Source organism: Emys orbicularis, chromosome 7 (genome assembly GCF_028017835.1).
Source record: "Emys orbicularis isolate rEmyOrb1 chromosome 7, rEmyOrb1.hap1, whole genome shotgun sequence".
Lineage (NCBI taxonomy): Eukaryota > Metazoa > Chordata > Testudines > Emydidae > Emys > Emys orbicularis.
Window position 1 is genome coordinate 94,018,008 of NC_088689.1, and position 71,712 is coordinate 94,089,719.

At 43.1% G+C, this 71,712-nt stretch overlaps 2 protein-coding genes across 5 annotated transcripts; both read left to right on the forward strand.

Annotated features, from left to right (window-relative positions):
* The first annotated feature begins 3,718 nt into the window (after positions 1-3,718).
* Positions 3,719-15,092, forward strand: CNBP (CCHC-type zinc finger nucleic acid binding protein). Of its 4 annotated transcripts, none has more exons than XM_065408709.1 (5): positions 3,719-3,881; positions 12,485-12,624; positions 13,028-13,120; positions 13,303-13,501; positions 14,007-15,092. In XM_065408709.1, exons 2-5 carry the CDS (start codon positions 12,501-12,503, stop codon positions 14,122-14,124), a joined length of 534 nt encoding a protein of 177 aa, XP_065264781.1. In that variant the 5' UTR covers positions 3,719-3,881; positions 12,485-12,500; the 3' UTR covers positions 14,125-15,092. The 4 variants fall into 4 exon arrangements, with proteins under 4 accessions (XP_065264781.1, XP_065264780.1, XP_065264783.1 ...); XM_065408708.1 differs by having other exon boundaries at positions 13,028-13,119; positions 13,299-13,501; XM_065408711.1 differs by having other exon boundaries at positions 12,485-12,603.
* A 19,350-nt stretch (positions 15,093-34,442) lies between these two features.
* ISY1 (ISY1 splicing factor homolog) lies at positions 34,443-56,621 on the forward strand. The gene is made up of 11 exons (XM_065407614.1): positions 34,443-34,566; positions 35,671-35,693; positions 37,370-37,421; positions 40,614-40,679; positions 41,224-41,266; positions 42,403-42,515; positions 45,124-45,241; positions 46,929-47,051; positions 51,168-51,277; positions 53,255-53,341; positions 55,732-56,621. The coding sequence occupies exons 1-11, from the start codon at positions 34,564-34,566 to the stop codon at positions 55,837-55,839; spliced, it is 846 nt and encodes a 281-aa protein (XP_065263686.1). The 5' UTR covers positions 34,443-34,563; the 3' UTR covers positions 55,840-56,621.
* Positions 56,622-71,712: the final 15,091 nt, after the last annotated feature.

Here is a 71,712-nt window from a genome sequence, read left to right on the forward strand (position 1 = left end):
AATTGCTCTGTTCTGTACACTCCCCCTAAAACTCTGGTATGGGGTACTGTCAGAGGAAGGATACTGGGCAAAATGGACCATAAGGTCTGATCCAGTATCGCAGCTCTTTTGTTCTTATACTGTATAACCCCAAAGTTCTAGAGACCTATTATATAGACTCATATGGTCCTTCAGGTTTCAGAAGTCCCTCCAGTTCTCTAAGCATACCCTAACTGATCCCCCTAGAATGGACCATTATCCATTGCTGGTAGACTGCAATTATAATGATTCTAGGGCAGTCAAATACGTGTTCTAAAAGATTTGAAGACAAATGAGTGTCTCTCTTCTATATTACTCCTCTGGTCTTTGAGGCATGGGACAGTTTTATTTTTTAATATGTATCTGTAGAGCAATCAGAACAGTGAAAGACACAATCCTGATTGAAGCCTCTGAGTGCTTCTGTAAAATAAATAACAGTAATTAATTTTCTTGTCTTCTTTATTGCCCAAACTCAGCAGGAGATAAAACTAAAAGTACAAATATTGGTGAATGTTACCAATCATGGCACCTCTTACATGTTTTAATTTTGCAGTGTATCTGAGGCAGCCAAACCAAGGGCATGGAAAATTCTGTTTAAGTCTTAGCACAAAACTAAAGATAAAAGAGAAGTTTGTTATTGGGAGCGCAAAGACATAATAGTTTATACAAAGTCTGTTGTCACTGTTGACATTTTTTACATTGCTGGAACAATAGCTAGTGCTCCTAAGGCAATAATGTGACATTTTTAATATCTAGTGGAGCAGGAGTATGGAGTGAAAGATCCTTTCACTAGCAAAGTTTGATGCTCTGAGACTGAGTTCCAACCATTTTAATTTGGTAGGCGGTATGACGCATAGAATTATAAAAATATAAACAAAGGATAAGATTGACAACCAATTTGAAAGAGATCACAATTGTCAATATTAAGAATTGGTTTTTTTATGTTTATGTAAATCATATGTTCTAATAAACACACCGTGCCATACTGATATAACACAAAGTAGATTTATATCTAGAGGAAAGGTAAATCAGAAGCTCTCTCTCTTTTTAACAGTGAGGGTAGAATCATAGAACTGGAAGGGACCTCAAGAGGTCATCTAGTCCAGTTCCCTGCACTCAAGGCAGGACTAAGTATTATCTAGACCATCCAGTTCCAGTGGTAATTAACCACAGGAACAATTTATCAAGGGTTGTAGTGGATTTGCCATCACCAGACATTTTATATCAAGATTTGATGCTTTTCTAAAAGATATGCTGTAGTTCAAAGAGAAATTATATCAGAAAAATCCCTTGTTCTGTGTTATACAAGGTCAGACTAAATAATCACAGTGATCTCTTCTGGCCTTATAAACTATTAATCTCCAAAATCAACTTTGCACTGTCATTTTATTGACTCATGTTTATAAATTTTAAAGCCTCGTGGCAGCTTTCTCATTCATGCAACAAACCTATTGCTAGGGAATCACATTGCAATATAGGCTTGAGATGCTGGAATTTTCAGGGTATTGGTGATGACCAAAGAAAAGGAATAGTTAGGGATGTTATGTGTTCTTTTACACTCCCTGTGGACATCTAAATCCAAAAAGCACTTGGGTATAATATTTAACCAGTGATTCATTTGTGAAGTATCTAGAAGAAGGGGGATGAGAAGTCACATAAGAGGGTCTCTGCAGCTGAAGATTGAGGTAGATAGTATATTGTAATATATGTATGAGATTATGCAAAATACCAAAAAAAAATATAAATAAGGAGACAAATATATTTGGGAATCTAATGACCCACAGCACTAAATAAATTAATCCCCCCCCCTACAATATTACCTGACCAGTTATCGATAATTCGGTTGATGATGGGGTGATAAGAACCACTGTTGCTAACTCTCATGATTTTATGGTGACTCTAATGATATTTGGTGGAATTTATTAAGCTTCCCATTACTGGCATTAAACTTAAGAATCTTCACTTATTCACAATGCCCACCAATCACCTATTACTGCTAACAGCACTGAAGCCAGGTTGCCTGTAGTCAAGATGGCCACCATTTCCCGAGACTATTTGTATGTGGAGGTGAATCTGCCCCTAGTACAGTACAGAGGAAATATGGTCCACAGGATAGAGCTAACCTGGGACTCGGGGTCAAGTCCCTGCTCCACCACATACTTCCTATATGACCTTGGATAAGTAACTTAGGCCTAGTTCCTCAAAGGTAGTTAAGCACTTAAATCCCATTGCAATCAGTTGTATCTCTGTGCCTCAGTTCCCCATTTGTAAAATGGGGATAATAGCACTTCCCTACCTCCCAGTAGTATTGTAAGGATAAATTCATTAAAGATTGTGAGGTGCTCAGATACTGCACTGATGGGGGCTATACAAACACTTCAGATAAAGATGATCACTAACTCCTGTTTCTAATGAGACTGGAGGCAGGATGCCTTCAAGGTTAAGAGGCTGGTCAGGAATCCACAAGGAGGCAGGGAAATGGGGAGCAGGAAGGAGTCTGAGGAAGGAAACTGAGAGGTGCTGTAGAAATGATGTGCAGGGAATATGATGCCCTGATGCAAAAACACAGGCCCTCCAGGATGATCTTGAGTCCATAAAACTGGACAGCTGGCAGTGTGTGCTGAGCACCCTTCCAGACTTCCTAGGATAGCTAGAAGCCTGGACTGGTGACGCCCCTGAGGTGAGGTGTTGGAGGAGACCGAGTCGTGTGCAGGGGAATCACTGCAGGAGAGATGCTGAGGGGGAGCAGAAAACAGGGGTTCAGTGGAGAGACTGAGGGGGCAGGGGAATGAGAGGTGGAGGGGCATCTGGGGAAAGTGCCCATTGAAGGGGATGAGAATGTGGGGAGCAGAAGGGAACCGGGAGAGGTGGAGTGAACCGAGGGGGACCGAGGGGTGGCAGAAGGAAAACATGAGGCGTAGGAGACTGTAAATGAGACAAACTGTGGGGCAAGGCGGGGAGAGGAGCCTGTAGGGGGCGGAGGGGGGAAAGGGAGGGAACGGGGGTAAAAGGTGGAATGGCAGCTCCCCGCAGCCCAGGGCCTAGGCGCTGGGGCACGGGGTTCTGCTGGCCATGAGCCATGTTTCGGGTCGAATCGCGGCTGCCGCACGTGGCGGGCGGGAAATAACCATCACAGGGGCCGCCAAGTGACTGGCTTTCCTCGCGCACCTTGCGAGTCTCAAGCCCCGTTCAGGATTTGGCGGGAGGCGGGCGCTGAGTCCCCTGTTCTGCCGCATCACCTCACAAGGGCGGCCGAGCGTGCACCCCCACCCCCGCCCCGCGTGACGTGAGACCAACAGGGCCGGGCGGGGACCGAGCACTGCGTCTGGGCTGCCTCCGGGATGGGGGAGGGGAGCCGCAACTTCCTAGCTTGTGAGTCACAACAGAGGAGGGGCAGGGAGGCGCTGCGGGAACCCAGGGGAACCTCCGCGCACTGCAGCACCCTCGGAGTCGTCAATCTCCCCGTGACCTTAGAGCGGCGGTGGCCGCATCGCCACCCCCCCAAACCGCCCCTGCTCCCGCACAGTGCAGTAAGGCAAAAAAGAGTCGAGACAAGCCTGACCCGGTAGGCGGGCACCTCCCCCTTTTCGACGGCGCTGATTGGTTCTCCCCTTCCCAGCGCTGATTGGCTGCACGGAGGCAGCGGCGGGTGCCCATTGGTTGTGCGAATGGGATAATGAGCCGTGCGCAGAGTGATAGGGAAGGGCGGGGTAAGAGTGAGTAAGTGCGTGTGTGGGGCCGTGTGCAAACCGCGTGTGGCGCAGCCAGCGGGGCTCTAGTATCAAGCGGGGGAGATCGAAAGAGAACCGGGCCCATCGTCGCCCGGACGCGCTACCTATCGCAGGAGGGTCGGGAGTCTGCAGGTAACCGTCAAGGCGGCTCGCGGAGCAAGCGGGGGCGCGGCCTGGCCCCGGCCTGCGTGGGGAAGCTGGGGGTGGTGGTGGTGGTGGCGCACTCCGGCCTAGCGCGCGGGAAACCACCCGAGCCTTGGCCGCGCTTGCCTGCAGCCCTGGAGGGGGAGGTGGCCGGCAGTTTGACCGGAGAGGGGCGCGAGTGAGGGGGCCGTTCGGGTGGGCTGGGCGCGCTGGCCGGGCTGAGTCACTCTGGGCGGCGGTGAGAGGAAGCCATCGCTGCTCGGGAGCCCAGCGGCGGAGAGGGCTGGGGACGGAGCGGCCTCCCTTTCCCCCTCCCCCCCGGTCCGAGGCGCGGGTGAACCGCTCTTCGGGGGACTGCCTCGGGCGCCTCTTCCCGGTGCGTGGGGATGGAGGAGGCTGGTGGCTGGGCCGCAGTCTTTCCTGCGGGGCGGGCGGCATGAACACACTCGTCCGGCCGGGCTTAGGGCGAAGGGTCAGCCGCCTGCGTCGGGCCTATTGGCCCTGGGGGCAGTAGCGGGTCTGGGCTGTGCGATCCGGGTGGGAAGGGAGTTTGGGGCTGAACTCGTGCTCTGTGTTCAAGCTGCCGTCTGCTCTGCCGCTCTTCTCTCATTTGTTGCGACCTCGTGCGGGTCGGGAAGGCGGTAATGGCCAGGACGGCGGGCCGTGGTGTGATTGCACCATGTGGCCTCTCCATGTGCTCGGTTCAGGAGGGTTGGGGTGTTCAATCTATTTACATCTGACTGGAGATCTAGGAGGTGTCCCACTCTGTCTGTGAGCCCTGCAACTTAATAGAGTAACTTCGCGATAAAGGTTGTACTTCTGATTTACAATCGCTTTATTTGAACGCCTGTTAAACTTAGTTTTTAAGTCATCCCAGTCTAATATCTTTGCTTGGGATAGTTCGTTGTGGTTTTTTTAGTTCAAGTTATATAAAACAAGTCTATCCCAAATTATTTTTTAGGATTTGTTAATGTAAGTAGTAACTCTTTCAACATAGACTCTTGAATTGTGGTTTGTTGTTTGGTGAGGAGGTGGGGGCTAGAGTGAAATTTACACCTTCTTACACTGGCAATCTTCACCTCTTGTTTGAATTCACTTTAGATGCTCTTGGATCAGGAAGGCTAGATTTCCCATGTGGATAAGGTTTCATCCAAGCAAGTGATTTGCAGTCTGTCTTTCTGCAGAGTACCTTCTCATTGACTCCTTTTGTCTCAATCCCCCTACTTTCCGATGTTTCATGTGGTGGGCTATGAGAAGGCCTTATTTACTGGTGATCTGTGGATCACAATTTGAGAACTCCATTGTTAAGGCTATGCTAGCAATAGCCAATAACTCACTGGCTCAAAGATCCTCTTCCAGTATCATACTTACAGGTCACATGATATACAGATTAATTGGGGACCCATTAAGGTTCCAGTGACAGTCATTGTATCAGCCTGACTGGTATTAAAGAATTTAATTCTTATGGTGGAAGTAAATAGTCCTTTGTAGAAGGCACCTTTCCTCAAATAAGTGGCGTATAGGCCATGTTCTAGAACAGGAGTAGTCTTTTTTTTTTTTTTTTTTCCCTTCCCCTCCTTCTCCCAAAGTCTGAATTTCTTGGTCAAGGTCTAGACTCCAGAGAAGAGAATAATAAGCCCCAATAATGATAGTAATAAAAATGTCAGGGTCTGTTCAAAAGCATCTGGTGGTCCAGACTGTGGGCTGAATCTGGATATTGACTACCCTGCTAGAACCATGTTAATGCTGGCATATTTTGCCAGTGATCATATTGTCCCTACCCTCCTTTCTGGAAGCTCATGGGGAGGTAACTGCAGAGCCGGTTGGCTGGTATCTTACCGCCTTTGTCCCTTGATTAGGTTGTGGCACATAGATGCTAGGCCATGAAGGTTGATATAACAATATAATGTGAAGTATTGTTACTGATTCTCAAGTTTCGCTGCTTTTGTTAGTGTTGACTTGTGTCTGGACCCTGCTTGAGTAGATTATTGTTTGGTGGGTCACTTCTGATACTGAAGGTGGCTTTGGGAACAGTAATTTTGCCTGCTGGTTTGCCCTTGGAATTCCACCGCATTTTAAATCTATACTGTGTACTGCTTATGTTTGGGAAGAATAGACTTGGACTTTGTGATAAGTATTCTGGTCTACATCTTTCATTGTAGCGGGGTGTTACTGTCTCCTGGCTGCTCCAGTGAGTGCCTGGCTAGAAGCTGAACTTCTTCTAGTATAAGATGCTGGTAATACTAATAAGTTGAGGGAAATATTTAGTTAGTATGTTTAAGATAATTGCCCCCATTGTTGACAAAAGGAGGCTTGTACTTGCCAACAAAGTTCACTGTGGGCACTTCTGGTTTCCAAGGTAGTACTAACATCTCTCTGTGGACCTCCCAACAGGTCTCTGTTATTATATGACCTGATCAGATATCTTGACACTACTATAGTACAGAATGTATGCCCAAATAAATCTGTTAGTCCTTAAGGTGCCACCAGACTCCTTGTTAACTTCATTCTGTACTAAAAACAACAATCTACTTAGTGAAGTTAGCCCCAGGGATCATTAATGCTTGTATTGCAGTACAATAGGAGGGAAAGAAGGATGGGGCATTGCGTTGGCTCTTGAATATAGCTAGCTTGTCCTTGTATTAAGGCTGATTGACATTAGTCAGCATTTTAGGTGTAATGTATCTAGGAAATGTTTGAGTACTTGTTGTTATAAAGCAAACGGGGGTGGGGGTGAAAGTTCCTATGAATTGAAGCAGGGGAGGGGAGCAAGGAGTAAGTTGTGTTGGTTTTTTTTTTTTTTTTTTTTTTGTCCCTGTCTCTCTTCTCCCCCCTCCCCCCTGCCCGCCCCCCCTGGAGTCTGTATTTTTCCTTCCCCTAGACAGACCTGTGTCTTAACTCCTTGAAACTGCTGCTCTGCTCACAAGTAATTCAGCAAGGTAGCTTGTCTTCACTTATTATCTTTGCTCTTGGGGTGTGTGTGTTGCATGTGTTTTTTTTATGTATCTGCTGTTGTAAATATTCAGTGAAGGCAATGGTGCAGGTCAAATTCCATAATTGAGGATTAGATTTATAACTCAGAATGTACTGAAGGTACTAAAACATTAGTTGCTTTTTCAGTTATGTTCTAGAAAATACCTTCTAGCTCCATTTTACTCAAAAATAAAAACTTTCAATAGTGAAAGACCTATCTACTCATTGTCTTCTCTTCCCCCCCGTGCTTAAGCTTTCCATTATGAGCGATCTGCATTCCTTTTTTGATCTAACTCTGCTTATGACAGAAGTATTCATTTATCTATTACAAAGAATAGTAAAAGCTTGTTAGATCGTGTTCTCGGTGTGAAAGGTGAGAGCAGGTGCATTCAGTTTTATGACCATAACAGTGGTTTATGAAACTTGACTTCTAACAAACAATAGCGATACGCTGGACTAACAGTTCACAAGGGATTTAAGCAGACTGACTGTAGAACCTGTCTAATGCATTAAAAAAACAATTGAGCTTTATAGCTCTTCAAACCCATTTAAAAAAAAAAAGAAAGGTAATTTAAATCTTGTTAGTTATGCTTGCTTTCTAGTGGGTTATCAGTAGCTTCTTTCTGTAACTTAACAATTTGACTTCCAGATATTCTAAAGGAAAACCTTTTTGGCCATAGTGCTACAAGGAAGACAACTTACTCTTATTATTCTGCACTTTAAAACTTAAGTTTGGAAAGTCTGTTTACAGAAGAGTCTAGAACTATGACAAACCAGTAGCTAACACAACACTGAAGGTCAAATTAGCAATAAGTTTACTAACTCCTCGTTGCCCCCTGGTTAGTTCTCTTTTTATAAACTGTCTAACCTTTGATATGAACAACAAAGTTCTAGAGTTCGTTGTCTGATCTACAAAACTACAACATGCAAGGTACTGCAGTACTATATCGTGATGTGAAAGCTTAAATATACCCACATTCAAAGATGGGGAAATGAAGATATTCAGATCTTTACAGTTGATAAATCTGTTGTAAAAATCACACTGACACTTGGACATTTTTAAAAAAAACAGCCTTAACTCTGATGCATTGTAATAGTCCTCACACTCTGGCTATGGACTTCAAGTGTTCTGCAGGGTCCTCGCCTTCCTCCCACTCTCTTGTGCTGCAGAAACTTAAATACTGCATACCCATATTTCCCTAGCTGACATTGTCCTTGGAGCTTTGAGTTCCATTGGGTATATGGCTCATAACATCTTATTTGTGCTGTGAAACCTTTGAGCTTTGTATGTTCTTCAAGTCCGTGGCTGTCCTGGCTTCATCTCCCCACTTACTCCCCCACACCAATTGTGCTTGTTTATATACTCATGGTGTAAAAATCCAGCTCCTCTGAATAGGATGTTAAAAATCAAACTTAAGTAATTGACTGTTTAATTCATCCAAAATTCTAGTGCACACTGAAAGTAGTAACTTTAAGTTGAGTACGATGAAAATAAGGTTTACTGTAAAAGATGCGACTGTAACCTCAAGGTGACTTGCAGAAGGTATTGCTTTGAGTTAGTGTATTTTATTTTTTATATATATATATATATATATATATATATATAATCTGCTGCACTGTGAAGCATGAAGGCCTAAATACCTTTTCAGTTTTTCCTTTATTTTTTTTCCTTCTGTGCTTTGCCAAAGGGGCTTGTGTTGAGACGGTTATGTCTGTTATACACATCTAACTGCCTTCTCTGAAGGAGAAAAGGATGTCTATTATATTTGAAACATCCTAATGTCAATTTTGTTGGGGTAAATGTCAAAGGTTTAAAGAGCAACTAAAAATCCTTTTTTCCCCACCTTGGACTCAGCTTGCAGTTTCTTGAAGCTCCAACTTCTCTGGTAATTGAGTCCCTTAAGGTTCAGGTCTGCCCTGGAATATTAAGGTAGATTTATTTATTTATTTTTAAATCAGGCCATGATACATCGTACAAAAAAACACTTTTTCATTGCAGGTCATTTTTAACAGACTTTTTGGGTGGGTCCAAATAAAAGTAATGCTAATGACTAACTGGGAAAATTGACCAATTTACATGATTCTGAAAGTCTGATGCCTCTCTACAAAGAATTGATTGCTACAGATGAACAAACGCTTGTGCTGTCCAACCTGCAAACAGCCATGAAGGGAAACATGGTTATATATTGTAGCTTAAAATGAATAAAATCATTAACTCTACTGAATTACATTTGTTCAGATATGGTGCATACTTTCTGGAGGGACAGCAATAAGCCATATTTGGACTACTGACCCTAGGTGGCTTGTTTGCATATTATTTTTTTTTTTTTTTTTTTTTTTTTTAGAACTCAGTCCTCTTTGTTTCTAGCAGTGCAGTTCTCTGAATTCTGTAGCAGCTTTTCCTAAAAGGTGGACAAATTATTTTTATTATGACATTGTCTTATAATACACTTGTCATCTTCATCAAGTCTCCGGTTACAGGTTATAGATTGTTTTAAGTGTGTAAGCATCACAATGGAGGCCCTGAAACGGACTCAAACTTACATGTGGACTTTAGAATTTTGGTGCAGAGAAATACAGTAGTTTAATTAAAGTGATTTGTCAAGGTAGGTTAACATAAGCTGTAGATGCTGCAATCAGAGGTACCTTTGAACATACAGAACAGCATGCTCTAAATCAGCAGTGCTCAGACTTTTGCATTTGTGCCCCCCCCTTACCAGAAAGATACAGGGGGAAAAAAGAGGTACTCGAAACTTAGCTACTGTGTAGTTGTTCCTATAGTTTTAATCCAGCTGCCACATAAAAGCAGGTGGATTAAAAAAAAAATTCATATCAAGTAGTTGATCAGTATTGATGCCATTCTAATACTTAACACAAGTGGCTCATAAGGATTTTGTCAGGATTTTTTAATTGTTACAGAAGCTTACAATACTGTAAGCCTAAGACCCTTCTCAATCCTTTCCCCTCCCTTTTCTTCTTGTTTTGTTACACCAATTTTTGCATTGCAACTTTTGTTGTAAGCCCTTTTGCATTAGGGACTTGATTATGTCTGCATAGTGATGAGTAAAATGGGGGGGGGGGCTCTAGATGTTTCAGTACAAAATACTTCTGTTTAGCAGGTTGTGTAGTAGTTTTTTAGTGTCTGTCTTGCATACAGTACTGTACCAGTTTAGATTAATATTCCCATGCAGCGTGATACAGCTCAACAAAATGTCAAGAAAGAAACCTCAGTAACAAAGTGTTAGCAAGCACACAAATCCAGCTGTTTGCTACAATCATGCTAAGTAGTACACCTCTACCCTGATATAACATGGTCGTGGGGAGTCAGAAATCCCTACCACGTTATAGGTGAAACGTCATTCTATTGGGGTAGGGGCAGCAGGGCTCCAGCAGTGATTTAAAGGGCCCAGGGCTCCCTGCAGCAGCCAGAGCCCCGGACCCTTTAAAGCACCGCCGGAGCCCCACTGCTACCGTGCTATATGCACACCTGTTATATCGGGTCACATTATAGTGGGGTAGAGGTGTACATCAGTGACTTTTGTTAATAGCAAAGTTTCCTTTGTATCCATGTCTGTCCTTGGTCAGATCAGCAGTACAACTTCAGTTATGCAAAAATTAAGTTAATGCAAAGGTCACTTAAATAAGTAGAAATGACAATTTTTAGTTAGAAAATTTCAAATCTCTAGCTAGTTCTACAGCAAGTTTAATCTTCATAACCAAGTTTTAATTTTCATTTTTTTGTACTTGATTTCCTGTTAAGAGCAGTCTTGCATTATGGCTGAGTATTTGAAGAATTTAATACCTGAATAGTCTAATGAGTCTTCAGAAATAGTACATAATTTAGAAGTTAAAAATTTGAAACTGCATAGCTAATGTTATAAAATAGACTTGTGTAATGGCCAGCATAAACAGGTGGATAACAACAGAGTTTTTTCTGTAGGGTTTCTGTCCTGCTAATCAAGCAGACTTCATAAAAGCTGGAGTTACTTATGCTCTGTATATTTAGTTTATCATAGTTTGAGCCTTTGTGTGGGATTAACTTTGTTATAAATTGCTGTCTGCAGTTCAGTATTGTCCAGGTGCTACTTTCAGTGACTGAGGGAAATTTTCCCAGTATAAAGCTTCAAAGTACACCTCTACCCCAATATAATGCTGTCCGTGGGAGCCAAAATATCTTACTAAGTTATAGGTGAAACCGCATTATATCGAACTTGCTTTGATCCTCTGGAGTGCACAGCCCTGCCCCCCTGGAGCGCTGCTTTACCGCGTTATAGCCGAATTCATGTTATATCAGGCCGCGTTATATCAGGGTAGAAGGTAGCTGAAAATATGCTGTTGGTTTACACATGTATAACTTCTGCAGTAAAGTTATGAAACATAGCTTATCAGCCCTAGATATTAATGTGCCACAGTTAAGGACACTTGAACAGAGTTCAACACTAACTTTTGGCCTAAGCAAGCTTCTACAAATTTAAGACTGTTTCCAGGAATTTTTAATTTCTGAATTAAAGATAATTCCCCTAATGTGTTTACAATCACATCATGCTAGCACTGTGTAGTGCATGAGATTTGAAAGTGAAACCATTTTATTTTCTAAATTAAAATACAAAAAATGCAGAAAACTTTCAAAATCTTAAGATCTACATTTCTGTCAGAACTTAATTGATCTCCCTTTAAACACCTGTTGTGTTCTGGAAGATTCTCTAATAGCCACTTTACGTAAACCTGGGTGGCTTGGTTTTAATTGGCTCATATTTGTACTTTAATTTATTTTCTACAAGGTTGATTCTCATTCTTTGGTAGCTATTAAAACATTGATTTGTAATTAAACATTACCTATTGGCAAACAAGCACCATATTTAGTGTAATAAGGATACACTATACCTATACACACTTCAGATTCTTTTTTTACATCTTTTACAATGATAGAAAATGGCAAAAGGTGTGGGGTGGGTTTTTTTTTTTTTTTTTTTTTTTACACACTTGTGTCGAGCTCTGTTTGGATGGAAATTTAATAAAATGGTTTTTTGCATTTAATTAAATTATTTGTTTAATAAATTAGTTTGTTTAATAAAGGTCCTGATGTCGTCAAAACATGTTTTGCATTTAAAATAGACTTATAGGAAATATTCACTGTAGTTGGTGAATAGAACTGTTTCTGGCCACCATGTGCTTCAAGATTTTTTTTTTAGGACTAGTAGATCTCATCCATACACCTAGTTTTTATACATAGTCACAGGAAGTAAATAAGCATTCCTGCTTGTACAACTCCCAATTGGCTTAACTTTGAATGAACTAGCCAGTAAACTGAAATTAAGGAAATATTCTTTCTGCAACTGCAGAAGAGGCTTCTGCTATGTCAAAAACTGGTTAAGCACCTCCACAAACTGGTCCCCAGTGCTTAGCAAGTGACTTCCACTAGGTCAGTGATTTGACTTAAGTTTGTGGTGGTGGTTTTTGACAGCAAGCATGTACAAAATATTTATGTATTTAAATATATTAAGTTTAGACATTCACTGAAGCTGTCAGCTTCAAATTTAATTTTCAGTAGGCTTACTTTTTTTAAAAGCCCATAAGTTAAATATCTGCTGTAAATTTTAAATTTTTCTTTTACATAGGAAATAAACTGCAGTGATGAGCAGCAACGAGTGCTTCAAGTGTGGACGTACTGGTCATTGGGCTCGGGAATGCCCTACTGGAATTGGCCGTGGCCGTGGGATGCGAAGCCGTGGCAGAGGTGGATTTACCTCCGCAAGAGGTTTCTAATTTATACGTATCTGAACGAACAGTAAAATCTCACTAATTGCAAATGTGATACTAATGACACTTTTACAAGTATTGCTTTAGCGACTGAGCAAACACAGATCAAGGATAGTACACTAAATCTATTCTGGTAACCTTATTTTGTCAAGTGTAGTTCCAGTTTTAATTTGGTAATCTTTTGTACTTGCAGAGTACATTTGCAAGTCTTAATGAGGGCTTACTGCAACCCTCTGCTACTAAATCTTTGAAAAGAACAGTGAGGTTGCTGTGGGAAGGATTGTAGATTGCAGATTCTCTTTTTGCTAATGTCCTAACCCTTGTGTTTATACTGTCAAGCTGTTTGATGTATATTTTGATCCCTAAATAACAATGCTTTTCATGTTCCCTATATAAAATAGGCTTCCAGTTCATGTCTTCATCTCTCCCAGACATCTGTTACCGCTGTGGTGAGTCTGGCCATCTTGCCAAGGACTGTGATCTTCAGGAGGATGGTAAATATTACTAAATTTTCTATATTTTATTTACTCAGAATGTGGTGGAAGGGCAAAAAACCTGAACACATTTGTCAGATCATTAAAAATAAACTGATCGTTGATTTCTGTTAAATGCTTGTTATGTTGTAACTTTATCAAGGTTTTATAGTCTTGTTTGGCTTGTTTTCTTATTGTGGAAGCCTGCTATAACTGCGGCAGAGGTGGCCATATTGCTAAGGACTGCAAGGAGCCGAAGAGAGAGCGAGAGCAGTGCTGCTACAACTGTGGCAAACCTGGCCATCTGGCTCGTGACTGTGACCATGCAGATGAGCAGAAGTGCTATTCTTGTGGGGAATTTGGACACATTCAAAAAGACTGCACCAAAGTTAAGTGCTATAGGTAAGGCACTAAAGGTATAACAATTATCCTACAGCTATTTAAGGTATATCTTACCCTTAATCTAATCTGCAGTTTATACAAGTTAGCTTGTTTAATCTGTTTTGGTTATATGCCTATTTTCTTGTGATCTTTTTAAAGAAACTAACTTTGACTCACTACTTGTAATGTTTAGACTGATGTCTGATGCAACTTCTTCCTGTTGCTTTTGACTTAAACAGGGTTCAGCATGTATAGTAGTGTGCTATTTCTAATATCCTGACTGACCTCACTGAATGTGCTGCACATTTCTCTGGTATAGAATTGAGCTTGCCTAATATCTAAGGGTGTATTTCCAAATGTATTAGAACAGTTATACAGCAGAAGCCTCAAATGCAGAGTTCATTAGTGGTACATCAGGTTGTACTGTGATGGCAGTGTTGAGTAGTTCCTGTTGTGGCTATTGAAGAGGCTAACAAATCCACTTTTAATTTATCAATAATAAAATATTAATATTTCTTTCCTTCAGGTGTGGTGAAACTGGGCATGTAGCCATCAACTGCAGCAAGACAAGTGAAGTCAACTGCTATCGCTGTGGCGAGTCAGGGCACCTTGCACGGGAATGCACAATTGAAGCTACAGCTTAATTATTTCCTTTATCGCCCCTCCTTTTTCTGATTGATGGTTGTATTATTTTTCTCTGAATCCTCTTCACTGGCCAAAGGTTGGCAGATAGAGGCTACTCCCAGGCCAGTGAGCTTTACTTGCCGTGTAAAAGGAGGAAAGGGGTGGAAAAATCGACTTTCTGCATTTAACTACAAAAATGTTTATGTTTAGTTTGGTAGAGGTGTTATGTATAATGCTTTGTTAAAGAACCCCCTTTCCGTGCCACTGGTGAATAGGGATTGAGTGGGAAGAGTTGAGTCAGACCAGCAAACGCTCTCCAGGTTCCATGGGAGTGATCCTTTGCAAGAGGAAGAATAAATCCTGGAAGTGTCCGAACTTCCACAAGTAACTAACATTAATTTTATTACAATGATGGCCTTGGATTGTCTGACCTCAGTAGCTGTTAATAACATCAAGTAATGTCTTTATCAGGCCCTACCTAGAGCATATAGCTGAGTGGGAGTAAACAAAACAGATGTACGTGCCTGTTAGTGGCCATGAGAGCGAGAGAGAGGGAAATCAGGAATAATTAAAACAAAGTAACAATAATTCAGTCAATGAATGTTAATATCAGCAATACAGAAGGTAATGGGAAGCTTTTGAATAAGTATTTCAAACTAAATCTAAAACCCAGAACATCAGTTATGATAACATACGCAATTTGGAGCTATTCAGGAGTTGCAAAGAAATGCATTTTCACAGAAATCAAGATGTTATTTTTGTATACTATATCACTTAGACCAACTGAGTTTCATTTGCTTGTAATCAGTTTTTAAAGTAAATGGTAAAAGCAATTGAAGTCCTAGAATATAGAAATGTAATTTTAAACTATCAATAAAGCTGGAGGAGGAAGGGGAGTTTGGCTAAAGTTCCTTTTGTTTAGCTTTTGTTCATGTACATAGTGCAAAACACCATATTAAAGAGGGGAATGTGGAGGTGTTGAAAAGCTTATGGTTTGGACTTTTCTTTTGTATGAAATCTTATCTGGTGTAAAGTTCAGTCCCATAACATTCAGAATTTCATAAAATCACAAAATACGGCACTACTTACAGGCCTTAATTTCTCTGCATACAGTGCCTCTGGCAAACCATTGGTTCCTACTTGCATTATGCTCTCCAACCTTTGCACTGGTTACCCATTAAAACATAAGTTCATGTGTCTTTTACAAGCATTGTGATTGGGCAGAGTAAAAGGGCTATGAAGAGACCAGCTTTATGAATCATGCTGCAATACTAACTCCTGTGAAGTAGCCTGATTCTTCAAAGGCAAGCATGTCCTTACTAGATGTTTTTAGGAAGAATTAGTATTTTGGCCTATCCAAGTGCCCCCAGAACATATGGCAGTGCATTAAGATGTAGTTTTAACCCCCCCCCCCCCTTTAAATGCAAACCTATTTGACAAAGGTAGGAGAACTGTTAGGCCTCGTCTACACTAATAAGTTTTGTCAACAAGTGGTGTTGACACTCAAAACATAATACAAATCAGAATGTCATGTTCACACTTACTTCCTCTGTCAGCAGAGCACAGCCACAGTTGGAGCACTAGCTTAGACAGTGTGAGCAATGTACTGTGGGCATCTATCCCACAGTCCAGCTTGACACCTTCTGCCCCTAGGTGTTGTGGAAAGGCAGAGCAAATCACAGTGCATATTGGGACTAGACTCAATGTCCTATAATACATTGCTTTCTGTCCCAGCACACTATGGGCTTCCAGCTTTCTTTCATGACACTTTTCAATGGCCCCCCTGTGCTGTGCACCTCAGCATCTTTGAGAAGAGATGGATCCTGCACTGCTCTCCTATGCTGCTTCACTGCCATCTGTGATGTCTTCATCACAGTTCAGTTAATCATGAAGTTCCTAACTGAAGATTTCCAGTTGCCTGACATACTGTGCAATATTGATAGGAGCAACTTTAAATTGCTTTTGGCATTCACAGAACAGCTGCATAGGGTAGACAGTCACTTTTGGACTTGTGAAACAAGTACTGAATGGTGGGATTGTGTAGTCAGGCATGGGATAAATGGCTACGGAACTCTTGGATGCAGAAAGCCATCTTCCTGGAACTGTGTGCAGAGCTTGTCCCAGCACTGCAGTGCAAGGACACCAGAATGAGAGCTGCTCTATTAGTAGAGAAGTGTGTGGCATTCTCTGTGTGGAAGCTGGTGACTCCAGACTGCTACTGGTCACTCGTGAATCAATTTGGAGTCAGGAAGTAAACAGTTGCAGCTGCATTAATGCAAATGTGCAAGGCAGTTAATTGTATCCTGCTACAAAGGACTGTGATTCTGGGAAATGTTCATGATAGTGGATGGCTTTGTAGAAATGGATTTCCCTAACTGTGGAGGGGTGATAGATGGGGCACACATGCCAGTTTTGGTACCAGACCACCTTGGGGCAGGGTACATCTATAAGAAGGGTTACTTCTCCATGATGTTGCTGGCACTAGTGAAACACCCATGGGTGTTTCACTGACATTGACGTGGGGTGGTCCAGGAAGGTGCATGACACATCTTCAGCAACACTGGCCTGTATAGAAAGCTACGAACAGGGACTTGAAGATTACAGTGGGGGGATGTTGAAATGCCCATAGTGATCCTGGGAGACCCAGCATACCTCTTACAGCTGTGGCTCGTGAAACCTTACACAGTAAACCTGGACAGCAGTAATGAGCAGTTCAACAGGCTGAGTAGGTGCTGGATGACAGTGGAATGTGCACTTGGCAGATTAAAGCTGTGCTGGTGATGCCTTTATGGCAGGCTAGACCTTAATGAGAATTCCCATGGTCATAGCCACATGTTGTACATTGCATAATCTTTGTGAAGCTAAGGGTGAAAGGCTTGCTCAAGGGTGGAGTGTTGAGGTAGACTACTTGGCGGCTGACTTTTGAGCAGCCAGGTGGGTTAGCAGGAGCCCGGGGGGACAATTTGAATCAGGGAGGCTTTGAGGCAACACATTGAAAATGAGAACCAGTCATGTATATCTCTGGTGCTGCAATGTTATATTGCATGTAGCTTTCCTAGGAAGTAATGGTGACATTTTGGGGCCTTATATTCCAGCAAGCACATGAATAAACTGCCTGCGTATGTATTGGTAGTGCCTGCTATCTCAATTTGCAGAAAACAAAGATGAATTACAAATCAAAAAGGAATGGCACACAAAGATACTTGGCAGGAGAGGAGGTACCAGGGAAGGGCAGACTTTCAGAGCTGTGTGTAGGTCCAGCTATCATGAAAGTAGTCTGGGGGGGAAGAGTGAAGGGCGAACAGAAGTTGTGGACAGGGCATGGAAGAGTTCTGAATGTGCTGCAGGGGAGAGCAGGCACAGATCTGCTCCCTCTGCAACATTAAGGACTTCAGCATCTGCTCCTCCATTACTTTAATCATATGCTCAGTAGCATCTTTAAACTGATTTCTTTTCTGTCCTGCCTTTCGGCTTCCCAGTACTCATTGCATTCCCTTTTCTCTGCATTGGAGCAGTGCCGTACCTCCTGGAACATGTTTTTGCTCTCTCAGGTGCTTGTTTATCTGAGCAATTTCACAGTGGTCCAAGCCAGGTGAGTGTTTGCTGTGGTCACCTGGGAAGATGAGATGAGACCTCTCCACTGTGAGCAAACAGGAAATGGAATTTCAAAAATTCCTGGTGATTCTAAGGGAGAGGGGCAAATAGTTGTTTAGCTGGCTGCAGGGCAGGGGAGTTCAAACTGCTGACCAGAGCTGTCACCCTGGGCATTGTGGGACACCTGGAGGCCAATTAAAGCAACTTAAAATCAAGCATGTCTGCACTGGCACTTTGAAAAAAATTTAAAGGAAAAAGATTTACCTCTCATTACGGTGGCTGTATTTTGTCACCAAAATGGCATTTTTGCCAAAAAGTCATATTGCAGTATGTAAGCATTCAATGTTTTGTCAAAACTTTAGTGCAGACAAGGCCTTGGTATCTGCTGATTGCAATCAAAGTAACTCAAGTTTATTGACATCTAGTTTCTTAATTCTAATCTCACAGCAAATAAATACATTATAGCTTCTATTTTAAGTGAAGATAAACTTTTTATACAAGTGTGATCCCTTTCTTTCCATTAGATAAGGTTAGCCAAAATAACTCCTGGAAAATCATTACCTCAGCTGAGACACGTAAAACCATTCTTAAATTACAAACCTGACAAAGTTATTTCTTTAATGCCAGCCTTACTATGTCTACTTGGTGATTTACAGGTGACTGCTGTGAAGCTTTCTACCTCACAGAAGCTGCCAGGGGGTGGTATTTAACATGATACTTATTTTCATGCTAAAATGTAATTGGAACAGTAAATGTGCCATCTCAGAAGAAACTAAAAGCTGCAAATTGGTGGATTTTCACTTTGGCAAACAAAGTCCCTTTGCGGGGAGGGGAGCATTTTCAAAAATTCAGGGCTGATTAGTCTAATACTAAAGACTGGAACTTAAATGGCCTGTGCTACTGCCTAAATTTCCATGGTAGCTTTAATATGGTCATCACTAAATCAAGTCTGCAAAAAATCCTTTCTGCTCTTGGGTGTACTCATTTTTCACTTCTCCATGTTCCATTTTGGGGATGCAATCAAACAGCTTCAGTTGAAGCAGCAGCTGAGTTCCTAATTAGTTTATAGCAATCTGAATGTCTTTTTAATTCATAGATGGCTCCTCTTGTCTGACTAGTTAACTGCTTTTTATGTATCTTAAAGGTGACATTACATTCTTGGATGTTTATATAGCAGCAGCAGCCAGACATGTGGATCATAGTCTTGCTCCCTATGGTGTAACTGTTCATACAGTGCCTTTGAGCACTCATCTGGATTGAACAGGGGAGGGTGTTGAATCTAAATGATTTTTAACTTGCTTTTTCTAAATAGACTAGAGCAACAGTTTATATCTAAAAATTCTTAACTCGGCCAAGCTCTCTAGTGAAATGGCAATACTGACCCATGAGTTATCAAGTCTGTCTTTTAACAGACACGAGCTTAATTTCTAATGCTGGAAAGCTTTTCAATTTGGTTTTTCACCATTTGTAACTTAGTCTTGCACCCTATCTGGCTCCTTACTGGGACAGAAAAAACTAGTCTTAATGGCATCTAAGGTTTTGGGAGTGGAGCTGTTCTAGCTTGAGGCAAGGTCACATCTTTGTATTACCATAGCACATAGGAGCCCTCGTCACAGACTAAGACCCCATTAGATGGTCCTTACCACAAGATAGCAGTACATCTCGCCCTGACTCACCAATAAACCGTGATACCTAAATCCTCTAGGACTAACTTCTTGGTTAGAATAGCTCTTTGAAATAGCAACAGCAGGTCCCCCTTTCCCCCCAGCCAGGTCATTAAGCTCCTTAAAGCAACTGATTTAGGCTCTCTTCACGTTCTTGCCCAAATACAAGTGGGAGGATACCCTCTGCAGAGAAGCTTGGTCCTACTTGACAGCATTCTGATTCCATGTTGTCCTCAAGGGTATTTCCCATTTGGTCGCCCACAAACTAATTCCCCTGAGGGGTGGGAAAAGGAAGCTTTCAACTCAGCTGTATAGAATTTCTTGAATAGTAGGTTGTTTCTCCTGTCCCCAACCTCAGATTCTCTGGTGTATTCTATATTATTCCCCATCTTGAACAAAATGGGGCAGGAGTGTCATTGCTGTGGAACTTAAAAGGCTGCGCTGTCTCGTTAGTAGCTCAAAAGAGAGTGCTTCAAGTTGATAGCAGCTGCTGACACCTTTAGGAGACTTATCTGACCTTTGAAAAATGCCTATGTTGTATTTCATCCCTTATTTCCCCCTTTATAGATTTATGAAAATCCAAAAAGTGTAGAATAAAGCTCTATCCTTCAAGTTTGGCCACAGCCCTAAAAACCTTTAGGAAAATTATGGTGGTACTGGCTGCTGCCTGTGTTTGGGAGGGCTTGCTGTGGTTGGGTAGCTAGACAACTAGCTAATTTTAGGGTACTTAAACTTGGGCAGCTAGGCTTGGGACCAGCTCAAAGCTGCTGTTTTGCCTTTGGGACTGATCAAGAAGGTAAATGCCCTTGTGAGTGCCAAAAGGTATACCTAGACCCATAAGTGGTGTAATCTGGAGGGCTTTTATGCTGGGTCACTGTGGTTCAATTGCCTGACACATATCCTGCCCACAAGGTCTCAGCCTGGTTTCCACTGGCCTAGTTGCTCTTCATAGGGAGATGCTATCAGCCCTTCCAGTCCCAAGCCTCCCCAGATGTGTCCTTCCCCAATTCTTAAGACCACTCAGACTGTTCGGCTGGGGTTTATCACCCCTCCCCAAAGGTTTAAAGGTGTGAAACCAGCCTTCTGAGCTGCCAACTTATATTAACCATACACACTCAACACAGCTTGCGTGCTTAGAGAGCTGCTACTGAGAAAAACCAGCTTGAAATTGATACATTTGCTTTCCCTTAATATTTCACAAGTTACACAAGATTAAAAAAAGCTGCAACCTCAGGTTTTATACTTTCCTATTAGGTATTCCTCTACTAATAAGTAACTTATTACCTTTAGTTTCCCCCTGTTCCTGCTTGTTGTATGAGGGAATCCAATGTTCAGCCAGCCTCACGTCTGTCCCTCAATTTCTGAATAAAAGCCCACAGGCCCAAGCCTGCTTTTAAAAAGTTTTTTTCCTCCTCTTCCTGCCTCTCCCCCCCACATCTCTCTCCATGGTGAGACTCAGTTATTTAGTGTGGGTAAATTCCCTCTTGACTTGATAGCCAAGGTGTCTCACTGTCTTCCCGTTAACTGTAATGGTCCATTATTGTCTTTTCTTGAGCTGGACAGTGGGTGGTTATTTGGAACTGGTTTTTGTGGTTTGGGAGGTGCCCCTACCTGTTGTGAGGTGTAGTTGAAGATGATGTATGGGTTATGAGCACAATTTTCTATATACATAAATTCATAACCACAGTCTGTATACAGCTCATAATGATCAAGTTCAGAACATTACAAACTTTCATAAGAGCTTATTCAATGTGCTTTTATAGTACAATAACACAGCATGCAATCAGTTCAACTGCTCATTTTTGGGTTTTAAACCATGTGGACTGAGATTGTCACATCCTCCTAGAAATCTGTTAGGCATTAAACTATCAAAGTAATGCTATTGGCTCAGCTTCATCTAAGGAGCAGACTGCATGGTTTCTCTTCAGGAAAGATCCACCCGGTTAACTTCTTGAACTGGAAGTGATAGTATCAAATCAGATCAAGGTGTGTTGCTTAGCTGACCACTGGAAAACCATGAAGGGGATGCCACATCATCTGTGAAAGCTTTCATGTAATGAGAGACTCCAATCTCCTTGTTTGGGGAGCTTAATGAGACTTCATCTGGTTCAAAGAAAATAGTCTTTTGTCAGAGGCATTTCTCCACACACATGTTCTAGAGTTCAGGAAAGTCCTAAATAGCTCTGGTTAAGCAACAGTTTTGCTAGAATCAGCACATTGTTTGCAGGTTAGACAAAGCTGTTGTAATGACTTAAGTCATCAAGGTGGAGCAAGTTGAAAACCCTAATCAAGGCAGTAAAGCTACCATCTGTCTAGCTTTGAGTTCTTTATATTCCAGGGAAATAAAACCTGATGTGAAACTGCTTCAGCCCTAAGAAAATCCATCTGAGTATGTGCTTCCCAAACAGTAGTGGATTTTTCTAGGCAATCTAGCCATAGACATATATACTACAGAAGAAACTTGCAAATAACAAAGGTTCTACAGCAGACACAGGCAAAGGGAGGCCACCTAGAAACTGTCATAACTTGGCCTTTTTCCTCTTGTGTATATGCCCTTCTGTTCTTATTAGGATGGTGCAAAAATTCTCTTCCTAATGGATACTGCATCTCTGAGCTGCACATTGAGGAAGAGCCCATCTCATCTGCACCAGCACCAGTGCAGCCACCCCCAAAAAAGGATGATCAGGTAAGAGCCACTTTTGGGAAGCCAGATGCTTAAAACAAACCACAGGAACATGATTAATAAATTGTGCTATAATTGAAAAGATAGTGGCAAAAAATTGCCACTTGAAGTGAATGTCTTCCCATTCATAGCACAGGAGGACTAATCATAGCTCACCTTGCAGAATGAAGCTTCAAAAAACAAACGGTCTGTTTCAATGAATTTAGAGCTTTTGGACAAAAATGTTCTAGGACTGAAAATGCAATAGCTTCTGTTAAAGGAACTTAAAAAGCTGCTGCTACCAATCTCTGAAGGTCAGCAGGACTTGCCAGGGTCTTACATGGTCCACAGATACCATCTGTATCTTATAAGGTGTGCAGTTCTGCCACTATACGGTACTTGCCTACTGCTATGGAATTTACAAGATTGTCACATTGTAAACTTCATTTTGATCATTGACACCTCATATTTCTTACAAGATGAGGCCAGTGAATACCGTAAGCGCCTGGCTGTGCCTACAGGCCTTGTGAGTTCCCTAGGCAACACTTGTAGATCCTGATAGCTTTGCCAAACCAATAGCTATGGCTTAAGGAACTTCAAAGTTTTGCAGTCATACTCGGTGGAGCCTTAATAACACCTTCTCAAGAAGTCACCACGCTGGGCTCAAAAATTTGATAAATTCCACGGTAGTAATGGGGGAATATTCTAATCTGCTCCCCTTGGACTGAACAGGAGTGTCTTGGCTTGAAGAGAGAAGCTGCTGCTAATGATCTTAGGATCTCTCAAAGTTAGGTGTAGTCCAGCTGTTCTGGCTTTACTGACACTCCTGCTTCGTTTTTTTGTGTCTGAAAACTAATACGACTTTCTTTTCTGAAAATTATTTTACAAGAAAATCAGCACTGTAAGCAGTATAAGAAAGAAATAAACACCTAAGAAGTTTGGTTTTATTTAAGAAGGAACAAAAACAAACAAAAATCCCAGTAAGTAAATAATGTATTTCTAGACCAAAAACTTTAGGAAGAGTGAGTCAAGGCTGGAATTACAGAAAATCTCGCTGGAATTTTGTAGTTCATAAAAAATATTTCCAAGTCAAGGATTTTGCAATTAAGGTTCCATAAACCTAGAACTGGCTCCGTATTATTTGCCACCAAAGTGGTATAATAGCTTTAGAAGCTCTTCACATCATAGATTGTAAATTCTAATGTAATATATTCTTTACATGCATTGAGAGAACGATGTCTCTTTTCCATATAGAAGTAATAAGGTCTTAGTTTTAGTGAATGTGGTACTTTTGCATGAGGCTCTTTCTAAACTATGTTGATTGTATCATTGTTTTCATATTTAATTCAGTAAATCCTCCCGTTTTGAATTTGCTGTCTGCTGCAGAATTTCTAGTCTGCTGCACCAGTGCCACAGAAACCAAGGAGTCTTGCAGCAAGAGACCACAAGTGGTGATGACTCTATTCTTTCTATCCCCCTTGTGGCTTCAGTGTTTTTTGGGGGATAGAAGGCGAGTGGCTTGAACTACTTCCCCCAACCTCGCATCAAGCTGCTCCACTGTCCCAACCTCAATATTTGCCATTGCAATCAACGATGAAGGATAAGGACAGTACTGTAACTGGACACCTCTGATAAAATGATCAGAAGTGAAATAGTCAACAGTGTTGATATTTAAAATTTGATCATTTATGTTTCAGTTTTAATACACCCCATTTAGAGGAATGAGGGAATTTCATGTCCCTCTCAGATATTGTGTCAAGGTGTCTGCAAACTCAGGAAGACAACTGCATTGGCTTGCACTTTGTTCATGTTTGGAAGGTTTTTCTTTCAGGAAAAAATAAAAGCCTTAGATTCTGAGGCACAGTTCTACAGCATAAAAGTATAAAGGCATAAAAAAGGCAAAAAGGTTACATTCCAAGCTATTACTAAATATTAACATGAAGAATATTTTCCATTTTATCTGAGAGAGCTAAAAAAAAAAAAAAATGTAGATCACAGTGTGATCTAACCATTGGTATATAGACCTCAAAATGATGTCCCTGAGAGTTAGAATTTGTAAGTTCTTTGGTCACAGAGTTCATGGAGCATATCAAACTTGTGTGTGTCAGATGGGTGAGCTAGATATAGTGGGCTGGATTCTCTAGTCTACTGCAGTGGCAGCTCCTCTGCCTCATGTGCCAGCTGCCTCCTCTCATCTAGCTACAGAGTAGAAGGGAAAGGGGCATGGTGAAGTGGAGTTCTGAGGTGCTCCTGTGCAAGTCTCACTTGCTCTGGGGTTGGAGGATGTGAGATCAGGGAGCCATAACCAGGTTCTCAAAGGCCTCTCCTCATTGCATCTGAATCTACCCCAATGTGGTTTCTAAGCTATATACAGAGGATGGAAGGGATGGATTGGAGTCTTCAGCATGTAGTGAAATCTGTGGACCCTATGTGAAGGGTAAGATGCAGGATGTTTTGATCCGTGGACTGTAGCAGGAGGTTGGGCAGTAGGAGGGTCTGTGGGTTGGATGGTTCACAAACCATTATGTAGAGTTTAGGTGCTGGTGTGTGTGTCTGTAGATAATATGAGAAACTACAGACTGGGTAAGATTGATTGAATGGGCTCAGGAATACAGGATCACAGTTAAATGCAAAGGTTAACAAAATAGTGCCTTTTACTGCTTCTTTACTGGTTTAGGTTTAGGGGGAGGAGGAGGGAATTTTGCTCCCTCCTTGTTTGGCCTATCAGGTCCTCGCTTGCTTTTTGCTGTATTTGGAAAATTACTTGGAGGATCAAATATGAGTTGCAGCTGCATCTCCCCCTACTGTGACCTCATTATTCATTTCTTCCAAAGATGTTGCCAAATTCTTCCAGCAAAGAGAAAAAGAGCAGAGAGAGAGAATGCTTAGACAATAGGAAAATATTTCCCCAGTTTTAGAACAAACCATACCTAATAAAATGGCAACGCCACACAACTGTAGAGACTGATACAATACTGTATATATAGCTTTAGGTTGTCTGGCATCCAGAGTATTCAGCATTAAAAAAACAAAATGGTTACATTCCAAGCTAATACTAAATATTAACATGAAGAATATTTTCCATTTTATCTGTGAGAGCTAAAAAAAAAAAAAGACACAGATCACAGTGTAATTCAATCATTGGTATATTGACCTCCAAATGATGTCCCTGGGAGTTAAAATTTGAATGTTGATCTCTGATTTAGATGATAAATGTTTTAAAATGCATGTAGCCAGACAACTCCATTTCAATTATATATCTAAGGAGACTCCAGGGTGTAAATTACTCCAGTAATGGTCTGAAATGAATTATGTTCCATAAATTGGTTCCAGATCATCTTGTTACCAACAGCACCAGATGAAGAATTTATGCATTTTTGCTAAGTCCACTTTCACCCCATTTTAGAGCTCTGCCATCATATCTGTAAATGAGATTCAGATCTGAAGTCTCTTAGTTTTGGGAGGACAATACAAAAGCTGTAAATCCAACTGTTTAGCAGGAAAGCTGCTGGCAATCTATCTAAGACATGTAATTGCAAACTCCAGAGATTCGCAGTATAGGTCTGAAGGGAGTTCTGAGCTAAGATATTATTTTTATTTTAGCTGAGAAGAAGGATACTTTAGATATTATAGGTGGTGCATGTGTTCTTTTGGGGCCTTCAAGAACAGTGTCTTCACCTTTATCAGGTCCTTCTTCACAATTCCACCTGATCCAGTCTATCTTGGCAACATCAGCATTGATGGATGAAAGCTTATCTGTTTTGGTGCCCTTCGCTCCTCAAGCTTTCTTGTCTGCAAGAGATCTTCTGTACGTCTTCCTACAGGACTCTCCATTGCTACAACCAACTCCAGTCAGGGTAACTTGGGTGTCTTAGCCTGCATGAGCAGTGCCTTCGGCACAACAGGCACTGCTGACACACTTGACACCGCCAGCCCCTTCAATGTTGTCTGCACAGAGAGCACCGTCTCTCCACACCATCATGCTGGCATTGCCAGTGCCAATCATCTCATTGCTATTCCAACGACCTTGACCCTTCCTTTCTTTGGATCCCCAGGTTTCTCCCTTACCCAGACCACCTCGGACCCTGTCACGGACTGCTCCCTTTTCAGAAGAAAGCTACATTTCTTCTCCTGAATCTGAAAGGAAGGAGCCCATAATTCAAAGTGATCTGGAGAAATGGTCTGAAGAAAATAGGATGAAATTCAATAAGGACAAATGCAAAGTACTCCACTTAGGAAGGAACAATCAGTTGCACACATTCAAAATGGGAAATGACTGCCTAGAAAGGAGTACTGCAGAAAGGGATCTGGGGGACATAGTGGACCACAAGTTAAATATGAGTTAACAGTGTAACATCATTGCAAAAAAAGCAATAATTCTGGGATGTATTAGCAGGAGTGTTGTAAGCAAGACATGAGAAGTAATTCTGCTCTACACCGTGCTGATTAGGCCTGGAGTATTGTGTCCAGTTCTGGGTGTCACATTTCAGGATTGGGGGTATGCAAGATAAATCAGACTCCTGAAAGGAGTACAGTAGTCAGGAAAGATTGAAAGCCACTGTTTTAGATCATCTTATAGACTTCATAGCAGGGTTATGGATCCTAAAGAACTGCATGGCAGGGGTAGTGGTCCCCTGCACCATTTAGGCATTCAAATATTTCCTTACCTGGACGATTGACTAGTTCACAGAACATCAAGCAACCAAGTCCAAAACAGCATATATATGTCATCAGGCAGTTATTGTCTGGGCTGGATGATAAATTTGGAGAAATGAGAGTTACAACGAACACAACGCATAAGCTTTATCAGGGTGGACCTTGATGCCTCACCTGCCATGGTTTTCGTTCTGATGGAAGGATTTCTGGTGATAGCCAGTCTGTCCAGAAGCCCCATGTCCAACCCAACAACAACAGTGCATTCCTGCCTACAGCTCCTGGGTCCCAAGATCTCATGCACATACATAACTCCACATGCCAGACTTCACTTTCACTGTCTGCAGGCCTGGCTTCAATTGGAATATTGTCCTACCAGGCATTCTCTGGACTTGTGGATTTGCATACTTGCATGAGCGCTTCAGTCTCTGGATTGGTGGTTGGATTTGCGGAATACATGCAAAGGAGTTCCATTCTGTCCCCAGAACCTACTAGAACTCTGCAGGGCCGGCTCTAGGATTTTTGCCGCCCAAGGCAAAAACAATTTTGGCCGTCCCCCCCCCCCCCCGTTTTTTAATTACCCCCGGCCCCGCCTCAACTCCGCCCCTTCCCCAAATCCCCAGCCCTGCCTCCTCCCCCAAGGCTCTCAAGCAGCCTGTTTCGAACAGTTGTTTCGCGCGCCGCGGCCGCTCGGGATCTCCCCCTCTCTCCCTGGTTTGAGAGCCTGGGAGGGAGGGGGAGACTCCGAGTGGCCGCGGCGCGGGCGCCACTTCTCCCCCTCCCTCCCAGGCTCTCAGGCCTGGGAGGGAGGGGGAGCAGCGGCGCGCGAGTGGCAGCGGAGGTGAGCTAGGGCGGCCGGGGCACATTTTTAGGGGCGGCATTCTGGCGCCGGCCATGCCGCCCCTAAAAATGTGCCGCCCCAAGCACCAGCTTATTTTGCTGGTGCCTAGAGCCGGCCCTGCCCCCTCCCTCCCTGGCTCTCAAGCCTGGGAGGGAGGGGGAGCAGCGGCGCGCGAGCGGCAGCGGAGGTGAGCTAGGGCGGCCGGGGCACATTTTTAGGGGTGGCATTCTGGCGCCGGCCATGCCGCCCCTAAAAATATGCCGCCCCAAGCACCAGCTTGTTTTGCTGGTGCCTAGAGCCGGCCCTGGAACTCTGGTAACAGATGCATCTACCAAAGGCTGGGGGGGCCTACCTCCGTCAACTTCAGACTCAAGCTCTTTGGTCACCCCAATAAGTTTTGCTCTATATAAGTGTGTGGGAGTGCGAAGCTATTCACTAGGTCTGTGAGACATTTATGTCCATCATCAAGAACCAGGTCTGTATGGACAACACTCTGCTATGTTTTATCTGAACATGCAGGGGAAGTGTAAGGTTGTCTTAGCAATGCCAGGAAGCTATCGACCTGTGGAATCTATGCATAAGAAACAGTCTCCCTGAAGGCGTTCCACCTTCCAGGAATAAGAAAAACAAGTGCAGATGCCCTCAGCAGGGATTTCATAGATCTGTATGAGTGGTTAATCAGCAAGGACATTCTCCTCCAGATTTTCCACCAGTGGGACTACCCAGTAATAGATTTGTTCACAACCAATCTGAACAACAAATGCAGGAGATTTTGTTCCATCATAGTTGCCTTTCTTCTCCCTTGATCCAGTCATGTCATATATGCATTCGCTCCAGTTCCTCTCATTCCAAGGGTAGCCAGGACAATGAAAACAGACAAAGGATGATTGTTAGTGACAGCAGTTTGGCCAATGGAATATTGTTTCATGGACCTACATCAACTCTCTGCCTGGCCACGGGATAACTTCCATTCTAGTTGAGGATCTCCTGTCTCAGAACTAGGGCAATTGCATCCCAACCTCCAAACTCTCCACCTCATGAATCAGCTTTGGTTGAATACTCATGAGAGATCATGCTCCTAATATGTGCAGACCATCTTGGTAAGAAGAAAAGAATCCACTAGAACCAGGTACACAGAAAAGTGGAAGCAGTTTTCAACTTGGGCATAATTTCAAAACGTATTGTCCCATCATACAGGAGTTAGACATGCATTGGACTATCTTTTGCACTTGAAGTCATCTGGCCTGTCAGTCCATCTGTCTTCCATATCTGCACAACGTTGACTAGAGGGATTTTCCATTATCTCTCTCTCTCCGCTTTCCAGATTTCTACTCAACATATATTTTCCTTTGTCTGATCCAGTACTTTCATGGGATCCTCTCCCGACTAATGGGATCTCCCCTTTGAATCTAGGGCAACAATCTCCCTACCTCTATTGTCTAAAAGGATGGTGTTTCCAGTGGCAATCACTTCCTCAAGGAGGGTTTCAGAACTTCAAGCTCTTCTGGCTGACGCTCCTTTCACGGTGTTCCATAAAGACAAGGTTTCCATTAAGCCACGCCCTAAGTTTATGTCAAAGGTACTGTCCCCTTTGCATTTGAACCAAACTGTCCATTTCCTGATGTTTTCCCCAAAGCCCCATTCTTCTAAAGCTGCAGAAAAACTTCACACGTCAGACATTCACAGAGCTTTTGCATTCCACCTGCACTGTACTAGGACCTTCACAGCCTCTCCGAGGCTTTCTTCTTGCCTACACTGGGAGCATTAAGGGTCAATCAGTGTCCACTCAGCAACTCTCACATTGGATTTCTGACTGCATGAAGCTCTGCTACAACCTTGCTGAAGTCTCTCCTCCCCTGAGAGGAGAAGGCTCAGTCTGCTTCATCAGCCTTTCTGAGCAATATACCAATATCAGATATGTGCAAAACAGCATGTAGTCATCTGTACATACTTTTTCCAGGCATTACGCCATCACTCAAGGCGCTTATGATGATGCAAACTTCTGCAAATTGGGGTAACAATCTGTTCAGATGATCCGAAGTCCCTCTACGTGTCAGGGAACTGCTGATGAGTCACTTGCAGTGGGATGTATATGTGCATAATCACTCAAAGGAGAAAAAACAGTTACTTACCTCTACAGTCTGTTGTTCTTCAAGATGTGTTGTGCACGTGTACCCTAACCCTCCCACCTTCCCCACTGCTTTGGACATTAGATACACAGCAGTGCGAAGGAATGGAGAGGCAGGCGGTGGATATTCCCCTTTTATGTCCTTGGATGAGTGCAAGAGGAGAGTAGGAGCAAATGCGCCTTCTCCTGGTTCTGCTGGCAAAAGTCTCCGACTTGAGTGCATTGGGCTCACGATATACCTGCAGTGGAATGTACATGTGCACAACAGATTTCGAAGAACAGCAGTTACTGTACAGGTAAGTAAGCATTTTTTCTTTTAAAGTAGGACTGTTGGGTTTTTTTGTATAGGATGATAATACTTTGCACTCCTATAACACGTTTAATCAAAGAACTTCACTAAGATGAGCTAGTATTATCTCTACTTTACAAATGGGGATACTGAGGCACAGAGAGGGAGATTTTCAAAGCACAGATGTCAGGTAGGCACCTAACTCCTATTGACTTTCAATGAGAATTCGGCACCTACCTGCCATTTGTACCTTTGAGAATTTCCCCCAGAAATGTTACCTGACATGTCCAAGGTCACCCAGTAAAGGATAAAATCTACAACGTCCCTCTCTCAGCCTGTGCTGAATTCATTAGACATGGAGGTAGCACAATGTCATCACTTACGTTGGAATTTTGCTAGAAGCTAAACTGTTTCAAAAAGTACTAAGGAACCTGTAATGACCACAGATGGTCAGAACCTCAGATTTCCATCTCACCTGAAGACAGCACCTTTAGCAACAGATTGCCTCTGACACCGTGCTGGGAAATTGGTTCAATGCCGACTCTCTGATGTATCTTTGCTGAATAGGAATGGACTTAAACATGTGCTTAAGGATAAGCACATACTTTGCTGAACTGGAGCCTTAGACATAATGCTGAAAGAAAATATAACCAGTCGTGGTAGATCAGCATGTCAGTGGATTTATTACAGCATTGTGGATTGTTGCTCTTGATGCAGTGACAGCAAACATCCATCAGGTGGCACAAGTATATAAATCATGATTCAACTGAGCATTCTCTTCCATTCCTGCAATGCTTAGTATACTGAGGTACTGTTGTCAAAATTTGCTTCCACTGCTGCTGACTCAGGTGCTGCATTTAGCATGTTGACGTGACTGGGCATGTGTTTTGGGTTATACTCACCACAGAATTCAGCAGCAGTACAGAACTGTGTACAAGTCACACTTCACATTTTAGAAAGCTTCCAAAGAAAGCTTAAGTGTACAATAGTATTCCTAGAGCAAACAATGTTAAGGTTGTCAGTACCGGTAGCAGTGTAATAAAATCAGTGTAATAATTATATTATTATTATTTTATTTTATTTGTATTGTGGTAGTACCTAAGTCTCCAATCAGGAGTGGGCCCCCTGTGTGCTAGGTGATATACAAACATAAGAAGACACAATCCTTGCTTTGAAGATTGTGGTTGAAGAGCTTGAAATCTAATTGTAGTCTGAAAAAACATGAGCATCTGAGAGTCAGGAAATTCATTGTTATGGTTACATTTAAAAATAAAAATGCAAATGCAGTGTTACAGTACCTTGGCATACACACAGCCATCTATCGAGGTGGGTACATGGTCCTCACCACCATAGACTCTGGGTATCCCCCTATTAGCTTTGTCTTAGTTTCCTGACTCCATGGAAGGTAATTATGTGTCTAAAACAGTAATTCTCAAATTTCATTGCACCACGATCCCATTCTGACAACAAAAATGACTATATGACCCCAGGAGGGACCAAAGCCTAAGCTCGCCTGAGCCCCGCCACTCCAGGTGGAGGGGCCAAAGTCAAAGCCTGAGCCCCACTGCCCCGGGTGGGGGGAGGAGCCAAAGTTGAAGCCCAAGGGCTTCAGCCCCAGGCGGAGGACCTATAACCTGAGCCTCGCTGCCCAGGGCTGAAGTCATTGGGCTTCAGCTTTGGCCTTGGTCCATCTGGCTTGGGCTCGGGCTTTGGCCGTGAGTCCCAGCAAGTCTAACGCCTCCCTGGCAACCCCCTTAAAACAGGGTCGAGACTCACTTTGGGGTCCCGACTCACAGTTTGAGAACCGCTGGTCTAAAACCAGGTATCAAAGTACAGCTAAATTATGGACCAGATCTTCAGCTGGCGTAAGTTGGCATAGGTCTCCACCAATTTTAGCTGAAGTCAATGGAGTTTTGCTGATTTAGCGGAGGATCGGCTGTGACATCTTAAAATCTTGATATTGGATTTGTCCCAGCATCTGGGAATATTAACTCCATGCACTGCCCATGACTTTCACCTGTGAACATCTTAAATCATGCTCAACATGGTTTACTTAGCAGGGTATATTTAGCCTAACTGTAGGCATTTGCCAGGCTTCAGATGTCTGCATCTGCAGGGTGCTCAACCACTGTGAAAAATAAAAGTTTTAAAGGTCTGTGGCAGCTCCAGGGTTTGATATTAGAGGATTTTATTAGGAAGGAGGAATGGCTGTTTTATAGGTCATGGATATAGGTGCGGTATACTGGTACTGTCAAAACCTTTCAGCTTGAGGGACAAACACTTTATTACAAAAAGGGAAAGGGATTGCACCCAATATCTGAGAGCAGGTTCTCTGTGTCCTGCTCTGCTCCCTTTGCACCTTCAGGCAGAAAGGGAGCAGAAACCACACACAAGGATAACTAGGTTCAAAAAAGAATTAAATAAGTTCATGGGGGAATAGGTCCATCAATGGCTATTAGCCAAGATGGTCAGGGATGCAACCCCCACACCGGGTGTTCCTAGGCCTCTGACAGCCAGATGCTGGGAGCAGATCACAGGGGATGGATCACTTGATTTGTACTGTTTATTCCTTCTGAAGCATCTGGTATTGGCCACTGTCAGAAGACAGGATACCAGGATGGATGGACAATTGGTCTGATCCAATACGGCTGTTCTTATGGCTCTATATTAATTTCTTTCTGATTTACATTTGCGAAGTTTGCAAGAATTAAGATATTTTGGAGTTTTTTACTGCTGTCCCTGCAAACTCACTCTGAGCTCTGACCATCAAACCAGATTATTTCCATCCATCATGCTCACACTGACATTAAATTTAAATAGATTTGCACAGGTATCACTGGGCATAATCTCCATGTACAGTGGGACACCAATCCTGGTGTCATCAGATGGCACCGATGTGGTGCTCTGCTCTATCCAATGTTGATAACAGTCAGCTGTGTGCATGCGTGTTCTCCCGGTGTGCTGTCCCAGCTCTGCACAGATAGCTGGCACAGCAGATCTCGAGCAAACCACCCAATGACCAGACTCCGATAAGGTACGAAAGCACCCAGCCAGGTTTATTGCCAAACAAAACACAGTCTCTAGCTCCCTGGATCAGATGTCTACAGTTCTGCTAGTACGTATGTGCTCCCTGACAATGGACCGGCTCAGTCAGTCGTGGGATTTACCACTGCCCCCTAGGCCAGACAAAGACATCCACTCAGGGATGCATTCTTATACACCGGTACAAACAAGTTACACATCACTCCTGATGCATTGAGGTACAACCCCGATATGCGTTAGAGTGCTGTCTCCCTCCTGGTACATGTTGGTTCGAACAAACAACTCTATCCATCATATTATCCTTTTGACCCTGTCTCGGGGATGGGTCAGCATGTTCCTTATCTGCGTGGAATGTACCTGTTTATATCTCTAGTGTCCAGTACCTTTTAGGTATGTGTGTTTTTGCAACATCAGCCCTCTCCTTGCCAGACTATGAGCAGGGCCTGCCTCTTGCTCACAGCTTAACTTTGCTTTATGTTAACAAAGTCTTGACCATTACTTTAGTTCAGGCCTTAGGCCTCATACCAGGCCTCTGATACAAGGGTTTATGTTTCAGGGCCTCATCTTACTACATCTGGTTGGGGCCTCTGGGCACCAGTGTAATAGTAAATTAATGTGGTTGCATAATAACAATATTGGTTTTATAGATGAAGGCATAATTTGGCCTATAGACAAGTATTACTGGAGAATATGTGCAAGATGAAGAGAACCCTATTTGACCACCAGAGTTCATGGGGCTGGCAATTAACGAAAGAGTTTGTTTACATGCAAATAAAGGACATGTGCTATGGAATCCGACAGATTCACTGAACACAGAAACCCACGATACTAGTTTCTTAGTCATTTTAAAAAATAGAACTCTCCAAGTATTTATTAGATTATGAGAAACTGTTCTGGTGCGAAGGGTTTTGCACTCCTCTACTATTGAGAAGGCCGGATAACAAAGTTAATGTGCGGGGGGCCAACAAAGAATATTTGTAATTGCCTGTGCCTAGTGGAGGATTTAGACCCAGATCCTCATTAGGCACCTAAATCCCTCTGAGGACCTGGGCCTTAGTGCTGGGGAAAGGTGGCAGGTGGCTGCGCTGCAGCCTGAAGTCATCTGGCCCTAAAGCAGGTGCAGCACAAGACCCTCCGCCGGGGTGGGAAAGTCTAAAGCTTAACGCACCGTAGAGCCCACCCCCATTCCGCAGATTTACTGCGCCTGCGCCTTCAAGCATTCCGCAAGGGAGGTGAGCGCTTCATGCGCATGCTCCTCTGAGCACCACACACTACACTTGCGCGAAGACAGCTTGCGCAAGCGCCAAAGTATGAGCACGGGGTGCAGAGCCGGAAGTGTCGCTACGGCAAGATCCAGCGAGCGGCTGGGACTAGGCTGGAGGGGAAGTTCCGTTTCCGATGTGGCTCACTTTACGCTCTGTAGCCAACTTCCTGCTTCTGCCGCCTCCTCAATCTTCTTCCGGGGCATTGGCGGCTGGCGCTGACCTCTGATCTGTCCCGCCGAGGCGTCGCTTCCTGTTGTCCGCGCGTGGGAAGCGGCCGGTGAAGAAGGTGCCACTTGCGGGGCCCGTGAGGCAGCGGGGATCATGGTGAGTGACGGGCTGCGTCAGCGCCGCGGGCCCCGCAGCCAGCTCCGCCCACGGTCTTGCTGGGACCCCCCCGCACCCTAGGGATCCCCACGGCCCCCTCTCCACACAGGCCGCCCCCGCCCGGCTCCCCGCGGCCCCCTCCACCAGGCAGGCCTTGGCCTTCTCTAGAGACGGCTCCGCCCCGCTTCCCCGGTTGTGTTGTGCCGGCCCCGCGCGCCCACGTTCCTCTCAGCTGTGTCTGGGGCGATGGCGTTCGCACAGTGACTAGCTCCGGCTCGCAAGGAGGGGGGGCCGGGGCTGCTGCTGTGATTTGTGTTGTGGTAGAGCCTTGGACCCTAGGCATGGGCCCAGACCCTTGTGTTCGGCGCTGTACAAACGTTCTTCCCCGGCAGCATGGAGTTTATATAGGCTGTGTGCCCTCTCACGGTCCCACAGTGTTCATTGCCTGCCCTTTGCTAGCAGCTCCCAGGACACGTGTGGGCTTCCCGGAAAATCCAGTTTGTTCACCCTCTTCTTGAAGCAGCGTCACATTATTTCCCTGTGCTCCTTTGCCTGTCGGTCTGGCCATCTGTTCTCTGGTCTTACACTTAGATTGTAACATCTTTTGGAGAGGGACTGTGTTTTCTGAGTTTGTACAGTGCACAGTGAGGTCCTGTAAAAAGTAACAGAGGGTCCTGTGGCACCTTTAAGACTAACAGAAGTATTGGGAGCATAAGCTTTCGTGGGTAAGAACCTCACTTCTTCAGTCTTGCATCTGAAGAAGTGAGGTTCTTACCCACGAAAGCTTATGCTCCCAATACTTCTGTTAGTCTTAAAGGTGCCACAGGACCCTCTGTTGCTTTTTACAGGTTCAGACTAACACGGCTACCTCTCTGATACAGTGAGGTCCTGGTCTATCCTAGGTGCAACAATAATATACATAAGTGTTAAGGCCTGAGATGGGGGCTGGGGGAGGTGTTAGTTTGAGATTTTGAACAAAGCTGGGCACTTTGTTCCTATTTTCATTATTTGCAAGCGTTTACTAGTTCTAGTCATTTTTGTGCCAGACTGACTGAATTTTGAAGTATTAGTTAGCATGTTAATCTGTTTCTCTTTTTTCTTTAGGCTCGAAATGCAGAAAAGGCTATGTAAGTACAGCTCTGAACTTGGTTATGTTGATTGTCATTCAAAGTGTCTGTCACAGTGCACTTCCTATTGGTATTTGTTGCTTATCATCTTGGTAACTGAACACTTAGATGTGTTATTTAGCTAATAAATTCTGTCAGCATGTACAGCGCTTCCAGCTCCTGCTTACAGTCTAAATTAAGTACTTGTTTTTATTTCAAAGTAATAGTATATATATGCAAATGACTCTTTCATATATGTATTTTGATGCACGAACAGGACTGATGATCTGCTCCATGCTTGAAAGGCAATGGCATTCCATCCACACTGACTTAAATTCAAGGAGCCCTGGTTAATACACAGTCATATTACATGTTAAACGTACCTGTAAAGTATCATTTGTGATGGCATTCGAAGTATCAGGACTTCTGTAATGCTCCCCCCCTACTTAATCAATTGCGTGTTATGGCAATTATGGACATTACAAGATGAGAAATCATAAACCAGTGGTGCTGTTTAGCCTCTGGATTCTAGAAGTGTTACTAAAGTTAGATGTCAGATGCAGGTGTGTGGTAGCGCTTTTAGTGGTCCTTACTGGAACAGCTATGTTGTCGTTTTGGCTGGGCAGAGGTGAACACGCAAGATTAATATTGAGCATTCAGGAGGTGAGCCCTTGGTTTGAAGTATTTGCTTGCATTATCATGGCACCTGTGTCTCTTATCTGTCAAGTTGTCTTCAGCACTGTAAACGTGAATTGATTACAGAATTGCAAACCCCCATTGGAGATGTATGCTAAAATATTATGAATCAATGTGGTATGTCAACCCAAGACTAGAAACTTTAATCTACTGAATATTGGATGATCGGCATTTCATAGTGCATACAACAGAGATGTTGCGCAAAGTACTTTGTCCTGTGAGAGTTTCTTAGCTCATTGCAAAGCGAGGAAAGCGTTTTGTTCTTGGGTTTTTAATTTACCAGAAACTAACGTAGAAATAGCCTGAAGTTTCACTGCCTTGCAACCAAGGCTTGATTCAGTCCCTCACTCCCATAATGGGAGAACTGCAGCATTATTATGCCCTGTACCCTTAGGAGCTGTTTCATCTGTCTCAAGCAATCGTGTCCTCTTTAGCTCACTAGAGGAGCACAGTCTGAAGTACCTTGCAGTCCTCTTGGCTAGAGTCAGGGGTGCTGTAACTTTGGTTATTGGGGACAATGGAGGGATGGGTTTTTGAAGAACCCCTTGGCAGTGGTGGTGGGAGAGATACTTGAAGAAATTTTTGACATACCTATTTTTAAAATAAACAAGCTATGTATATTAATCAGCCACAGAATGTAAATGGACTCTACCTGAGCTGTTGAGAAATGTTTCTTTAAAATTAACAAGCTTGATATCCTTGTCTCCCTGCCCCCCCCCAGCAGGCTGTTGGTACTTCTAATACTAAACTCCACAAAATTCATGGCTGGGTGACTGCACTGGTAACTGGTGTTGACTACTTTGACTGGTGGCTTCTTCAGTGTTGGAATGTTCTTAATGGAAACAGTAGCTATCATTTTCTTTTTTGAAAGCCTATATATAATATAGGTGTATCCATGCAAAACTTAACCAGTTAAGTTCTTTGAAAACCTTGGTTTAGAAGATCACTGCTGTTAGAATGAAGAGGTTTAAAAGTAAACTAATTTCCTTTCTTCCTTTCAGGACCGCATTGGCGAGATTTCGCCAAGCTCAGCTTGAGGAAGGAAAAGTTAAGGTAGGCTGGAGAAAAATAGGTCTTCTATGTTATTTTTAAATAAATCACCAAGCAATTAGTCCTCACCTATCGGCACATAATGCAAAGCCACATGCAGTGCTGCTTCAACAACTGCGAGCAGAGGGAATGTGACACATGTAATTGCTGCACAAGGGCTAGGTGTTGGTCACCAGGAAAGGGGCTTAAATTGAGAGAAGCTCTGGAAAGCAGTCTGGCAACAAAACTCACAAGTAACAGTTATTGCTGGGGAAGGGCTGAAAAAACTGTGCTGGAGAGGCATACAGTGGACCATGCTTAAATAGTCTATATGGCCAAGCCAAGTTGGCATTTCACAGTATAAGCAATATGCCTTGATATTGGAAGAATAACAAGGAGATACAAGCAAGGTAATTCAGAAGGCAATTCTAAAAATATAAATGTAGTGATAAGAGATTTCCTTCTGCTAACTGGCTGTACATTCATTGTCATTGGTTTTGATCATGGGCTTTGTTTGGCTTCTTTCCCAACTAGCTCAGGAGAGCTAGAAAAGCCCTTTTATAATCTTTTCACTTTTAGCGACCACTAAGCATTCCACTTCCAGGGCTATTCCGAACTCGGGGCTTGCACATGACACAGCATGCTGTGCCATTATTCAGCCATGTGGTGTCTCCTATCACATCTATGCTTAAATTTAACCATGCACCCTAGGAGAAACTTTTAACCCTCAAATCAAGTTAGATTCGCACATGACTTGAAAAATAGGTGATGCCAGTGGCTTTATATTGTGTAAAACCACTGGTCAAAAGGTTGGATTCTGAAACTAAAAAAGAACCCATAATCTTAGGCCCTGATTCTTAACTGACTCCACAGGTGAAGCCATGCATTGACTTCACTGGAGCTCTGTGTGGGTGCAGGAGTCCACCCTCTTCAGGTGAATTGCAGGATCAGGTCAATGGAATGATTTGGATCAATGTTTATTTCTCAAAATGAGGAAAAGTTTCTTGTTTGGAGTAAGTTTTTTAGAAGGACACACAACCTACTCTAAAGGGCTTTGTTCTGAGTTATAATTTTGCATCTTTTCCCTAGAGCTGACACATTTATAAACTCTAGGGGGACAATATAGAGCAGTGGTTCTCAAACTGCGAGTCGCGACCCCATTTTAATGGGGTCTCCAGGGCTGGCTTAGACTTGCTGGGGCCCAGGGCCAAAGCCCAAGCCCTAGGGCTTCAGCCGTGGGTGTCGGGGCTAAGGTTACAGGCGCCTGGGGCTGAAGCCCTTGGGCTTCGGCCCTCTGGCCTGGGGCAGTAGGGCTTTGGGTTTGCTCCCCACCCCCAGGGCAGTGGGGCTTGGGTGGGCTCAGGCTTCGGTCCCCCCTCCTGGGATCCTGTAGTAATTTTTGTTGTCAGAAGAGAGTTGCGGTGCAATGAAGTTTGAGAACCCCTGATATAGAGTAATGTAGTAGGAAACAGTGGCTATTGCAGGTAAAACTTCGAACAGGTGGCTTTTCAGGAGTTTCCCAGAGGAAGGGATGATGTGGGGTTGGGGGACACACACTAATTGGGAGGCTGTTCCAAACATAAGGGGAGACATAAATTATGTGAAAATAAGGCCTGGAAGGAGCGTAAGAAGTGGGAGTAAGAGAGCTGTAGGGGCAAATATGTAAGTAGGGAGACTTAAAGGTGAGGAATACTATGAACGTATGTATGGAATAACAAGTTAATGGAAGGATGCAAACAAAGGTGGTGAAGTGGCTAGTGGCAGGAAAGGGAAATGATTTTTGTAGCAGCTTTTTGAATGAACTGGAAGGGTCAGAGGCCATGGAGTTGGAAGCTGTAGTTGTTAATGCAGAAAACTAGAGCATGGACTGGAATATTAGCAGCAGCAATAGAAAGGAAGGGATAAACTTTATAGATGTGCAGAGAAGCAATGGAATCTACCTGTGGACTAGATGTGGGCAGAGGAGTCAAAAGTGATACTACGCTTGAGCCACACTGACTGGAGCATTGCTGGTGATGAAGAATGGAGAGAATAGGGTTTGGAGAATGGAGGGAAAAGGGTTTGAATGGAAGATGACAGGCTCTATTTTGTACATGCTGGGCTTGAATTGGTGGCTGTGTTCAGTGGTTAAATAGAATTTCTTTCATCAGGGCTGTTATATGAAATCTTTAAAAATGGGATGGGAACAGAGGAAACTCGAGTAAGGAGGCATGAGTGGCTGATTTGCCTGGGACTAATCCAGGAACAAGTAGGCCATGTTACACTCAGAGCATGAAATATCAGTTGCTTTGGGAACAGGTCAAGCTTCAGTATTAGGTGGTTTGAAGCTTTATCCTCACTTAAAGTCGTTCCGGTTAACGTTGTTTCGTTCTTACATTGCTGATCAATTAGGGAACATGCTCGTTTAAAGTTGTGTAATGCTCCCTTCTAACGTCATTTGGCAGCCGCCTGCTTTGTCTACTGCTTGCAGTTCAGCTTTCCCTCCCGCCACTGCCATGTGCTGCTCCTGCCCTCTGCCTTGGAGCTGCTCCCCGAGACTCCTGCTTGCTGCGCGGGGGGGAGGGAAGATAGAGGGGGGCTAATGTCAGGGCTCCCCTGCTCCTGCACCCCGCTTACCCCATCTTCCATAGAGCAGGGGGGACACACCAGGGCGCTTGCAGCAGCTATGGTCTCAGCAAGCTGATCTAATTAACAAGGCAGTGTACTTAAAGGGGAAATGCGCATATCTCCTTCCATTCCTGCTGCCTTGTAGAGTGAGAGAGTTAACCCTTGAGTGCTCAGCCAATTGCTAGTTCATCATTTAGCAGTAAGGGAAATATCCCACCCTCTGACTCCTCCACCTCAACCAAGCTTCACAATCATCATCACTGTGTACCAGTATTAAATTGTTTGTTTAAAACTTATACTCTGTGTGTGTGTGTATGTATGTGTGTATATATATGTATATGTATGTGTGTGTGTGTGTGTGTATATATATATATATATATATATATATATATATATATATATATATATATATATATATATATATATAATATAAAAATAGTCTTTTTGTCTGATGAAAAAAATTTCCCTGGAACCTAACCCCTTCATTTACATTACTTCTTATGGGGAAATTGGATTCGCTTAACATCATTTTGCTTAAAGTCGCATTTTCCAGGAACATAACTACAACGTTAAGTAAGGAGTTACTGTACATGTCTTTCTCCCAAACAGGAACGAAGACCTTTTCTTGCATCAGAATGTAATGAGTTGCCTAAAGCTGAGAAATGGAGACGTCAGGTATGCATCGCATATATAGTCAGTGAACATCAGGCTTTTCTAATTCTGTAGAGGATGGACTGATAAATAATCAAATTAGGAAATATGCATAATTTTAACAAAATACTTATACAATTAAAATTAATGAGGTAATTGTACTGAACACTGAACTAAGTCTAATATTTCTTTGCTGCTAGAATTGTTCTCCTTAGCTTGTGTGTAAACAGTTAAATTAAGAATTGACCGAGGTCTGAGCTAAAATAGTGTGTGTCATATTTTAACCATAATGACCAGAAAGTTAAAGGATAGACTGCAGGTTATTGTTAGCACAAAGGTGCAAATGCCTGAACAAAAAGGAGTCATGGATGATGCATTTCCCAGTATGGATACTTCTTCATTCATTATAAATAGTGTTTGTGCCCAAATTAAACTTTTATTAACATCTTACTGATATTTCAAATATGAGTTCTCTTAAGCATGTAGAATGGTTTAACAGTTGAAACTACCCTGACTTCTGACTCATCAAGAAAAACTAATTTCTGTGTAATTGTTTTTATTTAAATAGATTATTGGAGAAATTTCCAAGAAAGTGGCACAGATTCAAAATGGTGAGCATCTTTTAATTGCAGTTGACTTGTGTGAAACTTTGGTTCCAGTGTCAGTTAACTCACTGCTGCAATTTACCTGGCTATAAAGTCATATTGGCTGCTGTTTTTAAGTTGTGGATCGGTCTCAAAATAGCACTGCTGGACAGCGGTCCTGGTGACTATTTTAATGCTCAATATCTGCCACTAGAGCTAGAAGCAACTCCACCTCTTCAGTGGGGCATAGCAATTGTTTCTAGCAATAATGGTTTGATGTTAAAACTGCATCATTCTGTTTGCCCTCTTACCTCCTTCCCTCACATCAATTCTGACCTGCTTTTAGTGGATGCTTTTAAGGCTATCTATGGCTAGACCTAATTGTTAAAGTGTTGTGTTGTTTTGCTTAACTCTTACACTTTTTTCAATATTTGTTGGTAAATATTTACCTTTAAAAATTCACAAATTAAAAATCTTTATTGCCCCTGGAATTATCTGCACTAGGAAACCTGAGAGGCTATGTGAACTGCTGTTATGAACAGTTCTTGTTTCTGCTTTCATGAAGAGCTACAATAGCCCAATTAAATAAGGGAGAAAAGTCCAATATTTTATCCTAACTGTGCTGTTGAAGCTTGTCTTAAGGTTTCATTAATTTAGTTTAGTGAAACTATTGACGTTTAGGTGTCAGTATTCAACTACAAATATTGAAGAAAATTAAGTTAAATGACACCTGGGCATTATACACTTCATGACATGCCAGGACTAAAAATGGATAGGCCAGTGCTTTTAGGAATAATGTACTCTTAAGTACTGGTCATGGACCAGTGAGCAGTCACTTTTCATCCCCATTTAAGATTTTGCTTCCTGGCAAAGTGGATAAAAATGAGTTTCCTATAGAAAAAAATATAGGAGGGTCAGTACCTGGTCCAAGGAGGGGCACTGTGTCTTTCTCTCCAAGCAGGGGCAGCGTGCTCAAGTTAAGTCTTTTGAGCCCCCAAACTGCTCGTTATGAGGCAAGACCTCTGGTTAAAGCAAGAAAAGTGCTGGACCTCCAACCAGAGTTTGGGGAGTATTCCCCATAGAGGAACAGAGAGAAATGAGTCTTTCTGAAGTGGTTAATATACAGTCTCTGTAAGAACTTCTTGATTTGTTTTATCTTGAAGCTGGTTTAGGTGAATTCAGAATTCGAGACTTGAATGATGAAATTAACAAACTCCTAAGAGAGAAGGGGCACTGGGAGGTCCGGATAAAGGAGCTGGGAGGTCCTGATTACGCAGTAAGTATAAAACAACTGTGTTGGCAAACAGCATCTCTGCAGTTAACTATGAATGGCTAGCAAAGTGAAAGCCCATCAACCCAAGACTAGAAACTTTAATCTACTGAATATTGGATGACCGGTGTTTCATAGTGCGTACAACAGAGATGTATTAAACACACTTGGTTATTTTTTTCCTAGTGGCTGGTATTTCAATGATCAACAAATCTTGTTCAGCCTCTAAACATGCTGAATGGCATGTTAGATCAAATAGTGATGTCTTATCTTTCTCTCCCTCTCTTGGTTCTGAAAATGACTATTTGATGACTTTCTTTCAGCCTTAGGGTCTTGTTAAGATAAGGCTATTAGTACTTTTTGTTCAGAATCCGAAGAGACACACAAACTCTACCTGCCATTTTCTGTGGTTCCACTGTCCTGTATTACATGTCAGTGTGTAAAGGTGTTTAGCAGAGAGTAAATGGCTCTGACTGATCATGAAATAATGAAATACTTGACTTTTGACATTCAGGTCTCTGACACAAAACATCTCATGATGAAAAATCAAAATGTAATTTGTAGGGCTGTCAATTAATAGCAGTTAACTCACGCGACTTTAATTGTGATTAACCGCAGTTTAGTCGCACTGTTTAACAATAGAATACCAGTTGAAATTTATTAAATATTTTGGATGTTTTTCTACTTTTTTAAATATATTGATTTCAATTACAACACAGTATATGAAGTTGACACTGTTCATTTTATATTAGTATTTTTTATTACAAATATTTGCACTGTAAAAATGATAAACAAAAGAAATAGTATTTTTCAAGTCACCTCATTCAAGTACTGTAGTGCATTCTCTTTATTGTGAAAGTGCAACTTACAAATGTAGGGTTTTTTTGTTACATAACTGAACTCAAAAACAAAACAATGTAAAACTTTAGTGCCTACAAGGCCACTCAGTCCTACACTCCTGTGCAGCCAGTCGCTAAGAGACACAAGTTTGTTTACATTTACAGGAAATAATGCTGCCCACTTCTTATTTACAATGTCACCAGAAAGTGAGAACAGGCATTCACATGGCACTTTTGTAGCTGGCGTTGCAAGGTATTTACATGCCAGATATGCTAAACATTCATATGCCCCTTCATGCTTCGGCCACCATTCCAGAGGACATGCTTCTATGCTGCTGATGCTCGTTTAAAAAAAAAAAAAAAAAAAAAAAGTGTTAATTAAATTAGTGACTGAACTCCTTGGGGGAAAATTGTATGTCTCCTGCTGTTTTACCTGCATTCTGCCATATATTTCATGTTATAGCAGTCTCGGATGATGATCCAGCACATGTTTCTCGTTTTAAGAACAGTTTCACAGCAGATTTGACAAAACAAAAAGAAGGTACCAATGTGAGATTTCTAAAGATAGCTACAGCACTCAAACCAAGGTTTAAGAATCTGAAATGCCTTCCAAAATCTGAGCGGGTCAAGGTGTGGAACATGCTTCCAAAAGTCTTAAAAGACCAACATTCTGATGCAGAAACTACAGAACCTGAACCACCAAAAAGAAAATCAACTTTCTGCAGGCAGCATCTGACTGAAATGATGAAAATGAAGATACGTCAGTCCGCACTGCTTTGGATCATTATCGAGCAGAACCGTCATCAGCATGGATGCATGTCCTCTGGAATGGTGGTTGAAACATGAAGGGACATATGAATCTTTAGCGCATCTGTCACTAAATATCTTGCAACGCCGGCTATAACAGTGCCATGCAAACACCTGTTCTCACTTTCAGGTGACATTGTAAACAAGAAGCAGGCAGCATTATCTCCTGCAAATGTAAACAAACTTGTTTGTCTGAGCAATTGGCTGAACAAGAAATAGGACTGAGTGGACTTATAGGCTCTAAAGTTTTACATTGATTTTTTTTTAATGCAATTATTTTTTGTACATCTATGTTTGTAAGTTGAACTTTCATGATGAGATTGTATTACAGTACTTGTATTAGGTGAATTAAAAATACTATTTATTTTGTTTTTTACAGTGCAAATATTTGTAATCAAAAATAAATATAAAGTGAGCACTGTACACTTTGTATTCTGTGTTGTAAGTAAAATCAATATATTTGGAAATGTAGAAAACATAAAAAAATATTTAAATAAATGATATTCTGTTATGGTTTAACAGTGCCGTTAATCACAATTAATTTTTTTAATTGCTTGACAGTTCTAGTAATTTGTGCTGATTTATCAGGCCCGTCTATTAAAAGTTGGACTCATAAGGATCACATAGGGAGCCAGATAGTAAACTTCTGTGTATGGCATTTTAATCCCATCTTGTTCCTCTACTGTAAAATCCAGCATGTGGGGTGACAAGGTGGGTCTGCCGTGGGTCAGAGTACTCCATGCTTTGCATAGTCCTTCTAACTGCTTGGCACTCAGTAAAAGGACATTTTCTCTTTTGAAAAATAAAAAGATTGTCTTAGTGGGCTGCTACTCCTGAATCATCTGACATAAATAGAGAGCAGTTTTTTAGCCTAGTAAACCAGAGCATGGGTAATGCTAATTAACATGGGGAAAGAAAAATGACCGTGGACAGGAGCAATGATTTTTTTATCTACTTTATTTTTAAAGAGAGTTGGTCCTAAAATGCTAGATCATGAAGGAAAGGAAGTTCCAGGAAACAGGGGTTACAAATATTTTGGAGCTGCTAAAGATTTACCGGGTGTCAGAGAGCTCTTTGAAAAGGAACGTAAGTAACTTTAGCTACTTTTCAGAATTATTCGTTATTTCTGTATTGATGGGTGACTATCACAGATGTGAAGTTTCCCCTTCTTCAGAATTGTGACTTTTTCAGCCAGGATAACATCAGAGTAATTTCTCTAGCATCTCTCCTGTCATACAAAATGTGTCATCTGAAATGTAGGGTGAATCCTAGGGAAGGAGGTGGGGAAAAGAATCTTTGTGTACATATCAGTCTAGTCAAACATTTACCACAGTATAACTAAGTCATCATCCATTAAAAGCTCTTTCCTTGACTGAGAAGAAACCCATTTATTTACATGCCTATCTTTCACAGCCATGATTATCTTGAATGGAATTAGATAAAATTGTTTTTCTGCACTCCCAAAGCTCAAATATTTTATATTTATTCAGTGACTGTTTCAAACAAGGGCAGGATGATAAAAGGGGAAATTGTGTGTCTTCTCTTCCCTTCCTTGTTTTAAATTCATGCTCCACCTCCTGTATTTAGTATGAAGTAGGGACCACACTACTTTTCTAAGAGAGGATGACATGCCTGTAAGCTCATAAAACTAACCTTTGGTTAAAACTATTTGATGTTGTCCTGTTAAAATGACTCTGCCTGTGTTCAGCCCTCCACTACAAGTTTCATATTGACTAAATCTTCATGAAAAATTGCTTCTTGTATTCACTGTAATGCTTAAGAACGCTAACTAATTTTGTAGTCAAAGGAAAAGGTAAATATCCTATAGAAAAAGTTTTTTCTTTATTTGTATGAGTTGGATTTAATCTATCTTGTGAACTAGATATACCATTGATCAGTAACAGTATAGCAGTCTATATATAGTTTCTGATTAATGGCCTATTTAATCTTCTATCTCAGTCATTTATTTTTCTTAAGAGGCAGGTGATCAATGGATATCTCCTGTAATGTGGACCTATTGACCCTTTGGCTGGTCCTAGCCAATCTTATGTATAAATATTGCATAATTTGGTCAAGAGGCACTTGGGCCTAAAACCCCAAATGGAACCATTTTTAAACTTTTTCCTCAGGAAGCCTTGCTCCAGAATCTCATTGGGTATGTCTACGCTGCAATAAAACATCCACAGCTGGCCTGTCTCAGCTGACTTGGGCTCGCAGCATTCAAGCTACAGGGCTATAGTGTAGAGGTTTGAGCTTGGGCTGAAGCACAGGCTCTGGGATCCTCCCCCATGCAGGGTCCCAGAGTGTGCTCTCCAGCCTGAGCCTCTACACTGCAATTTTGTAGCCCCACAGCCCGAGCCTGTGTGTCTGAGTCAGCTGACATGGGCCAGCTGCAGTTGTTTCATTGCAGTGTAGACATAGCCACAGAGGGCCATGTGGGATTTCCCTATCCACTTTTAGATATTGTCATCCACAGCTGAAGTAGGGTTTGTAGAATTCAAAGAAAAACTACTTTCTAGGAGCACTGGTTGGCAGCATGAAGCTGGCATCAACCTAAAGAAAATTGCCAGAAAGTGGAAACTGATGGGAATGTGAGGGGTTAGGATGATGGTCAGAAATCACACAGTCTGAATGCAAATTAATCTGCCTTGCTAGACAAATGGTACAGGGTTGATGTGATCCATGAGGGCAGGACCAGCTGTTAAGTTTAGTAGAATGTCACTTTTTTTTTTTTTGGGGTGGTTGAAAGTGTGATGGTCACTTATTCCTTCAGCCCTCCCTCCTCCAAGGAAGACTCGAGCTGAGCTTATGAAGGCTATTGATGCGGAGTATTACGGCTACAGGGATGAAGATGATGGTGTCTTGGAGCCATTGGAACAGGAACATGAAAAGAAAGGTATGTGAGATCAAAAAGTCCTATATAAACGGGGTGCAGTTTCATTTAAGGCTGTTTCTGGTGTCCCCAGCTTGTTACATGTAACCATCTCCAAGTTGCATGTTACTAGAGCAGAAGGGGTTTTTTTTTTTTTTTTTTTTTTTTTTTTTTTTTTTGCCTTTACTCTTTAAAATGGTACTTCACTTCCTTTTCTTCTGGTTTGTAGATCTTCATTGTACATAGTTCTACCTACAGTGAGTAAGCAGTACTCCTACCTTTGATAGTTTTTTAACTTAGTGTACTGTAAAGCTCTTTGATAGGAATATTTTTGTTGTCCCATTTAACTACTATGCTTCCATTTAAAATAAAAGGATAGGCAAGGGAAGTGGGCATCTTCCTGTCACTCTTTCTGGATGTCTCTTGCTGAAATCTCAATGTAAAACTTTATTCAGCAACCTTCGACTTAGTTCTATAAAAATCAAATTCAGGAAAACTAGCATATTTTCATTTAAAGAGGGGATGCAATCTCTCTCATTCCTCTATCTGCTTCCAAACAAAAGTATAAAGCTGCAAGGACTAATTTTTGTTGGAAGCCAGCTGGTTTACACCTTTCCACTGAAGCCAGTGGGTGTTGGATATCTAGGTACTATACCAGGTACTGCCACTAACAGGCTTTGGGCACGTTAGCCTCTCTGTACCTCTGTTCCTTGCCTGTAAAATGAAGATACCAGTTTCCCTGCTTTTGTGTAGCACTTTAAGGTCCCCTGGAAAAGGGCTATACTTAGCCCTGATTGCTAGTATTGCTATGGTGGGGCATACATGAATTCAGTAGAACATCTTGCACACAAAAAAAAAAGTCCATTGGAATGTAACCTAAACTTAGCATTTAGAAATGTGCATTGGTAAAACTGGTTAAGTTATTTATTGATCCTAAATGGTTTGCTGTATAAAGGAGTAGAAACCATTTGTGTGATTTACCATCTGACTCCAGTTAGCCTAAGCATACTCCAAACTGTTATGTTTGTAATCACAAGGATACAGGGGAAACTAATAATTTTAATTCATATAGTATGGAAGGAATGAGTCTAAAGGGAATTAGATGAGCCACAGAGGAAATAGCCGAGCTGCTGTAATTGATTATAGGGGGAAGCTCTATAAATAGTTATGAAATACTGCCTTTCACCTAGTTTTTCTCCCCAGTATGACATCAATATTTATGGGGAAAACATTAGGTTGACTTGAGTTAGCTCATCTGCATAGCAACCAGTAAAAGTCTCAGGTTCTACCTTCTTGAATTTAATACCTGTGTCATTCTAGTTGTAGACTTGATATTATTCCATTGACTTCGTCCCTTTCTGGTTTAGTTCAGTCTCTTTTGAATACATAGAGACAAATCTGCATTATATACTTCAGGTGAGTCAGATGATGATGATGTCAGAGCCACAGGTTATGCACTCAACCTTTTTTCAAGTCCCTTACAACAGACTTTTCTTTCATGGCTTTTCCCCCCTTGTTTCTAACTTCAGGCTTGTTTTTCCTGCAGAGCTGTTCTTTTTGGCTAGCCACTCTGTGACCTGATCTTACCATAAATGCTAATCCAGGCTGTGTACTCATCAACTTGCATATGTTTTGCTGCAGCTAGAAGGAGCAAACATTCAGTTGTAATATGTTTGAGCAGGCCCCATGTGTTGCACAGTACACAGCACCTGAATTCAGCTGCAAAGCCAGGTCCTCTTTCACTACCTGCAATTTCAGTAACACAGGAATGCTGAAAGCTGTGCAGTAGGGAGAGGTATATAGGAAACCATGTTAAAAGAGAGCCTCTAAAGACTGCAGGCTGCTGCCTAGCTTCCTACTTACTACAGGATCTAGTGCTAGTGCCTCAAATCAGAGTCTTGCTGCAAACCTGGGGTCGGAGCATAATTTGGCTTTCTCCTGGGTAGAATGTGGAGGGACAGAAGTAGGTAAGAATAGATCAAGCTGATCTAAGGGAGAGGGTGATGATCCAGCAGTGGTTGGAGTGGTGAGAGGAGCAGGGTGCTGGGCGCACAAGAGGAGTGGGTAAAGGCAGCAGTAATGGCATGGGACTGGGCTGCCATTGACCATGGGATAGAAGCATTTGGCAGGAATGGGATTGGATCCTTTGTGGAGGGAATAGTGGGAGAGCACAGTGGAAGGAGTGGGTCAGACTCTTGTAGGGATATGAGAGTAGCAACAGTTTGAGTGTTGTGGGATGGAGCCTAAAGTGGGTGGAAGGTAGCAATAGGTGGGAACAGGGAGGGTCTGGGAGCTCAAATACATAGGAAGGAGTGAAGCATTAAAGTGAAAACAAGATCTGAGCATATAGGGGCTACTGCAAACATTAAAAACTTCTAGTGTTTTATCTTGGCATCATTGGTTACAGACAGGAGTGGCAGTATACTAGATTCACGTGACTGCCTAAGAAACTTTCTCCCCAAGTGACACTGTGCCATTTGTAATAAATGGAGATGCTCAAGCCCTTTGGTTTGAATGCGGGGAGGCAGGGAATTTAATTGGTTCATGTAAGGTGGAATTTGTTGGCCTCCGGAGCATGCTGTAAGGAGTATATGTTTTCTCTAGCATCTTTTGATTGGGTGGAGGTTCAGGGTTATGGGGTCCCATGAAGAAGGTGGTTATTTTGGTGGGCAATTCATTGGAGTTTGGGAAAATAATATTTTGGATTTTTAACCTGTGTGTGCGTGTTTCAAAAGCCTGTGTAAGCTCCTAGAATTGTCGGGATGGGTGCTTCAGATATACTGGGAGAAAAAAAAATGTGACGGACTGCCCCAAAGTAGTAGCACATGACATCTTTATTTTTCTATTAAAAAAATCAAAAAAAGGTCACCAGTTATGTGAGACATCATCCAGGCTCTCTTATGGTCTGCTCATGTGAGATATAGAATTTAAAGGTTATACACTACTTGAACTTTCCTAATTAGCAATAGCTTTCTTTTTCACTACTTATGCTATCACATAGCAGAACAACTATATGATTGTGGTCAGTTTTTCCTCCTGTAGTTTTGTTTCTTTACATGAATAAAGAGGGGCTAGTAATTCCCCAGTTGCTGTCAAAGATGAAAAATTGCTGCTTTCTGGGTATTGTAACTCTAACTGCATGATAAGAAAGCTATTAGCAAATCTCTGTGGGCTTTTTAGAGACATTGCTGTCTTCTTTGCTAGGAGACTGACTAACCTTGAATGGTTGAGATGGGCTGTCATTGCATACGTTGGTAGTCCTTGCAGGATATTTGCAGGCTCATTTGAGATAGATGTGGACCCTAACGTGAAGGCCGCAATATCAGGTAAAGGCATGAAGAAAAGAGGAGTGAAGCAATGTTCACACTACTTGTAACTTGAAGTAGCACTGCTACTGTTATAGTTAAGGGTGTATTAGCATTTGCAGTACCCCAGGTATAGTAGCCCAACAGCGGTTATCCACATCATAAAGTCTCTACAACCAATTCCAGTTACCTTTTAAAAAAAAAAAAAAAAGTACACTTCATTTGGCATGGATTATAAAATGGAGAAAATAAAAATAAGTCAAAGAGAACATGGTTTAACCATGTAGTAATTACTCAAGTAAGAGACATTTTGTATTTGACAGTCTTATGGTACATTAACTGCCATCAAGCAGCCTGTTTTCGTGTGCCTGCTTGCACTATAAATATAGCTGTGGTATGGAATCCATTTAGAACAATGTTCCCTGGATCTGGTTACAACACAATTATAGTGTGGAGTTTGGGCCATTAACCATGTTCTGTAACCAGTCTAACAACTTGGTCACGTCCAAGGTTTAGCCTGGTTACAGTGCAGTTCACACTAAGTGTGACTTTGTCTCCCTCTGGTGGATAACTACCTTTACTTGTTTTGGGTCTTCCTCTGCCTTTGAACTAATGGACCTAATCCTTTGCTCAATCAGCAGAAGCTCATGCTTTTTAGATGGAGGTCCCAAGTTCAATCCCTGTGGATCTAACCAGGAGCATTGTTACAAGTGCGTGGTAAAAGTCTGTATACAAGCGCTCAGAAGAATTAGCGTCCGCTCTAGAACTGACTTTCTTGTCTGACATTGCTTTTAAACCTAGTTATGTAGTATCACCACTTTATTTTTCCAACCAGTCATAGCAGAAGCAGTGGAAAAATGGAAAGTAGAGAGAGAGGCACGACTTGCGGGAGGTGACAAGGAGGAGGAAGAGGAGGAAATAAACATCTATGCCGTCGATGATGAGGTACCCCAGTGAATAAGAGACTGAAGTCTTGATAGCAATTAATGTTAGCCGGGATAGCATGAGTATCCTTTAGATGTCTTCAGCATTAATTACTTGGAAGCAGAGTGGCCGCTTTGTTCTGAGGAGAATTTTACTACCCTCTGTATTCTCTGCATGAGTAGGGCCCTACCAAATTCATGGTCCATTTCGGTCAATTTCACTGTCACAGGATTTTAAAAATCGTAATTTTTGATTATCTGAAATCTGAAATTTCACTGTGTTGTAATTGTAGGGGTCCTTCCCCAAAAAGGAGTTGGGGGTGGTGGTGTTGCAAGGTTATTGTAGGGGCGATGTACTGCTACCCTTACTTTTGCGCTGCTGCTGGCAGTGGCACAGCTTTCAGAGCTGGAGAGCCACTGCCAGCAGCAGCACAGAAGTAAGGGTGGCATGATATTGTATTGCCACCCTTACTTCTGCTCTGTTGCCTGCAAAGCTGGGCCCTTAGTCAGCAGCTGCTACTCTCCAGCCACCTAGCTCTGAAGGAAGCAGTGCAGAAATAAGAGTGGCATGGTATGATATTGCCACCCTTACTTCTGCACTGCTGCTGGCGGGGCGCTGCCCTCGGAGCTGGGCACCCGGCCAACAGCTGCCACTCTCTGGATGCACAGCTCTGAAGGCAGCGAAGAAGTAAGGGTGGCAATACAGCAACCTGCCTAAAATAACCTTATGATCCCCCTGCAACTCCCTTTTGGGTCAGAACCCGCAATTTGAGAAACGTTGGTCTCCCCCATGAAATCTGTATAGTATAGGGTAAAAGCACACAAGACCAGATTTCACAGTGCATTTTTCATGGCTGTGAATTTGTTAGGGCCCTATGCATGAGTGTTTGTGGTTGATAAAAATTAACACTAGAATGGGGCTTTTGATTCTAAGTCCTGCTTAGAGTGAGACCAAAGTCAGCAGCCTGGGAAGGCTTTTTCCTGTGGTTGGAATGAAAACCAAGTAAGAAGACTAATTTTGAGTTTTTATTTGTGGGGGATATTGACGTAGATGGCATTTGAGACTCTGAATCTCTCGAAAGGTTTTTCTTATCAGTACAGATACAACAGTGTGCAATATGTAGAATATTTAGTGTCTAAAGTTGAACTTAAGTTGTTTTGTGTACAGTAGAACTTCACTTATTCACACTTTGATGTACTACAAAACCATCCTCCAGCTTTGCTCTTCTGTGAAGCACAGATTAGCAAGTTTCTGCTGGTGTTAACGAGCAGGGGTACTGCTGTGACATCACGCTTCCTGCAGAGCAATGGGGGGAGTGCATGTCACTCCTAACCCTATCCCACTCTCACTGAGACCCTGAGATAGGGCTACTTCTGTCTCCTATTCCTGGGAGGTCAGCAGCATTGCAGAAGCATGTTCTTATTGCTTGCACGCAGCTCTGCTGGGCCTGTCATAGGAACTAGTCTAGCTGACAAAGTTTGCCTTGCTGTTTCCCCACCACCTTGCTCTATCTATATCTATGCTATCTCCCATGGCTACATTGAGCCCAGCTGTGGGGAGTGAGGAGGGTGGTGGTGCCAGCTCTTGAGCAACCACTCGACAGAAAAATGGCATGGCTGTCTCTGTAAAGGCCCCGATCCCCTGCCTGAGTTAACTAGTTTCTCTGCACTGCCCCAGCTGAGAAATGTGGGAAAAGTAAGAAAGTGGCCCCACATCCATACATCAGCAGCACAAGGGATGGCACCTGGTACAGAGGAAAGTAAGCAACTCTGTTTTAGGACTTTAAGTAGCAGGGTCAGGGTGGTGTGATACTTCCCTATTGCTGCGTGGAGTGCAGTGTCTTCTGCAGTGGTCATGCTCCCAGCACTTTGTGGTTCGCAAGCCTCATTAATTTGCCTTGGGTTTGCCTCCACTACTGCAGATCAGTGAGGTTTAGCTGTAGTGACCTGTTGATGGAAACTGCAAAATAAGCTTGTGTAAACTTCTTTAATTTTGTAGTCTGATGAGGAAAGCGGCAAAGAAAAAGAAGGCGAAGAAGGCCAGCAGAAATTTATTGCCCATGTTCCAGTGCCATCACAACAAGAGGTAAGAAATAACGGGGAGACAAAGGCACATGGGACATTCACAGGCTATTACAATGCAGGACCTAAATAATGGCAGGCATCCTATAGAAAGTGTTTCCTACTAGGGGGCAGATCTCCTGGGTTCTTTTCCTGAATATTCTCGCTGTGGAAATCACTTAAGTTCTTCACTTCCATTTACCCATCTTTGAAATGGGGATGTTTACCTTCCAGGAGTGTTATGAGACATAACGTTTGTAGTTTCAAATGCTTTCATCTGAGAGTCTCAAATGTTTTGTAAAGTAGTGTGCAAATAAGAATATACATTATGATGGGTTACTCGAAAGATAGCCCTGGTTTGCTACCAATAACTTTCTAAGTTTTTGTGTTTGGAGTTTTAGCATCTGGCTTTTTTTCTTGTTCACTTTTAATGCCTCTGTTTTTGATTGCTTTGTTTGTTTGTTTAGGGAATCAAGTGACCATTCTTAAAAATAGCCTTGGTTAGATGAGCCTGAAATCAGTCACTCTTTTTCTGTTCACTTTTGAAACTGTTCTAGGGTACAACTTAGCTTAATTTTATCAATTTGCCTGAAACAACTCTTGAGACTTCTCACCTAGTTTGTTTACCTAGCACTAGATGTGCCTCTGCCTCTCACAGATACCCCATAATGCTTGGCACCGGAGCCGCAGAGGAAAGAAAGGACAACAGTAATGTATCCATATGAAGCGGTTGATACATACAGTATTAATCTATGCTAAAATGAGATGGCAAAATTATAGGGGAGAGAAATGCTGCAGACTGAATAGCAGTACTGTTGATTCAGTGAGCACAGCACTGTGAGGAACAGTCAGAACAGGGTATCTGATGCTGAACTACTGTTGATGATGTAGGCAAGGGGAATTCTAGGGGGATTCCAGTTGTAAAGCAGAAAAGTTGTCTCTTGGGTAAATATATGCAAGTGTTAATGGACCAGACCCTTTTCCGTTGTCAGTGTTACTCATTGGAATATAATAATCTATTTCTAATGACTAAATCATCCATTTCTTATTTTAATGAGGTTTGCCTATTGCAGCCTAGAGCTGAAGAGAGAGTTATTTTTAATCAAAATCAGTGTGGATATCATTTATAATGGTGTTCATCCTCTGGAATTTGAATGAACTTTTTAAAGGTCATGTACTAGGTACAGTCTCATTCAGACAAATATGTAATATTTTTTAATAGGAATAACATTTATTTTGCAGTGTACTGTGAATAAGAATTATGTGGATTTGAAAAGGAATGAGGAGCGTATTTTAATTTAGCTTGTGATGTTTGTATAGAAATGCCATTTTACATTAATTATGCTTTGAACCTCTTATGATGTAAAGGTTCCTGAAAAAGGCATGATCAATAACAAGGCCTTATCCTAAAGATTTAAATCAGTGTAGCTGCAATTCCACTTCTTATTTTGTATTCATTGTGGTCATATTTGACTTTCAGAGAGAACAATTAGAGAGAGGGGGAAAAATAAATGACAACACTGATTGTAAAAACAAGTGGAATTGCACCTATTGATTTATATCCTTAGGACAAATGTAGAACTTGTTAATTATTTTCTCCTTGGCAACCTTTTAAATAACGGAAAATCCATATTTTTTACATGCAGTTGGAATTTCTGCACAAAACTTTTGAAATACTAGAGTTTGGTTCAGACCAAAACCCAGGATCTGAACTTTCTCATGTGCTGGAAGTTCAGATCCAGACTTTGTGGCTAAGGGCTGTCTCTTTCTAAAAAAAATTGTTGCATGTGTTTGAGCATATAGAGTTCAAGTGAGGATGTTTAATCCTGTAATTGTGTCGGGAACATAGTGATGATTTTATTAAGACTGCAACATATGCAGGCAGTTTTCTTTGATTAAAAAAACAACAAACTAGTCTTGTTTTCTAGACTTTGAAATGAAGAGTAAACAGTGCAAATTAATTAACCTATTGTGGTATGGATTTAGCCTACTTTTAGAGCGGTCATGTTTGTGCATCCAAATCTCATTGCAAAGCCCTGTAATGGGAAAATGACTCACTTGAATTATTTTATCCAATCGGGGTTCTGAGCAGAACATCATATCCAAAATAATGGAAAATGAGTTAGTCCACAGAAGGCTTTTAAATACTAATGTGCAGTAGCAGAGCTGTAAAGTCCTCAGTCTCTTCCATTCCAATGATGGCCTTTGCTGACCAACATTATTTTTTAGCTGAACATTGGGAGCAATATGAATACTATTGCTGCTTCTGTCCCTGTGTAGTACCACTTTCTGATAAAAGGCCAACTTCTTCCAGCCTTCAGAGACTGCTTTCTTTTCTGCCTGATCTAGAATCTCTGGGTATTAGTGATTGAATTGTGAATAGTGAATGAATGATTTTATATTTTGTATTTACAGATTGAGGAAGCTCTTGTCCGGAGAAAGAAGATGGAACTTCTCCAGAAGTATGCCAGTGAAACTCTCATGGCACAAAGTGAAGACGCTAAAAGACTCCTAGGGTTGTAGTGTCTCACCACTTAGTGGCATGTTTTTTTTATTTTTTACAATCCATCCTGACAGCAATTACTTTGATCCCCTAAATATAGACTCATCAGCAACTGTGTTAGTCTTTCCTAATGCTAAGACTAAAAGGTGATCCTCCTGCCTACTCCATATAGGTTTGTCCTCTCATCTATCTCCACCCTAAGGAATGTATTTATTGTCCCTCAGTCTCAAAAAATGACCAACAAAAATAAGTTGGCCTCCTTCATGTTTTCAGTACTATTTTTTTTTCCCTAGCTTCCATTTATTTCCCCTACTTCCCTGTTTTCCCTTTCTCTAGTGGTCACTTCCATAGCGACCACTCTTGAATAGAAAAGCAAACCAAAGAGTTTCCTTCTGAAGCCAGAGGAGATGCCCTAGGAGTGACGTGGCTGGCAAATACTTTTCATTCCTCCACATTCTGACTATTAATTCTACCGTCCTATGGTGACCTCTAGATGGAGGTCTGCTAATTCTAAACTATTAGGATAGCCTATAACCTGTTAGTCTGAGATGGAGTTTGAAGACCGTTTCCATGACTATTTCATAAATTTCAGAAAAATCACTCAAACTCTGAAGAAGTAAACTCTCATTTATCTGCCCAAGCGATGCAGTTTTCTTGTAGTCTGTCTAAAACTCTTTTCCTGTTCTGATTCATGACTGTTCCCGGATGGATTGCTAGAGTGCTGGATATTTCAGCAATTATTGTAATTACTTTTTCACCTTTGTAATAAGTTACTCAGATCTTTTTAGTAAAGCATTTTATACAAACTAATTTTTTTCTATATTGTTTTCAGTCTGACTCAAAATAATGTGTTTTCTCCTTACTATAAACAGAGATGGAAAGTCATAAGATCCTTTAGCCAGAGGGCTGTTAACTCTCTCATCACCAGCTGCTTTTGGCTGCTGTAGCACATAAGAGGCAATCTCTGAGGTACCCAAGCTATGTAGTTTTAATAACTTATGAAACCTGAATATCTTAGTGTACAGGAATGAATGGAGACTAACTGGAAGTCACTCCTGTTCACAGACCATAGTCTGTGAGAAATGTAGCGTTCAACAAACAGGCAGATTCTGTGCTAGCTAAAGTTCCCAGGCAGTCTTAAAATGTAGACCCTGTGTATTGCATTGCGGTAATCCAGTCTGAAGGTGGCAAAGGTATGGATTCCTGTGATGAGGTCTGTATCTTGTCTAGTATCGATGTTTTAAAAAAAATAAAAGCACTCAAGGCCACTACCACTATTTCTGGACCTACAAGAAGAGTAGAGAATCTGACAACACCTAAATTGGAAACCTGAGTAACAAATACGTATCTCCCTCAATCAAAGGAGTTGATAATACTACCACAATTTCTTGAGTCTTTTCCCTAGCTAGCCAGCATAAGATCAGTCTTTTTTGGGCAGAGTGTTTGCCATCTTGACCAAGATCAGAGTTCAGATTAGGGCAGCCACTGTGGCAATGGCCATCAGCTGTTACCCTACAGGTCCATTGAAACAAATGTAAAGCTGGGTGTGACCTGCATATTGAAAGCCCCTCAGCCTGTACCACTTCACTAACTTTCTTGGCACCCTCTCGTGTTGAACAGGATGATTGACAGAAACCTACTGTACCTGCTTAAGAGAGCCCTTGGAACAGATGAGCAATTGCTCAATGCTGTCCTCTGGATCCTCTGAAAATGGAGCTCTTCAAACAGGGACTGCAGCTTTTCAACACCATCTTGTGCTCAGTGACCGTAAAGGCAACATGAACACTTGAAGCTTTTTAATTTTTTTATCTATTTCCACAAAAACCTACCACCAAGACCCAGTGCGATGTCTATGCTATGCTCTGGGGTAAAATTGCATTGAGTAGGGTCAGTGAAGCCTATAAGGACTTCAGATATTTTCAGTGTAGTGTTTGTTACATCATAACGTAGTTTATGTAATGGGCTTCCATGTGTTTTAGCAACATGACTCAAGTACTTTATGAAAATGGCTGTATGCAGTGATTTTTATCTCCATACACATGGAATTACAGTATGCTAAGGTAAAATGAGAGCCAATAAGAGGTAGCGGGAAAAGATGGTTTTTCAGACGAAATTTGAAAATGGGTCATGAGAAGAATACCAGCTGCTGAAAAGGGTTGTTTCCACTTAGCAACTGAAGAAAGCTCATTTAGTTTTAATGTGAAAAACATATTGTATGTAATTATAGAACATAATTCTAGGCTGACTGTTGCATTAATATTTTGCCTAATTGGGTTAATTTGACTGACTTTAGGCTCATGACCAAGATTTGACTCAACCAGTTTGTTTAGCAAGCTTGTTTAATTTAATTCCCCCTCTTTTCTCTGCAAAGAACATTGATGGGAAAGTCATGGTAATTGTTTGTAGAAGAGGGTTAATGAATGGGAGACATGAGCACCATAAGTACTTGTGTTATAACATTCAATACTATAGCCCTTTCACTTCATTTAAAGACTTCACAGCGCTTTCAGGCCTTTGCCAGTTTTTTCTCTTAGGAGTTCAATTTCAGTAGGCTTATGCAAAAAATCTAGTATTAACATCCCACTGAGCATAGCCATGAGATTGAGTGCTAAGAGACTCAATTTAGGAGTCTTTGAAAAGCTGCAGATCTTCTGGAGGAATGAACCTCCTAAGTAGGTTTGTGTGTGTGACATTACAGAATGCAACCATTGCACATTGTTTGATTGTTATGCCATATGAAGGATTTAGCTACATGCAGCTCTTAAGCAGTGGTTATCAACCCCTTCCATGCTGGGACTCATCTTCCACTTAGCAATATGGAAAGGGCAGGATGGTTGTGACCCTTCCCCAATACCTGTTTGACTCCTGGGGAGTGGGTCATACAAACTTCAATTGCTATTCAGTTAATTTCTGGCCTACATTAATGTTTAAATATACTTGAGCGGATAACTAAGAAAGGTATGATGCTGTCAGCTTTTGCTCATAACCTTTTTCTTTAAGTTTTTGTTTTGCAGATAGGAGCTACTGACTGCTTTGTGAGCAAGTCTCCTTTGCTACACAAGACAGATGCCAATACTGTTTCCCCAGGGCTCCTGCCCTGGAGCCTCCTTGGCTAGCAAGAGTCAATCTCTGGATACTGCTTAGAAATAGGCCCTTTAAGAGGGCATACTGGGTAGAGAGATCCTTTAGCACCCATGTTTATGAACCAGCAACATTGGCTCAACTAAGGTACCTGAACCTGAGCCAAGGAAACGTGAGAGGGGTACTAGAAGAGCCGGCTTCTTCTCCCCAGTGGTAAGGAACCATTAATGGGGCTCGGAGTTTAGTAAAATAGCAGGCAGCTTACTATAGCCTTGTCAGTCCCAGTCTCTAAATCCTAGTATCCTGGGAAGAGAGAAGAGTGACCAGAAGGATTTGCCAAAATAATTTGACTGTTAAAATTATTCCAGATTGTATCTGGAAAGATCCTGCAATCCTGTAGCCCCCATACTCCTACTCTTAGGGTTCAAAACCTTCAGCAAATTCACCTACCTCCCCAGGTGTATTTCTGATCATTTACAGTAATTCTGAGCCTATCACACAACCCTTATTCTTGTGAGTAGTTCCACTGAAGCCAATGGAACTGTTGACACAAATGTTCCAAAAGTGGGCGCTCTAATTGCTCTCCCCTAGTCTAGGGCAGTGGTTTTCAAACTTTTTTTCTGGCGACCCAGTTGAAGAAAATTGTTGATGCCCGTGGAGTGTGGGAGGGGCTCAGGCTGGGGGTGAGGGCTGTGGGGTGGGACTGGGAATGAGGGGTTCAGGGTATGGGAGGGGGCTCTGGGCTGGGGCAGGAGGTTGGGGTGTGGGAGGGGGTTAGGGCTCTGGACTGGGGGTGCAGACTCTGGGGTGGGGCCGGGGATGAGGGGTTTTGGGTGCAGGAAGGGGCTCTGGATTTGAGGGGTGCTTAGGGCTGGGGCAGGGGATTGGGATGTGGGCTTGAGGTGTGGGCTTACCTTGGGTGGCTCCTGGTTAGCAGCGCAGCGGGGGTTCAGACGCAGGCTTCCCACCTGTCCTGGCACTGCGGACCGCACTGAGCCCCGGAAGCAGCCAGCAGCAGGTTTGGCTCCTAGGCGGAGGCGCGCAAGCAGCTCCGTGTGGTGCGCTCTCGCAGGCACCGCCCCTCTTTCCCCCCAGCCAATGGGAGCGCAGAGCTGGTGCTCGGGGTGGGGGCAGCACACGGCGCCCCATGGCCCCCCACCTAGGAGCCAGACCTGCTGCTGGCCGCTTCCGGGGCACAGCGCGGTGTCAGAACAGGTAGGCACTAGCCTGCTTTAGCTGGGTAGCACCGCTGCCAGGACTTTTAACGGCCTGGTTGGCGGTGCTGACCAGAGCTGCCGCGACCCAGTGACTTACATTCCGCAACCCAGTACTGGGTCATGATCCGCATTTTGAAAACCACTGATCTAGGGCACTTTCTAGTTATGCCTTTGATCACGAAAGCCTGCAGATAGTCTGGTCCTAGCCTTGTGTTCTATAATTATTGTACTGCACACATGGGGCATGACTTCCCTTAAGATATCTGCTGACTTCTTAATTAGATACAATTACATTAGTGTTGGTCAGTCATGCTACCACGTGGCTGTATCTCACATGATAAAGTATAAAATTAAAACTCAGGCCTGTCCCATTTTTTGTTGAACCAAAAATTACCATAACATTTTCCTTTCTGATATGCAGATACAGGAGATAAATTACATTCTGAGAGACCCTACTGTCTTGCACACTTACTATTTGTCCTCCTAAGCTACTCAGATTCTTTTGCCTGTTCGTGTGTGTATAATACCTTAAACTCTATATCCCATCTTAACTCGGTTCCACTTTAAAGTCCTTGACAACTTTAAATTGTTCTCATATTTTTTTGCTTCCTTCTTTCTAGAGACTTTGCTTTGCAAATTTGTTTAGCATACTTTTGGGTCTCCACTAAGAAGCTTTATCTTTGACCTTCTCTTGCCTTCATTACTATATCAAAGGATATGAGAGCTAGAAGTCCATAATAGGATTACTCTCCCATGGTTGGTTTGTTCCTGTTCTGCTTGCCAGCTGGGTACTGGTGTGACATCCTTCATCTGCATTAACACTTTCCTCCCATCAGTTAGCAGTATGACCATATTAATCTTATCCTGACTACTCCATTTCTGTTTGATATCATTAGTCTTATGACCTGAGCTATTGTAAATTTTTCAATCTAAAACCCACAAATACCCTTTTAGTGCCACTCACTCCAGCTTTCTCCTTTTGACTCTGCCATAACCTCTACCTGGGAATGCTGTGGAGTGCTTTGCAATATGGCTGCAGGCCATAATATAGAGTCTTTAGTACTCGCTATTAACTGTTCCTTGACTGCTGACCAACTATCCTCACTTACCTCCTACCCCCTCTTCCAAATGGTTAATTTCCTTTCCTGTCTCCAGTCTCTTCAAATTCTGACTAGTTGTGCTCCTTAGTCAACTTTACTATTGCTATCACCACTTGGTGCCTTTGCTCTTCACGTTTCCACACAACCCCTTATCATTCCCTCATCTATTAGTCTATTATCTAACCTCACCATCCTTCCTTGATTCCCCTACTCCAAACCACCATTGTTCTTTCTCGTCTCACCATCCTCTTCTCTGCTTACCATGTTGTTCATCTCAATCATGCTTGAACAGTCTCATCCCAGTCGCTATCCCCCACTTATCAAGACTGCTTAATTCAATGTCCAAGCCTTTCAGGAAAGATCTTACAGAGAAGATAGAGGTATTTTTAAGAGTATGAAGGATTTGGTGAAAATGAATCAGTCCTTCCTATTTATGCTTCTCTGTATTAAGAGAATGAGTCATTAATTCAATGGAAAATAAATTTTAAAAAGGGGAAAAATTATTTGCACAGCATGTAGACAACCCATGGAATTCAGTTGTAGAGTCAAAGATGATGACTGAATTCTAAAACTGAGACTGGATAATTTTATGCCCAATATTTTGTGGATATGCCAAGCTAAGATAGGGGTAATGAAACAGCATATGTAAGGTGTCAAGAGATTCTCCTACATATGTATACCATTGCACAATTAGATTGTGCACTATATAAGAGGTTTGCCTATTTTTGGAGAATCCAGCAAAGGCCACTACTGGAGCAGGGACCCCAATTTTAATGGACCATTGTTATGATGTGGTATGGCAAATCTTATGGATCATAGAATCATAGGGTTGTAAGGGACCTCAGGAGGTCATCTAGTCCAACCCCCTGCTCAAAGCAGGACCTAATCCCCAACTAAATCATCCCAGCCAGGGCTTTGTCAAGCCTGACCTTAAAAACCTCTAAGGAAGGAGATTCCACCACTTCCCTAGGTAACCCATTCCAGTGCTTCACCACCCTCCTAGTGAAATTTATTTTTCTAATATCCAACCTAAAGCTCCCCCATTGCAACTTGAGACCATTACTCCGTGTTCTGTCATTTGGTACCGCTGAGAACAGTCTAGATCCATCCTCTTTGGAACCCCCTTTTGGGTAGTTGAAAACAGCTATCAAATCCCCCCTCATTCTTCTCTTCTGCAGACTAAATAATCCCAGTTCCCTCAGCCTCTCCTCATTTGAGTCATGTGCTCCAGTCCCCTAATAATTTTTGTTGCCCTCCGCTGGACTCTTTCCAATTTTTCCACATCCTTCTTGTAGAGTGGGGCCCAAAACTGGACACAGTACTCCAGATGAGGCCTCACCAATGCCGAATAGAGGGGAATGATCACGTCCCTCGATCTGCTGGCAATGCTCCTACTTATACAGCCCAAAATGCCGTTAGCCTTCTTGGCAACAAGGGCACACTGTTGACTCATATCCAGCGTCTCGTCCACTGTAACCCCTAGGTCCTTTTCTGCAGAACTGCTGTCTAGCCACTTGGTCCCTAGTCTGTAGCAGTGCATGGGATTCTTCCTTCCTAAGTGCAGGACTCTGCACTTGTCCTTGTTGAACCTCATCAGATTTCTTTTGGCCCAATCCTCTAATTTGTCTAGGTCCCTCTGTATCCTATCCCTACCCTCCAGCGTATCTACCACTCCTCCCAGTTTAGTGTCATCTGCAGACTTGCTGAGGGTGCAATCCACGCCATCTTCCAGATCATTAATAAAGATATTGAACAAAACCAGCCCCAGGACTGGCCCTTGGGGCACTCCACTTGATACCGGCTGCCAACTAGACATGGAGCCATTGATCACTACCCGTTGAGACCGACGATCTATCCAGCTTTCTATCCAGCTTATAGTCCAGTGGTTCTCAAACTTTTGTACTAGTGACCCCTTTCACATACCAAGCTTCTGATTGCGACCCCCTTTATAAATTAAAAACACTTGTTTATATATTTAACATCATTATAAATGCTGGAGGCGAAGCGGGGTTTGGGGTGGAGGCTGGCAGCTCGCAACCCCCCATGTAATAACCTCTCAACCCCCTGAGGGGTCCTGACCCTCAGTTTGAGAACCCCTGTTATAGTCCATTCATTCAGCCCATACCTCTTTAACTTGCTGGCAAGAATACTATGGGAGTCAGAAAGAACTGGCAGAAGGATTTTACAGAGAATTGTGATTTAGAAAAGGAGAGGACCAAGAATTGCTTACTTTAAAATGGATTTTTGTAAGTAAGCTGATTGGGAAGTGAATGCATTTTCTATGGAAACACTTAACTGCTGCAGAGATTGAAGTGTTGAAGGGGACAGCTATAGCCAGCTGCAAGGGACTAAGTTCTACAGCATCGGTTGTTCGATCCTCCCACAATGCCTGTAGTTGTACCAATGGTTTGTGGGATATTCTGGGTACGTACTGCTCCAGATGTTACTGAAGCTGTTGAGGGAACTCATGAGGGTGTAGAGAGACAGCGTCTATTTTGTAGCTACAAGCATATTGCTGGAAGAACTCTGCAATGCCTGCCCCTTTGCTCTTGAGTGTAATTCATGGAACTGCACAAATTGAATTACTGAAGGTAAGAGTCTTAAACTGGTTAGCTTATACATGACTTTGTTAATGCTTAACCTCCTGTGACGGAATATAAAATTCTGTCTAGATACTGTGTTTAGCCCTTAGCACAGGGGCGGGCAAACTTTTTGGCCCGAGGGCCACATCGGATTTCCCAAATTGTATGGAGGACCGGTTAGGGGAGGCTGTGCTCCCTATCCGACCCTCCTGCTTCTCAGCCCCTGACGGCCCCCCTGGGACTCCTGCCTCATACACCACCCCGCTCCCTGTCCCCTGACCGCCCCCCTCCGCCCCATCCAACCCCTCCTCTCATTCCTGACTGCCCCCATAGGACCCCTGCCCCCATTCAACCCCCCTGTTCCCTGCCCTCTGACTGCCCCGACCCCTAGCCACACCCCCGACCCCGAACTCCCCTGCCCTCTATCCAACCCCCCCCGCTCGCTCCCTGCCTCCTTACCGCGCTTCCTGGAGCACCGGTGGCTGGCGGCACTACAGACGCGCCTCCCAGAGCACCAGGACAGGCAGCCATGCTGCACGGCTGGAGCCAGCCACGCCCCCGCGCAGCACAGAGCACCGGGTCAGGCCGCGGCTCTATAGCTGCGCTGCCCGGCAAGAGCTTGCAGCCCTGCTGCCCAGAGCATTGCACCAGTGGCGCAATGAGCTGAGGCTGTAGGGGAGGGGGAACTGGAGGGGAGGGGCTGGGGGCTAGCCTCCCGGGCCAGGAGCTCAGGGGCTGCGCAAGAGGGTCGTGCGGGCCAGATGTGGCCTGCGGGCCGTAGTTTGCCCACCTCTGCCTTAGCCTCTCTTGTGGTTTAATGAATGCAGGTTACAATGATCAAGGTGCATGTACCCCTGCTGTGTAAGTAACAGCTGGGGTTCATTGTGCAAACACACAGGTAGATATGGTCCCTGTCCCTAAGAGCTTACAGTCTAATTTAAATCAAGATGCATCAAGTGAACGTGACAAAGAGGAGGAAGAATGATAAAGGTAACAGAGAAGATAGTGATTCCATGGATTAACTGTGGCACAATGTGATGGTTCCTTATTTTACTGATTGGGAAACGAGGCATGCCCAAAGTGATACAACAAATCAATAGCTGAGTTGGGAATAGAACTTAGGTCTCCAATTCCCAGACAAGTGCCTTATCCACTGGACCACATTATTTCCTGTAATTTAAGTAAATAGTAAAAAGTAAGGGTAGTACATTTGGAAACCCTGTCTCTCTGCTGAGTTGTTACCTAGATGACTGTTTGTTAAACTCTGACATCAGCCAGTTTTGAGGAACTGCCAAACTCTTACCAGGTGGCACAAGGACATCCAGGGAAAGGAGACTGGATTGTTGATTTTTTCATGGATCACTTTCACGTGGATTGTTCCATTTTTGTGCAGTTCTGTTTAGTAATGAGTACTAAGTTCTGCTTTGGCTGACTCCTACATTAGAAATAATCCAGAATGAAAAATTCCATCGCCACCCAGACACTCATTCTCCAAAGTCACCATTTTCTTTCCAAATTTGTTTGTAGAGGAATCCTCCCTTGCAACTGTTTCCTTCTCCATATGTTTTGTTCAGAATGCTTGTAAATGCACCATTCTCCTTTCCTCAGAGAAGGCTCTCTCCAGTTCTTAGAAATGCTACAACTATTCTTCTTACTTACATAACTCCTATATGTTTTCAAAGTGTAAGCAAGCCATACAACACCCATAACTAGCTTGCCTTTTTCGTATTGTGAAATGGGAAGGGAGTCCTGAGAACCATTGCCCTATTACGGGGGGAGAGGCTCACTTTCTAGCACCATAGAAAGGGAATATTCTAGTTCTAGCATGCCCTAGAGCAGAGTTTCCCAAGCTCTGTCATAAGAAGAGTCATTTCCCCCCACCCGCCTCCCCCCAGAAAAAAAGGATATTGATAATGGGGAGAGAGAGTGTCTTCATTTGAGGGACGATGATACTGGGCAATAGCTATACTGTGGTCAGAGCATCCTGTTTCTTTCTTGCTGGGTTATTTTCAGCTTGGGACAGGTATACAGTATTACATCTTGATCTTAGTAAGGGTTTTGACATAGACCCACATGATATTTGCATAAGCAAACTAGGGAAATGTGGTCTAGATGAAATTGCTATAAGGTGGGTGCACAACTGGCTGAAAGGCCGTACTAAAAGAGTAGTTACCGATGGTTTGCTGTCAAACTGGGAGGGTATATCTATTGGGGTCCCACGTGAGTCAGTCCTGGGTCTGCTACTAGTCAATATTTTCATTAATTACTTAGATAATGGAGTGAAGAGTATGCTTATAAAATTTGCAGGTGATACCAAGCTGGAATGGGTTGCAAGCATTTTGGAGGACAGGATTAGAATTCAAAACGACCTTGACAAATTGGAGAATTGGTCTGAATTCCACAAGATGAAATTGAATCAAGACAAGTTCCAGCTACTTCACTTAGGAAGGAAAAATCAAATGCATTAACTACAAAATGGGGAATAGCTGGCTAGGTGGTATTACTTCTGGAAAGGATCTGGAAGTTACAGTAAATCACAATCCAGTGGACATAGTGTACTTAGATTTCCAGAAAGCCTTTGACAAGGCCCCTCACCAAAGGCTCTTACGTAAATTAAGTTGTCATGGGATAAGAGCAGGGCCGGCAAAAAAAAAAAAAAAACGGGGCGGCCAGAACGGCAAAGCAAAAAAAAAACAAAAAAACCTGCGGCGCGGCCAGAGCGCGGGTGCAGGGGGACCGGCTGGGGGGGGGGGGGAAGGGGGGAGGAAGCGGGTGGGAGAGAGAGAGAAGGGGGCGGCCAGGGCTACAGCAGGGGCGCTGCCACGCGGCCCCTCCCGCTGCGCTGCCTCCTGCCGCCTGCCGCGAGGGCTCCGCTCTGGTCAGCGGGGAGGGAAGGAAGAGGACTGCCCTGCAGGGCGCTCTGATTCTCCACGCCGCCACCCCCTACAGGGCAGCCGGAGCGGAACAAAAAAAAAAAGCAGCCGTGCTGCCCTAGGATTGGGCAGAATGCCGCCTTCAACAATCTGCCGCCCCAAGCACCAGCTTGCTCAGCTGGTGCCTGGAGCCGGCCCTGGATAAGAGGGAAGATCCTTTCATGGATTGAGAACTGGTTAAAAGACAGGGAACAAAGGGTAGGAATAAATGGTAAATTTTCAGAATGGAGCGGGGTAACTAGTGGTGTTCCCCAAGGGTCAGTCCTAGGACCAATCTTATTCAACTTATTCATAAATGATCTGGAGAAAGGGGTAAAAAGTGAGGTGTCAAAGTTTGCAGATGATACTAAACTGCTTAAGATAGTTAAGACCAAAGCAGACTGTGAAGAACTTCAAAAAGATCTCACAAAACTAAGTGATATGGCAACAAAATGTCAAATGAAATTTAATGTGGATAAATGTAAAGTAATGCACATTGGAAAAAATAACCCCAACTATACATACAATATGATGGGGGCTAAATTAGCTACAACTAATCAGGAAAGAGATCTTGGAGTCATCGTGGATAGTTCTCTGAAGACGTCCACACAGTGTGCAGCAGCAGTCAAAAAAGCAAACCGGATGTTAGGAATCATTAAAAAAGGGATAGAGAATAAGACGGAGAATAACTTATTGCCCTTATATAAATCCATGGTACGCCCACAACTTGAATACTGCGTACAGATGTGGTCTCCTCATCTCAAAAAAGATATACTGGCATTAGAAAAGGTTCAGAGAAGGGCAACTAAAATGATTAGGGGTTTGGAACGGGTCCCATATGAGGAGAGATTAGAGGCTAGGACTTTTCAGCTTGGAAAAGAGGAGACTGGGGGGGATATGATAGAGGCATATAAAATCATGAGTGGTGTGGAGAAAGTGAATAAGAATAAGTTATTCACTTGTTCCCATAATATAAGAACTAGGGGCCACCAAATGAAATTAATGGGCAGCAGGTTTAAAACAAATAAAAGGAAGTTCTTCACACAGCGCACAGTCAACCTGTGGAACTCCATGCCTGAGGAGGTTGTGAAGGCTAGGACTATAACAGGGTTTAAAAGAGAACTAGATAAATTCATGGAGGTTAAGTCCATTAATGGCTATTAGGCAGGATGGGTAAGGAATGGTGTCCCTAGCCTCTGTTTGTCAGAGGGTGGAGATGGATGGCAGGAGAGAGATCACTTGATTATTACCTGTTAGGTTCACTCTCTCTGGGGCACCTGGCATTGGCCACTGTCGGTAGACAGGATACAGGGCTGGATGGACCTTTGGTCTGACCCAGTACGGCCATTCTTATGTTCTTACAAATTGAATGAGTTGTCAATATGCAGCTGCAAAAAAAGGCCAATACCATTTTGGAGTGCATTAACAGGAGTGTCCTATATGAGATGCAGGAGGAAATTATCCTGTTCTACTCATCACGGGTGAGGCCTCAGATGGAGTTACTGTGTCCAGTTGTGAGCATCACAGTTTAGGAAAGATGTGGACAAATTGGAGACTGTCCAAAGGAGAGGGGGGTGGAAAAAAGGATTTAGAAAAATCTGACCCTTGAGGAAAGGTGTTTTTTTTTAAAAAAAGGGTCGGGGGACATGTTTAGTTTTGAGAAAAGAAGGCTGAGGGAGGACCTGATAGCAATTGTCAACTATGTTAAGGACTGCTATAAAGAGGATGGTGGTCAAATGTTCTCCATAGCCACTGAAGGTGGGACAAGAAGTAAGGGGCTTAATCTGCAGCAAGGGAAATCTAGGTTAAATATTAGGAAAGCCTTTCTAACTATAAGGGTAGTTAAGGTCTGGAATAGACTCCATTGGGTAGTTGTGGAATTCCCATCACTGGAAGCTTTGAAAAATAGATGGACAAATACCTGTCAGGGATGGTCTAGGTTTACTTGGTCCTGCCATAGTGTAGTCCTGCCATTGACTTGATGACTTCTTGAGGCTCTCTCCAGTCATACATTTCTGATTCTATTAGGTGTTAGTTCTAATTTTAGATATAAAGCAAAAATAAGTTCTCTAGAAGTTCTGATAGACTTCTGGGTTATCTTGACCTGGTTCCTGGGTTGCCAAATGTTTTATATAAAACTCAGTAAACGTCAAAATAACTGAGAACTCTTTTCTGGCCTGGTATTTCCAGATGTACGGAGCACCTATAGCTAATGCAGCGAAGTCAATGGGAGTCATTGGTGCTCAGCATGTCTGACTATTGGGCAATACTTCTTGGAATATTGGGCAACACTTCTTGGAATATTGTGTGATTTGGACTTATGTGTGCTTGTTTATTGGATGAGTTAACTGGTAGACTCTGTGTTTATGGCATGTAAATGTAGACAACCGTTATTTCAGACTTTTTTTTTAACCTGTGCTCTGCTTTCTTTTGCCTATGAATTTACTGGAGTTTTCTTATGAATTATGTATGACAAAATGTGAATATTCAGAGTCTAGTGAGGGAGAGGACATTGGCACTTCTGCATGTTCTTTGTTTTTTTTATTGGAAGTAGGGACGTATCGTGACATCCCTGGCCCAATACTAAGGTGGGAGAAATTCAAGGGCACTAAACCTACCCCTACACTCCAGTCGTCAGCTGGCCTGCCCAAACTGGTGCAGCAAAAAGCTTAAGGAATTCTACAATTTATGTAGAACTCTATGGAAATTATCAATGAACTATGCATAAATTGTACACTTTAGATATATTGGAACCCAACCACCCCCATTTTCACTCCTACACCTGTCTTAGTCCACTGCCTCCTCCCAGTCCTTCAAGTCCCCATTTCATCCCACGTCCTCTGTTCTCCTTCCACATATGACTCCTGTCTCAGCCTCTCTGTACCTGTCCAGTCAGTACCTCTTACAGCAGTCAGACTGTTCTCCTGTGCTGCTTCCCCCTGCCAGCAATTCACCACTCCCTGCCCTGGCCTCCTTTCCGCAGCTCCCTCTGTCTCCCCCACTGAAAGAGGGAGCTACAGGGAGGGAGGTCACTGATTTGGCTGACAGAAGCAGGGGTGAGTGGGAGGGATTCTCATTTACTGGCCACTTCTTCGTACTTGTTTTTGGCCAAAAGCCGGTTATTCGGACAGGTGCCGAGCAGCGTTCCATGTCCTGGCTGTATGCAGTTCCATGGCATGCCCTAGTACCACTGTTCTTATCTTATGTGGTTTTGTCACTAGAAGGCACCATAGTCCTGTACGCTGGGCCAGTACATTATGCTTGTGCTCTGCAGAGGATGGGGGTTGGCCATGGGGCAGAATACATATCCGGCCTCACAGGGAGCACTGAACCTACAAGACCAAGGAATTCAGAGCCCCCCTCCCCATGTCTCCTGTGGTGGGAATCACCCATCCTCCTCCATAGTAGGGAGGAAGAGAAACTCTTCTGGAGCAGGGGCCATGCTGTGCTGTATGTTTGTACTAGGGTTGCCAACTTTCTAATCGCACACAACCGAACACCCTAGCCCCGCCTCTTCCCTGAGGCCACACCCACCGCTCACTACATTCCCCCTCCCTCAGTGGCTCACTCTCCCCCACCCTCACTCACTTTCACTGGGCTGGGGCAAGGGGTGAGGGCTCTGGGGTAGGGCCAGAAATGGGGGGGTTCAGGGTGTGGGGGGGGCTTCAGGCTTGGGCAGGGAGTTGGGGTGCAGGAGAGGGCGAGGGCTCTGTCTGGGGGTGTGGGCTCTGGGGTGGGGCTGGGGCTTGGGGTGTGTGCATGGGGGCGGGTGAGGGCTCCAGCTGGGGATGCAGGCTCTGGGCTGGGGATGAGGGGTTTGGGGTGCAAAACGGGGCTCCTGCTGTTGCGTGCTTTTTGGGAAGCAAAGAAAGAGACTCCCACACACAATGCTCCTGGAGGCAGGGGCACAAAACTGCAACCTAAAGTCATTTGTTCTAGCCTCAAATCTTCTGCTGAGTGCTGTTTTAATATTTCTGTGCCCTTCACACAGGGGCGGCTCTGTTTTTTGCCGTCCCAAGCACAGCAGGCAGGCGGCTTTCGCCGGCACGCCTGTGGGTGGTCCGCTGGTCACGTGGATTTGGCGGCATGCCTGCGGGAGGTCCGCCGGTGCCGCACCATCGGCATCCACGCCGCCGAAGCCGCGGGACTGGTGGACCTCCCGCAGGCATGCCGCCGAATCTGCCTGCCTGCCGCCCTAACAGCGACCGGTAGGCTGCCCCCGGCACGCGCTTGGAGCGCTGGTGCCTGGAGCCGCCCCTGCCTTCACAACCCTCATCACGGACCAAGGGAACAGACCTTGGAGGGTAACTATCATTCACCACTTTCATAGGTAAGGTAACTCAAAGCTTGCACAAAATCTCTTCAGGCAGAGCTGGGAAGAGCATCTAGATCTCTAACATAACAAACTCTCGTCCACTTTGCCAAGCAGCTTTTCAAATGGAAACACGTCAAATTATGTAACCTACACTAACTCAGTGTGGCTCCTCACCCTCTGGCAACTAAGTCACGTTTAGAAGTGTGACTCTATTACTACATTTCTGCTAAGACAGAGGCTTCTTTTGCACAAGAAGTATAGTAGAGACTCATGCTTTTACATCTATAGGCTCTGGTCCCAGTCCCTGCGGGTGACTCAAATGTAACATTTTGCTCTGCTATCTGTAGTAGACCACACTCCTCTCCTAGAGCCAAGAATAGAAACCAAGGATTTTGATACTCAGTGTTTTACTGATGTCTTGCAAATATTTGTATGAGCCACTGCCAACGTGTGTTGTCTTCATGTGTGGACTGGTACACAGAGAATAACAGCATGTTTCTCTCCCAACACACCCTGTACCCCTCTCATTGACTTCTGTAGCTGAAATGGAAGAGGTCTATGGTGTGGATGTAAAGGCTGTGGGTTTAAACCTTGCTGATGACCTATATAGGAGTGGGAAATATACAGCATAATGTGTGTGTGTGCGCACATTATAGTGAAAGGACCCTGGAGTAATTGTTAGAATT

Bases quoted from the DNA above. Each gene is read 5' to 3' on its own strand.
- ISY1 (XM_065407614.1), top strand. The intron at 35,694-37,369 runs GTAAGTACAGCT...TCTTCCTTTCAG, and splicing joins CGAAATGCAGAAAAGGCTAT to GACCGCATTGGCGAGATTTC. The intron at 41,267-42,402 runs GTGAGCATCTTT...TTTATCTTGAAG, and splicing joins AGTGGCACAGATTCAAAATG to CTGGTTTAGGTGAATTCAGA.
- CNBP (XM_065408708.1), top strand. From the start codon at position 12,501: ATGAGCAGCAACGAGTGCTTCAAGTGTGGACGTACTGGTCATTGGGCT. The intron at 13,120-13,298 runs GGTAAATATTAC...TTTCTTATTGTG, and splicing joins ACTGTGATCTTCAGGAGGAT to GAAGCCTGCTATAACTGCGG. The intron at 13,502-14,006 runs GTAAGGCACTAA...TCTTTCCTTCAG, and splicing joins ACCAAAGTTAAGTGCTATAG to GTGTGGTGAAACTGGGCATG.